General features: G+C 34.5%; 1 protein-coding gene and 1 long non-coding RNA gene across 2 annotated transcripts; both read left to right on the forward strand.

Moving 5' to 3' along the window:
- Positions 1-3,652: 3,652 nt before the first annotated feature.
- Positions 3,653-32,428, forward strand: LOC128552456 (G-protein coupled receptor GRL101-like; the record flags this gene model as incomplete). Its single annotated transcript, XM_053533496.1, has 11 exons — positions 3,653-3,729; positions 4,496-4,734; positions 4,912-5,084; positions 15,100-15,188; positions 15,486-15,709; positions 17,776-17,916; positions 20,357-20,473; positions 21,756-22,274; positions 22,391-23,432; positions 24,316-24,845; positions 32,295-32,428. Coding segments are annotated over 11 exons (3,285 nt in total), but the record flags the coding sequence as incomplete, so codon positions are not given.
- Positions 32,429-35,755: 3,327 nt separating this feature from the next.
- Positions 35,756-41,152, forward strand: LOC128552457 (uncharacterized). The gene is made up of 3 exons (XR_008369081.1): positions 35,756-35,806; positions 36,005-36,249; positions 37,201-41,152. It is a non-coding gene; the product is annotated as an uncharacterized LOC128552457 (long non-coding RNA).
- The last annotated feature ends 27,325 nt before the right edge of the window (positions 41,153-68,477 follow it).

Consider the following 68,477-nt stretch of genomic DNA (forward strand, 5'->3'; position numbering starts at 1 on the left):
GATCACATATATGCAAATAATGTTGATAATATAAAAAAAAGTATTTGTTCCATCACTGTCTATTAGTGATCATTTTCCTGTTTGCATGGTGCGTTCAATTGGTAGAAATAGCTCTAAACCGAAAGGTGTACATAAAGTAATAAAATATAGAATGTTGAAACATTTTGATGAAAACAATTTTCAGTGCGACCATTTATACTCTGGACTTGAAATAACTGAAACTATTGTTAATCCAAATCAGTCTTTAGATTTCTTTTGCTCTGTTTTAAATACTGTTTTGTCGAAACATGCGCCTATGAAAGAAAAACGCGTAAAACGAGAGCAGCAACCAGACTGGTTCACGGAAGAAATAAAAACAATGATAAATTCACGTGACTCCTGTCATGCCAATGGAGACATTGATCAATACAAGTTATTGAGAACTAAAGTAAATTCCATGATAAAAAAAGCCAAGAAAAATTTCTTTAATAAAGCCATTGAAAACAATAAAGATACTTGCTACGTTTGGAGAAACTTAAAAGATGTTTCTAACTTAAATCAAAGGAAAAATGTCACTATTCCGTCTAAACTTGAAACTACTGATAAAGTGCTGGAAAGTGATTTAAACATTATAAATGAGTTAAATAAGCATTTCATAAATATTTCAAGTATTATTAAAAGAACTTCTTTTTCTGAAAGTAATTTCTCCGATCTGAAAGAGACACTTGTTTCACACTTAGGAGAACATGCCTTTAGTATTCCCAATATAACAACACTTGAAGTAAAAGATATTATTTCTAAACTAAATACACATAAATCTACAGGTCTCGATGGAATAGGGCCTAAAATTTTGAAACACTGTTGGGATGTTATTATTCCGTGCATTACATCAATTATAAATAGCAATATATACTCTGGGATTTTCCCTGATAAACTTAAAGAGGCTCGTGTCTTACCTATTTTTAAATCAGGAAGTAAAGAACTTGCAGAAAATTATCGCCCAATCTCAATTCTACCTACCATTTCCAAAATATATGAGCGCCACATAGCCACACATCTTCAATTATTTTTTCAAAATACAAGTATAATACACGACAAACAGTCTGGATTCAGGAAAAATCATTCTTGCAATACAGGATTAATTAGATTAATTGATGTTTGGATTAAAGATATTGATAGTGGAAAAATAATTGGAACATTTTTTCTTGATTTAAGAAAGGCGTTTGATCTTGTCGACTATGAAATATTACTTTACAAATTGAAATTATACCATTTTTCTGGAAATACACTAAGTCTTTTTAAGTCTTATCTGTCAAATAGGAAACAGTTAGTCCAGGTGGGTAACTTACAATCAGACATACTTACCATCAAATCGGGCGTTCCTCAAGGATCTATTCTAGGACCTTTATTGTTTTTGATATATATCAATGACATATCAATGATACATCATGAACTTAATATAGACTTATATGCTGATGACTCTACACTGCATAACTCCGGTTATCAGTTAGATGAAATTCAAAACACTTTACAATAAAACCTCGACTACGTCAATGAATGGTGTATTCTAAACAACATGTATTTACACCCAAAGAAAACGAAATATATGATAATCGGTTCTTCGATGAAAGTAAAGAAATGTAATGCTCTAAAATTAAAAGTTACAGTGCAAAAAAAAATGTTAGGTATTTATCTAGATAATACACTAAATTGGCATGCTCAGATAGACAATGTATGTAAAAAATTGAATGCAAAAATTGCATATATCCTTCCCATTCTCGATTATTGTTGTACTATTCGGGAAAAAGATACAAAATGTTACATAAATAGAGTGCAAGTAATACAAAAAAGAGCGGCCAAGATTATACTTAACAGACCGATAAGGTCACCTACATTAGAACTTTTTAATGATCTAAAATGGCTTAAATTTAGTAACAGGGTAAAATATCACACAGCTGTGATGGTTTACAAATCTATGCATATGGTACCGATCTACATGACTGAAATATTAAGTGTCTCAAATAATAAATTGCATAATCTACGATCAACAGCTCACAGAGATCTTGTTTTGCGTATAACGCCTCGTACAAATTATCTTAAAGATTCATTCTCGTACTTCAGCGTTAATATTTGGAATAAATTACCTGCTGAAATTAAGGAATCAAATACATTACAAACATTCAAAAATAATATCAAACGACATTTGTTCATGTTACAGTCCAGTGCTTAAAATAATTATATTATTACAGTTTTTACATATCATGATGTCAGTTATTTTATTATTATTTTGTTTTGCTGTTGTTCGTTTTTTTCTCTTTAATAGTCTTATAATTATGTGAGTAGTGTCTGTCGGATGGATGAATGGGAAGCTTCTAATCGTTTTTCTTTTTAATATTATTTTTTTTTTTTTTAAATATGATTTTGTGAAATTTACCGTAAATGTTTGTATACATGTGTATCGTTGTTGTTGTTAACTGAAGGCCGTACTGAAAATAAGGTTACGTTTCATTTTCATGTTATGTACACTTTGTATGTTACCTTCATTAAATAAAGATTTTATTATTATTATTATTATTATTTTATTTCAATCTCTGCTATAAGCTATATAATTATCTATGCTTATTTTCATTATGTTAAATCCTAACTTTTGAAATTGTTCATTTATTCTTTATAACATCACTAGACTTACATGGAGTTAACTAGGGTGTAATAGACGGTTGAAAATTCAAACAAGCGAGTATAAGATTAGCATAGAAACATATATGAGTATATTTTAAATCAAATGAAATATATTATTTAATGTTCAGTTGAACCATTTAACAATCCATAGATTTCTTTTTTTAGCACTAGACCATTACAACTTGTCCACATCCTTACATTCTTTACTTAACATATCGTGTAACATATATACACAAAACAATTTGTGTAAAATGATTGGTTTTCTTCCAGGTTAGTATTACATTAAATCATTGTATATCTTATAATGAAAATAAAATATTTCCTAGGACAGAGTCCTGATACCCAGGCCTAATTACCGTGAAGGGACAAAACAATGAAAAGCCGACATTATAACCGTTTATAGGATCGCCAAAATATGTGGCGTCATATTTGACGTCATTATTCCCTGAGATCTGTTGATAAATCAATACCGTTGATATTTTGTGCAAATAAATGATTCAGACAATTAAGTTATTTATCTGAAAGTATGTGGTAAAAGGTTTATCAAACAGTGATAAGTCTTTCCTCTTTTATAATTACAGTACAACCTCTCCAGAGCGGCCCCTCTTAAGCAAAAACCTCTCTGTAACAACATCATCAGAGTTTCGCTATGCTGAAATATACTATCAAATTTGCCTCTCCAGAACAACAACCTCTACACAAGAGTCAATATTTGTATTCCCAAAGGGTGTTGCACACAGAGGTTGCACTGTACTCCTAATCCTTTACCGACACTCTGGCTGTGACCTTGTGCAAACATAGGTTTGGTCTGGCTTTCTTATCAGCCACATTTTTAATAAGCATCAATCTCTTTATTTTTTGTGATAGAAAATGCTAGTACCATTTCGAAAGCGATAATGTCTGACTGAATCATGAAATGGTGTCTGTCCCAGACCTCTTAATTAAAAATATATTCATATGTTTAACATGAACTCTTGATATTCTTTTTTTCAAGACCATGACTTGTGCTCCTCTTCCGAATATACATGTGACAATGGACAATGCATTACGAATGAACAACGCTGTGATGCCGTAAGACAATGTTTAGATGGGTCTGATGAAGATAATTGTGGTATATTATTATCATTATTATTATGATTATTACTATAATTATAATAATAATTATTATTATTAGTAGTAGTAGTAGTAGTAGTAGCAGTAGTAGTAGTAGTCGTCGTAGTAGAATTATCATTATAGCAGATTCATAACGCCCTTTTCATGATAGACATGTTCAAAGGCACTTTACATATTACCAAACGCAGCCATACACATCCACTACTAGCCAAACACAGAGTGATCTGACCAGAGGAACAGAATGAAATAAAGCTCCCAGAATAGATAGGTAGAAATCCTTTTTATATAAAGGTCTGTCCGCTTAACCTAGCCTAGATTTTTGTGAATAGACAGTCTTGTTCTTTAACGTGCCCAGTGTATATCACCGATACACGCGAAGCCGTCCTTCCTTGGAAGAACAAGTAAAGGTCTCTTAGGTATCTCAGAAATGTCCAGAGCCAGGACCGGGATTCGAATCCCGGACTTCTTGATCGACAGTCAAGTGTATCACCATTAGACCATAAGCCCACCTATTGATATTCCTTCCTAAATACTTCTGCTCAATTTTACTAATCATTTAGGAAAAATCGTGAGATAAACATATCTTTATAAATTTGTTTATTGATATGAAATTGCATTAAACTCTTACATAATGACAGAGTGGCCTGATAGATAAGAAAGCCTGGATGCAAGTAATTTAAATCAAGAGGTATTACTGCAACAATGCTTATCTTCTTGTTTATAGGGTGTTCCGTGCATCAGAGAAATCTATCCTCACCTCATATTTTTCAATTACAGATACGTGTCAGTCAGATGTAGCATTTCACTGTGATATTCTCAGATGTATTCCAAAGAGATTGAAATGTGATAATTATGTGGATTGCGAAGACGGGTCTGATGAAGACTTCTGTCGCAAAGAAGTATATAGTTCGTGCAGAGAATGGTGGAACGCAGGATACAGAAGGAACGGAAAATACATTACCGGTACTAATACATATTTTCTTTCTTTAGATATGAGATATGTAGGATAGACTAACCCTGTTTTAATTGTGTTGCCCGATTGTACTTTATATCACAAGTCCCTGTTTCGCATGTTTTGAGTTTGCTTTTCATTCTATTTCATCATTATTGTTTAAATTCTTTCTTTCTTATATTTTGTAGAAGATATAACGGTACAGTGCAATTTCGATGATTTCCAAGATAACGATATAGCATATACTATATTTGATGCCCTTGATATGGTTGGAAAATTACGTGGAATAGTCGGCCGCAGAAATTTGGAAAAGGGAGATGATGTGATTTACCTATCCGACCGATACGACTGTGTACAACAGGTAGGTTGTTATTCAGCATATACCTTCATGTCCAAGTGATATCGTTACTTTATATGGCTATATTTCAGGGTTTACACTAAGTAAAATTTTCAGAAAAACAAACCAGCAACTATTTTAATAAAAAGCAAATTTTATTCATATAAGTAGCAATTCAAATACATTAAAAATGTAAAATTCAATTTTCAATCTAATGTGCAAAAATAATTAAATTCCTTTCCTGGTCAAATTTAAATCGAAGGTGTCTAATTTCAAATAATTCAAAAATCAAATATTATTTAAGTATTTCCAAAGATTATAAAACCTCTCTTCTCAGATAACCTTTTTAAGTCAATGATTATATATAACTGTAATTTCCCCCCTGTCTTCAGCCAAAACCCTATTTGATGGAAGGTTCCAGACCTTTCATGTAACACGTAGAGTAAACAGAACAAACTGGAAAAACCAAGAACAATGTAGACTTTAAAAATTATTTCTATACCTCAAATATCAGTATTGTGGTAGAATATTTTTGAATGCCATAGAATAAAAAGAACTTATTTACACGACGACTTAAAACTAACAAGGTCTTACCAAGAAAGTTAAGCCTAAAAGGGAAATGGCACATATATAGCTTATCCTCACATGAAGAAAAACAAAGTTTTGTGTAATAAAACGTCTTTGAATTTCACAACATAACATGAATGATACATACACAATGCATGAAAAAGAATCTGAATGCCTCATATATCAATATGTCATACTTACAAATATAGTACATATGTTAAATAACACTCTTTTTAACAAGATGTGAATCTTTGGTTCAAATCCTAGATAGGGCGTCTGGTGAAAAGTAATCTTTGCCCTAAATATGCTGGATACCCAAAGTTATATTCTTGGGGCAAGACTCCGCCTCAACGATCTCTGACTTTTACTTTACTTTTCATTTAAATGAAAGTGAGAGTTCATGACCGCACTTAAATATACTCTAAAGTGCCTTGTGGTCAAAATAAGAGCTAGACACACTTTTTCAATAGTAGAGTAATTCCTTTAATGTTAATTGAACGTTTTTGGGATATAACAGACAAGATGATTAATTCAAGAGCTGCGCTCTTGTAACAATACCCCACCAGCACAAACATCACTGCTTACTTAAATGTGTTTTTTTTTCAAAATTCTGTGTCAAAAGAACTAGTCCACTCATGAGTATGGCCTTTAATTTTTCAAATGAATTTTTGAGTTTCTTAATAAATTAGTTAAACGTTCGGATTTTGAAGAACAATTTTGACAGAATTTTCTGGATCAAAAGGATTTAAAATTACCAAGACAACACATTCTTTACTAGTTTCGACTTTTATTTCTTTGTCAGAAATAACAAAGTACAATGCAAGCGATTTCAAGCCTTTTTGTGCGCGAATTTCAACGTGACACAACACGCAAATATATAATATATTTGTATTAATGTATATATAGATATGGAGCATAGTGATATAGAGGGTATTTATCGAAAAAAATATTTCTTCAATAAGAGGTAGAGAAAAAGTAAAACCCAACATATCTACACGCTTGATTTATACACGTTAGGCATATGCGAAAATTAACAATACTTTGTAAATATGATGGTAATGATAATGACATTATTATAAATAATTTTTTAAAAGCTAATCACATATGTATATAATTACAGACATAAAAAAGAGATAAAAACTGGAAAAGGAAATACAAAATAAAGAAAAACTTAAGTCAAACGGGGGAAACGGGGACCTAAGGGCAAAAATAAGGGGAGCTAATAAAAAAGCAATCAAATATTAAATTGATGGAAATTACATTTTTAAAGTCAGAAAATATATTAAATATCATACTATACAATTATTATATCGAAGCTGCAGGAATATTGTAACAGTATTAGTATATAACGGCCATTACAATTTCAATGGAAACTGTATTCACACATTAAATTATACGCTGGTGGATTGATAAACAGAATTTAACCGATGAATCCAGGAAGTTTCACGTAATAATCTATTCATATCATTATCAACATTGTGAATTGGTAAAAAAAATGGAATCATCAGAATTATGGTCAGTACTGTTGAAATGTGTATACATTATGTGTCAGACACACTACACCGTAAAGCTTTAAGGGACGCGTTAACGGACGCGAAACATATAGAAAATTTGCGACAGAAAGTTATCCGGTGGCGAAAGGTATCCCCCACCGTTGCACTTCAAATATAAATGAGGCTCTAAGTATAAAGGTAGTTACTGCTGTTAAGTTTTCATTTTATCCACATGAATCAGAGATGGACGACGATAAAGTAAATACAATTAAATGTATTTAGATAATTATATAGTTTTATGTCAATGATTAAATGATGAATGAAAAGGTATATTTCACATCACTTGTTCGACGATGACAACGATATAAATTTAGCGTAAGCAACCAAAGCGTTCGTAAATAGTTACCAATAAACTATTTAATATAATTAAATTTCATACTCCATTTGGATAAAATTAAATAAGTTTTTATCAAAACAACGTTTAATCAAATATATCGATAAACGGTATAGTTTTGAGAAAAATTGAAATACGGAAGTCTTACATTTATTTCAAAAGAAAATACATTTATATTTCTACAGTCAAACCTGTCTATAAAGACCACCCTTGGTAGAGCCAAAATGTGGTCTTTATTAGGAGGTGGTCTTTATTCACAGATTAAGATACACTGCAAATGCTAAAATTGGAAACAAAACATGTGGTCTTAAGAGCCAGATGGTCTCTGTTCAGAGGTGGTCTTTAACACAGGTTTGACTGTATGTACTAACTGATCAACTGATAGCGCGGTCTTAAATTCGCGAACTGTTTAGAGCGCGAAATACTCGAAAATTAATCCCAGGCGAATATAAATATTATTATTTTAGATTTAGCAACATATTAAATATGTTTGATAAGTCTTTATCAATTTTCATACAAGACAACCGTTTGTCCTACAATTTGTTGTTGTTTGATTATTTTCAAAATATTGAAGTAGCTGTGCGATTATTTTGCATGAAGTATATCGATACTTTACGCTCATGTCCTTGCTTCGTATATATAGCGGGTGAATAGCTCAACTGAAGAAGCTTCTAACAGTCATTCTCTGTAATGACTTAACAAACTATAATATATTGTAGTAAGTTTGGCAGGTATGACCTTCAAGTTTCCTAAAATTTTCACATTGTCATTATTTGATGTGTATTTTATCAATCTAGTTCTTTTTCTTTTTGTTGATGCGCGCTTCTGTTGTCATGATAACCAACATGTAATTCTATGCTAGAATTCAAGCATATTTTTTGCCAGAAATCCCCTTCGTTAACCAATGTTTATATTAATGAACAAACAGAAAAAAAATCGAAATGGGGTTATTAATATGTTAACATACATTACTTTTATACAGTGAAAATGATCAGTCGGTAATATAAATGAAACAGTTGTAATTGTCAAATGTACGCGTTTTTATCTAAGAAATTGTGACAGTATCAAAGCTTATAAAGGTGAAGAGTTAAAAAGTCAAGTCGAATGGGATTTGGCCTTGTAGTCCTGTCTGGCCAACGCGTCAGGAGTTGGATGCATCATTGCAAGTCATGGAACTGCGTTAATGAAATTATTCTATTATCTACATATACCTTTTTTAGTGATTGGCAATATTTTTAGACATAGAAGCCGAACATTGTTTTAAACGGTAAATTGTTGACACAAGAAGCACGGATACGCCATTATTACGCCATTTATAACGTCATGTTTGATGCTATAACTAAATCAAAGTGTATTTTCCTTGGATATTTTTCTCAACCCTTGAGAGCTGAATACATGGTTTTGTATTCTTTAGTGGTAAACATGATATATTTGAGAAAGAAAATTCGTAGGCGTTATTGAAGAGTTTTGACAGAGATAACTTAAAAGTAAGTATGAGACATTCAAATGGGTCTTGATGTATGCTGCATCCATAACAAATTTGTCAATTTATATTTAAGGTATTAGATCACTAATAGTAATGTTTACAAAATGGCCTTTGCTTGGTATATTCTGAAAGGAAACCGTGTTTTGCACTATTTTGCAGTTTTTAAACAACTTTTACCGTGCCGTTTTTTATAAATTTGGATAACTTATGGTATCTCCTCAAGCTCAAGTAGAGACAAATTTCAAAGTGATAGCATCTATCCAAAACGTTTGCAGAGAACTCATTTTACCATTAATTTTAATAAAAGAAACATCAAACTATTGGTAAACAATTATAAAACACAAAATTAAAATGTCAATATCATTTTTTCTATGGTGCCTCAAGTAAACGGATTTAATGTGACAGAATTCATACTTCAACATTGAAAACATAAGGTCGAATGGTGTGTTTCTGTTTTGAATTTTGCTTACTTCATTTAAAAATAACCTTAGGGCAGAGGTAAAACCTACCTAAATTTCTTCCCCAATATATAATCTATGAGTGAAAGTAAAATAGAGAACTTTCACCGCGTGTAACTCAATATTTTTAAAAACTTACTAGAAAAAGAAGGAAAATAAAAAAAATGGTCCCAGTAGGGCTTGAATCTATGCCCCCCTAAGAATTGCAGTAAAAGTAGGTTTATGGTAGGAATTGAATACTCTTCAAAAAGGAGGTTCTCTATTAGTGATCTAATACCTTAACAAAAAAGAGACATTTTAAAAGAATGAAATCTGGTCTGATAAGGGTTGAAATGGATTACTTTGATTTGAATTTTATGGAAAATAACAAAACTAATATATTTTTTCTGTTAAATCAGTTAAAAATGAAATATAAAACTTTCACTGTTTTGGATGTATTTTTAGCTCAGATAGTGACAAGGTAAGTTTTTGTGATCACCCTTCTTCCGCCCGTCCGTCCTTTAAATGGCCAAATTTGCTATTTTGGCTTTTGCAGCCGTATAGAGGCTTCATTTATTTTTTGATTTGAGGGAAACTTGCAAAATATTTTTACCAATCATAGGTTTTGAATTTTATCACGAATCTGTCAGATCTTATCATAGGTTCTGGAGTTACGACCCCTAATTGACCCAAAAAAGAGCCAAAGTTTGTAAATTATTACCTTGTGAACTCTGTAGAAGTGACATTATACATTCGATTTAACCACATTTACACCTTACTATAGTAACAATAAGATATTGGTTCCATTTTAAAGCTGGCTAGATTCCGTTATAATTATGATCTAGCTTTACCGCTCCTGAAACGGGCAAACTTTTCAATTCTGGCGCTTCCGGTTATATATCGGTTCCATTTATGCTTTGATGTGATGTAAACCTGCACAGAATGCTAATGATCTCTTCGCCAAGTTCGAAACTGAGTCATGTGGGGTAAAAACAGAGGCAACGTTTATGACCCTATTCGTGAAACTTTGTTCAAACGTTTATCTTCAATATATATATCTATATATATAAGTTGATGATTGAACCGTTATGGTATTGCGCCAGATGTAGGCTGCATATTTCTGAGCTCCTGAGTTTTGATTATTTTCAAGTGTTTCTGCTTTATGTAGAATATTGAAATTTGGAAGTTGTGAGCAGAAAATAACTGGAATTGTGTTTTTTTGTGTTTACTTCTTGGATTCATTGTGTGCTTTTTAAAAAAATTTGAATTTTAAAAGCAAAAGTTGTTAATATTGTGACATTTTATACATGTGCGTTTTACCTACACCAATGATGAGTGAACACGTATTAATTCGGATTAAATATGAAAGATCAACTTTATACAATATTGGAAAATCAGTGATTGCCCAGGGTAGTCGACTTAAGCCTATTGTCATAGAACAAACCAAGCAATTACGCATTCAAAAATACAATAGAGGAAAAAGAGGTGGTCGAAATCGTGTGAGAAGGACATGGGATAATAATCAAGGAGTGAAGGAAAATAGTTTGCAAACTTTACCACAAGAAATTCCCGCTGTGATTCAAAAAAGACGTTTCTCAAATACGAATGATAATGAATATAATATGAATAATATTACAAAGACAAAATGTGAATCTCTAAAAAAACAAAAGGTCAGAAAACACTAAAAGTATGTTCTATAAACCCAAGATCTGTCAAAAACAAAACAGTACCTCTTTGTGATTTTATCCTTTCGCACGATTTCGACGTTGTTGCCATCACAGAGACATGGCTTGACAATACCGTGGAAAAACATGCAGTAGTGAGCTTGTTCCTGGTGGGTGCATGAAGCAAGTCCCTCGTCCTGGGAAAACGCGCGGAGGTGGAGTTGCTGTTATTTATAAGTCGAATATAGAATTTAAAATGCTGACATCTTCCGGTGATGGACACTACTCAAAGTTTGAGCACATTGATTGTAACATTTCTACAAATAAGAACTCATTGCGACTTTCAGTCGTATACAGACCACCACCATCACAAAAGAACGGTTTCAGTACTAATAAATTCCTTCAGGACGAATGGCCCCTGTTTCTTTCAAAATACGCAACCATTGACAAGCCAATAGTTATTGTTGGCGATTTAAACTTTCATCTAGACATACCTATGGATCGTGATGCTTCCAAGTTTAACAGCTGTCTAGAAACATCTGGTATGGAACAACATGTTCGAGAACCAACGCATGTTGCAGGACATACTTTGGATGTTCTTATCACAAGAGACACTGAAGATATTGTATCAAATATAGAAGTTACTGACCCAGGACTATCTGATTTTGATGGGAAGATATCACGTGACCATTTCGCTGTGTTATTTCATATTCGAGAAGGAAAAACCTGCTCCAATAAGGAAAACTGTAACCTTCCGAAAGATGAGATCTATCGACATTCAATCATTTAAAAACGAAATAAAATCTTTGGAGATTTTTGACACGAATATGTTAATTTCTTGACGAGCACGTGGAAACCTTAAACAACAGTTTGATATCACTCGTTGACCAGCACGCCCCTTGGCTTACTAATTTAAAAACAATAGTGCTTAGACCGAATTGTCCATGGTATAATGAAGAAACTACACGAAGCCAAACATTTTAAACAAAAACTTGAACGCAAATGGAGAAAAGCAAATATGACAGCAGATCATGGGATATACATAAATCACTGTGCTTCAGTGAATAAATTGCTGAAACAAACACGTGTTAACTTCTATTCTGAAAAGATAGAGTCCTGCGGACGCGATCAGAAAACTTTATTCAAAGTGACAATGAATCTTCTTGGTAAAGACGAGGAGACTGTGCTGCCAACATCTTCCTCTTCCAAAGAACTAGCGCAAAATTGCAGCGATTTCTTTACCTTTAAAATTGATGGAATAAGAAATAAAATTAGGTCAGAAACAGAATTACAAACCGGTGCGGTTACCACCGAGAAAATTTCGAACACGCAAATAGATAAACTTGTTGAATTTACTCCAGTCTCACAAGACGAAGTGAAAAAAAGTTATTTCAAAATCTGCAAGTAAATCGTGTGAGCTAGATCCACTTCCGACATGGCTTTTGAAAGAATGCTTAGAAGAACTGCTACCATCTCTCACTAAAAACAAAATTATTCTTTGGAGAAAGCATATGTACCGAAATCCTTCAAAAGTTCTTTGATCAGACCACTCATCAAAAAGTCAGATCTAGATGCAAATGTTCTGAAGAACTATAGACCTGTCTCTTATTTACCGTACGTGTCTAAAAAACTTTAAAATGTAGTCGATGCTCGTTTGGAAAGCCACTTGTCTTTGAACAGTCTCCACGAAGAGCACCAGTCTGCATACAGAAAATTTCATTCCACTGAGACTGCATTACTGAAGGTTCAAAATGACATTCTCAACTCCCTTGACCAAAATGATATAACAATGCTAGTGATGCTTGACTTATCAGCTGCTTTTAATACCATCAACCACAAGACACTATTACACCGCCTCTATGACCACTTTGGTATCGCTGGGAAACCACTCGAATGGATAACTTCATATGTGAGCGACGCTACCAAACTGTGACAATAGATAGTGAATTGTCAAAACCAGTGCAAATGACATACAGTGTCCCACAGGGATCCGTTCTCGGACCGAAATTTTTCACAATGTACACTAAACCAGTTGGTACAATATGCAACTAAATGGACTAAATCACCATTTTTACGCCGACGATCGACAGCTTTATTTATCTTTCAAACCAACAAATCCGGTCTCTCAGAAGGATGCTTTACGCTGTGTTGAAAACTGTCTCGTAGAAATTGTATCTTGGATGAACAGCAACATGTTGAAAATAAATACCGATAAAACTGAAGTCATTGTATTTACCTCTCAAAGAAATGAAAAACATATTTAATCGGTTTCTGTGAAAATTGGAGAAGAGAAAATTACACCATCCAAGTGTTTAAGGAATCTTGGTGCTTTTCTAGACTCCGAAATGAGCATGGAAAAACATATTAACTCAGTTTGTTGATAAAATAGGCAACATCAGGAAATATCTAAAAACAGATGCTACAAAATCACTAGTAAATTCACTCGTTACTTCACGCAATGATTATTGCAATGTGCTCTTGTATGGTGTTCCGAAAACCTTGCTGAATAGACTTCAAAATCTTCAGAACACTGCAGCTCGAATCATAACGAGAATATCGCGGTATGATCACGTTACATCGGTATTAAAAGAATTGCATTGGATACCATTTACTCACAGAGTGGATTTTAAGATTCTAGTTCACACATATAAAGCATTGCATAACCAATCACCGATCTATGTTAAAGACTTGCTGGAACTCTATCACCCAGCAAGAAATTTGAGATTCAAGAACAACTCAAAACAACTAGTTGTTCCAAAAAGCAAAACTGTGAGGTACGGTGATCGTAGTTTTTCATCAGCTGCACCGAAGTTTTTGAATGTTCTTCCGATTACCATTAGAGACGCTAAAAGCTTGGATGCTTTCAAAAGATCATTAAAAACACACTTTTTCTTAAAGGTCTATTGAAACTAACTTTGCACTTAGAAACAAACTTTATATGACGTTGCAATAGAAACTGTTTACGAGTGTTACTGTTGTAAATACATTTTATTGTTGATATAATTTTGTGTTGTATTGTGTGTCCATATCATTCTGTGAAATGTAGTTTATACAGCGCTTTTGAATGTTTATTTTATGGATGAAAAGAGCGGTATAAAAATCTGGTAAATAATAATAAAAATACATGTACTACTAATAATAATCCCTATGACAACAATTTTAAAACTGGGTCACCTAGGGCAAAGAACTAGGTCACCTGCTCAAATTGAAGGAAATGATTGTTAACATTCCAGACGCTACATCTACGACCCTATCTTCTTTCAACTTGGTCAGAATGTTTATCTTGATGATTCCTAGGCCAAGATCGAAACTGGGTCATGCCGGGCCAAAAACTAGGTCACCCGCTCTAATCAAAGGACAAAACTTGTTAACACCGTAGAGCCCACATTTATGACACATTTATGTCTTCTTGAATCTTGGTCAGAATTTTCAACTTGATGATTCTAAGGCCAAGTTTAACACATGAGCCATATAGCGTCATCATGACCCTGTTGTTTTCAGAATGTACCAAACTGGGGCCTTATTTATGCTAATTTCTAGCAGTCAGAGATAAAATTAAGCAGAACTAAGCTCCAGTGAGAAAAACAAATCGAAAACATGTCGCGACAGCTATTTTGAAATTTGACGCGTTGACATACATTAAAAAATGCTTTAAAAACTTAAAACGACTTGGTATCAAGCTAAAACATTGTTTCTTGTGCATTAAGGTTCCTTGCACATTAAATGAAATCTGCACTATCTCAGAAAAAAAAGTTTATTCTTGGATTAAACATGGCCGAATTCTTTTAATTTTGTTCAACACTGAAACTATTCTAAGACTTCAAGAAAATGTAAAATAACAGACCTAAAATACCGGTCCTGAAGTATGCTCTAGCAATTGGAAATTTGTATACTAGAATATAGAAGGTTAGCTGGTAAGCGTGTCCATACATCTTAAGTAAATTTTTGCCTTTTTAGTGCTATAAGCAGCATCACACGTACATGTAGCTATTTTTCAGATCAAGAAGATATGCGAATACAGTAAACTTAACACGGCTCTGACTGATCAATGTGGTTGTAACATATATACATTCGATCCAGCTTACAGGTATTTCAGAGGCTTATGATTTTTCAAAAGTTTGTTTTAAGGTGATCCTTCATGCACCTCGACATTTGCATATATATAGGAATCGCAACAGGTGTGAGACTGATTAGGACTATGATTTATTATGTAACGAGATCCCTCATTTCTTGTCATTTCGTTAATCATATTAGTTAATGCCAGAGCATATTTTGCGTAATTCATGAACACCAAGTATGCATCGTTCACTGAATTATTCAATTCAAATATAAATCTAAATGTAGAAAATTCTCATCAGTTAAGAAATGAAACTTTTTTTTTCAGTATGCACGGTACTTCTTATGATCTGCGTCCGACGGTATATAATGAGAACTGCACTGACGTCTTAGTCGACAACAGATCTGTCACTCGCTATTTTGGTCCGCCTCATAACGAAGTTACACTTGATAGTTTCAGAACCAAAGAAGCCTATAGATTGATTGGATGTTCGCGTGATGTTTGCAGAATGATACAGATAGGGCCTGCAATATGCACTGACAGTAAAGCAGGTACATGCAATACTAATTCATATAAGATAAAAATTAAAAAGCTTCTGACGAAAAATGTATCTATTCATGTTATACAACCCTTGTGACTGCATGATACACAGGCCTTTTTTCATCAATTTAGGAGTGCCACCATCACCAGTAGGATTGAATAAATGCTTTCGGATATTAAAATAATTGGGAAAATTTGCAAATTACCAAAATCTTCGTAAAAGTGTTTTTTTTTTTTTTTTTTTTTTTGTTTTTTTTTCTTTTTTTTTTTCAAATATTAATGAATTGCTTTTATTTTACCAACCAAAATATACAACATAAATTAGAAAAGCTATTTTAAAACAGCAAAAAAACAGCAATAACCTTAAACGTAAAAATAGTTTGAGAATTTTAGATTCAGAATTGGGGGAAAACATAATTTTTGTTTAGAGATTACCTACTGTAATCAGATGAAGATTTATTGGGGAAAGCCCTGATACCGTATTATTTACATACTTTCTCGAAGCATCTTCTACGAATTACACAGATCTTCATTAATTAAAATTAAAACAACATTCAAGTGTCATTGCCTGCTGCCGGCAAGCGATTCTGCCTTTGTGACCAGTGCAGACCAAGATCAGCCTGCACATCCGTCTTTACTGTTCGCTATTCAGTCAGTAAATTTTCAGTAAACACCCCTTTGAATAATAAATGGTATTGCCTAAATTGAATAATGGACCGGTCTATTTGCGACAGTAAGCAGGGCCTTAAGGTAAGAACAGCTGAGAGCTCTTCCTACTTCCGCAAAAAAGGCAATTTTTTTCCTGTTGTCGCATCTTAGCAAAAAGAAAATACTGTCATCGCGCATAGACAGTTTTTCCTGAAACAGATATCGGGAGTTTTGCACAATTTGCATGATTTTTCATGTCTTTGATGTATTGGAACCTTAATTCTATATACAGATCATCAGTTAATTATACTGTTGTTTCGTCTTAGTGAAAAGAAATATTGTAAACGAGCGTTTTACTGTAAAAATTATCGGATGTTTTTAGCACCATTGGCAGTCATTTTGTATTAATAACTGTATCAAATTTTAAGCTTTCCACAGATTAGAATTAGCTATATTCCTCGTTTAATGCAATTTTTTTTATGTTGATATTTCCATTACTTGTTCCCCTGAAAGCCTTCAAATACGCCTTTTTACGTCTATTTTGATGAAGCTTGATTTGACGTCCGTCAGATTGTTTCCGTAAATAGCTTTTTTTTCTGTTAACATGAATCGATCGATTTATTACTCATCCTATTTCCAAATTAACTTGTCTTTTTAGTGATGTAAAATTTTTGTATATCATTTTAACGTTAGAGTCGAAAATTGCGTTTAAATGACGTCAGAGTGATCAATATGACGTTGAGTTTTAAATAAGAAGTTTCCTTCAGACATGATTGATGTAAACCAAAACATAAGAATTTGACAAAAAGCTAAAAAAAATGATGAAAACTTTATTTTCTGTCGATCTAAGGTACAAAAGTGGTCACCGAATTCAGTTTCTCGTAATATTACATTACGCTACCCTACCCCTAATCACAAGATATCACAGAAGGGTAATTCTCCTACATGAATTCCTCTTTCTGTATTGTACTATTTTATTTTTCTTTGTATAGTTAGATTGAAATAACCGTTAAAACTGTGTAACCTTTGACAAAATTATTTCAGTGTAGGACTCAGATTTTATTGTCTAGATTATATTTAATATATGACGATGCTACAAAATCGACACCGAATTACTGATGCGCTGAGTTATATTATCCAGATTCCGTATGTTCTATGTAGGTCATAGTAAGCGTTCTGAGGCACAAATGTTAACTTTTTGAACATTCTGTAATGTTAATTTGCACGCAAGGTTCTGTGTACATAAAATCTGAAATAAAAAAAATCATGTTCTTTATATAAGCTATTTTAGTTCCGAAAAATCTTTACGGCATTTAGTCGTAATCAATTAACTAGAAAGTGAATATCGGCATGTAAATCTATTTCATCTACGTGAAGATCTAGTTCTTGCAAAAGAGCTGATTTATTCGGTAATAAATTTCTGTTTCAGACAGGAATTCATCGTATAAGGATGAGCTTCCTTGTGCTCAGAATGGGCAGACATTTCCAGTTACACAAAAATGTAAATATGACATTGATAATGCAGGATTTCCATTAGGATGTCGAGATGGAAGCCATTTGGCTAATTGTGGTAAGTCAAATGAAGTTCAACTGTGTGATAAGTCCGGGATTGTCAAAGGATTATGTCACTTACTAATTATGGTAATGAAAATGGCTGAACGTCACTTCCCTCATTTTGTCAACTCTAAAATAATCAAAGCCTAAACTCTACTTTTACTATAATATTTTTGTGTCAATTCTTTAATACTTATTTCGATATTTCCAAGCATTTTTTGTCACTTACCTTATGTTAGTAAATTTGTTATAGGCCAAAAATGATCATCTATTCTTGCATACCGGACTGGCGTTTCCGGTGATTTTACCCATGCCGGCAAAACCCACCTTTTTAGTTTCTCTCCGTTCCTTATAGTATATTTCTCGATTCAAAATACGTTAGTTTACCGTAAGAACATAACGTTACGCTACAAATGATACAACTAAAGTGGAACTTTGTTATTGTGCGTAACGCAAAACATGATGACGTCACTTCTGCTTTCGGACGTTAATTTCCCGCGCTTTGTGTTCACTCTCTACTATAAGAAAGAGTGCTACGAAAGTATGTCTACCTGTTACTTGTAAAATACTGTATTCAAGAAAAAAGTCTGCCAGAATAAAATGCTAACATTTATACGATATGCAAGAAAAAACATCAGTCATGTGTTTACGAATCGGATAGAAATATCCGTCCCGAGGGCACCTGCGCATTGGGCGGTAATGAGGCTTGCCGACAGATATTAGTACTCTTGAAGCTATAGTTTAATATTGTTTCATCGAACTTCTTTTAGTAAGCGTTAATATGTAGTTCAACAAGTGGAAAATGTTGAGTTGTTTTGGGTAAAAATAATTTCAGTTGCTCTTAAATTCTGGAACACACGGACCAGTGAGGATTGTTTCTGGATGTAATGCGACCACCTACAAGGTAGCTTAAAGGTAGAGCGCCTGTTTATAGCGCGGAACTTTGCATGTTTGCTCCCTTGCCGCGACATACGAAAGGCTAGAAAAATGGTACAAGTAGCATATTCACTTTGCACTATGCGCTTATGTGATTGGATGAGATCACTACAAATTTAGACAATGTACTGACTGCTACAGGTAGACACTGCTTTATATATGACTGAAAAGTGTTTGAAAAGACGTTGATCCTGAACACACGCAAACAAAAACACTTGTTGGTAATTTGACCTATTAAGTGCCAAACATATAAAATAGGAAGTGTTGGTTAACGACTTCACCTTACCTAATAGAAGCAGCGCTCTCTACAATAGTTCTACTTTAAAACGTCCTGTTACGCGCATATGCAGAAACACTTCTGTTTCTTCGCAAACAAAACAATACACTAAGTATGTGATCAAATCATGTCAAAATTATATTGTTTTCACCATTAGCCTAAACGCGATACGTTATAAGTAAGAAGCCGTTTACGACATTATGTTGGTAGTGGTAATTCTTTACATCTGCTGTAATTTGAACGAAAGAAGTGAATCCCACTGGCATATAATTCTACTTTACATCATTTGACTAATTATTAAGTCACAAATAATCAACTGTTTTCTGATGAAGAAGTTTACACTCACGTTCTTTGGTTTTAGACTTGTTAATCATTTTTATAATAGTAAATGAATAAAAAAAAAACAGACGGAGACTCGTTTCTCCCTTCCGCCCCTCCATATACGATTTCTGGTTACGTATTATATTTATTGTTCAGGTGCCTATGCATCTGTTTGAACTTAGATAAAATTATACGACATTTGGCGGCAGATTAATTGTGATAAGTGAAAAAATAATTGTAAGTGGTTGTCTGAAATCATATTTATGTAGACGCTTTTTCGGAACGCTCGAGCTCACACCTTTAAAAATAATTTGAAAATATTTTCATTATAATGTGAAATGCATGCAATTTGTCTTTTTTTTTTTTTTTGTTTTTTGTTGTTGTTTTTTTTTTTTTTTTTTTTTTTTGTTTTTTTTTTTGTAATTAATGGAAGTACTTTTTATGGAGACTTTTCAAATTGTAATCAAAATATGTAGGTGATAACATTCCGTAGAGGAAAAATAAATAAATAAATAAAACATAACAGTGATTGATTTAGCAACATTTGATATTTTCCATACATTTAAAAAGAGGTTATCTCCTTTTTGTCAGAAAGATCCCCTTGAGCAGTACAACTTTTGTTTAAGACATTGACTTTCAAGTCACTCTTAAACCAAGCAGAATTACTTTTGAAATTCAAACTTAAGGCTATATTATTCCGTTTGTATCCCAAATCTTAAAGCAAAACGTTTCCGGCTTTCGTTACAGATATAAAATTCACAAAAAAAAATAACGTAAAACAGAATCCGACAATTGCGAACGTGCTTAAAATGATGCTTACTATCTCTCTTTGGCCATCATTAAACAAAAGATGGCTATAAACTGGCCATAATTAAACAAAAAAATGGCTATAAACATATCTAACAATGCTTGTTTATTTCAGAAAAATTTGAATGTCCAAATGACACTGTAAAATGCCCAGGTAGTTTCTGTTTGCCTATACGTTTTGTATGCGACGGAGATATCAATTGTAAAGGAGGACAAGATGAAGAAAACTGCGGTAATGGCTTTTACAATTTAGGCTCTTGTCTTTTTCATGAAATCCCTGAAGTAATCAGTCTACCTGTCTGTATTTATTTCGACAATATGACACAGCGTTTATCGAAGTATCGAACCTTTTGGTCAGTATCATATTTTGTTTGGAAAAACTTTTATCTGCTCCTTTGGGATCTGAGAGCCAAATCAGAGCTTGTTTGTGATAGAGTTATGCATTCGGACGTGAGGTTGTTTCAATTTCATCACCTCTCATGAACAGAGTAGCTCAAATAGAGTCTGCTTTTAATTTTGATAGATAAGTTCTATGCTTCCAGGGATTTTCTTATTGTGTTTTTAACTAGATAAAAGTATTTCTCCAATGTTTTGAGCATAGACTCCCTCTGCAACACCAATGAATGGTGGTTATTCAGATTTTGGTCAGAAAACAGATTTTATGAAACTTTATCGTTTGATCATTTACACTTATATAGGTTTATTTAGTGCTTAACGCAAGTTAAATATGTTCAAATATCAAAAGAAGTACTTATCAATTTTTAACAAATGCTTTCTTATTTAAGTTGGTGTGAGTTACAAAGTTTCATCAATTTGAAGTCAATGAAACATACATTTCTAACAATGATCTAACTCAATGAAATGGGTCCTTTTAATAAACAGAATTTACAAAAAGTAAAACTGCAATAAATATACCTTAAATGTGACTGGCCACTTTAAAGAGAAAACTGGTCTTTGATTATGAATTTTCTGGCCCGTTCATATTTGTGTTACTGAATTTGAGATTCTATTCTAACTTGACAAAAACAGGTGTTTCAGCACTGTTGCGTGTAATCATTAGCTTCCCTGATATCTTCACGGTAAATTTTAATAGGTTAAACACATGATAAACACTCTGGATATCTTCCAACACAATTTAACAATTTAAAAAGTCAGTTTCAGCTTGAAGTGTTCATTATAAGAACGCGTCTTCTTGTGCTCAAGGTCTTAGTTAAGAGAGATCAACGATGTTTGTTTTTTTAAATTACATGAATATGGCAGAAGTATTTATGACAAGTTTTAGGTGTGCTGTGCTAAATATCCAAGTTCAAGGTCAAGAAGGGTAAGAGAAGCCACTGGTGTCCGATTGACACCACATTTCAGTTGCAATTTAAATGACAGTTGTGCAAGTAGTTGCTTTTCCACTAATTGCATTAATACAAATTTTTGATTTGTCTTTAAAACCTATTAGATACACTTTTATGACCTTCTTCTTATATTTCCTATATCTTAATGTTCAGATTCTTCTTCATCAGGTTGTGAGTCGTTACAAAATGAGATACTTATCCTTTACGAAAAGGGAACAACAGAGGAGTTATTTATTCGTCAATTTTCAAGACAATTTTATACAGCAACTAATATTGTCCGAGTATTAAGTTTCGAAGCATCAAAACCATTGACGACGTTTGATATAGACAGTACACAGATACTTGTTTCAGACAGACAGATTGATCAAAGAGGTGATACAACACGCGTACCGACATGCAGTTACAAGGTTATGTCTAAAGATTTTGTGAAGTCTGTCAAATTCTCAAAGAATGGAACTCGAGGATTGATATACATACAAAACAGTCAAAGCTCTAAAGAAGTCGCTGATGAGATGTTTTCAAATATAACTGGTTTAACTGGAGATTATAAGATTTATCTTGTAACACAAGTCTTTAATACTGACTATGATAATCAAAGTTTTGTTCCGAAAGTTATTCCAGTACGTGTCAGAAGATTGAAGATATTAACTGCTATCGGAGCAGAATATTTCAGTGCTTTATGTAAAGGTAGGTAGACTTGGATATATGACGTTAAATTTGTCAAGATAATTAATAATATATGTTTTTAAGACAAGTACAGTACACATGCATATATGTAATGTTATATGTCGTATACTTTTCAGTGAATTCAAAGGTACACTGCCAAGGTCAATATAAATGCGCGTCAAGTAAAACATGTATACAACTGGACCAGGTGTGTGATGGCTACAAACACTGCTTGCATGGTGACGACGAATTATTATGTGATTTTGAATGCCCGAACGGGTGTTTCTGTAATGGATTAGCTGCAATTTGCATAGACAGAAACTTATCACATGTTAATGACATCCCAAAAACTACCAGAGAATTGGATCTAAGTTTAAATATAAAACTAGACAGTGTTTTACAACAGCCTGTGCTAGACTTTATAGTTTTGTCAATTCTAAATGTGTCAGGTTGTGGTATAAAAGTCATAACTCGCAATGCTTTCAACAGATTAAGGAACCTTCAGTTACTTGATATAAGTTACAACCTAATAAGAATATTACCAGATCGCGTTTTTAGCAGTTTGAAGCAGCTTAAAACATTGCATATTCAAGGTAATTATTATTTGTCTAGAATAGATCCAAATGCCTTTCAAAACCTTTTTTTTATTCGTGAATTGAATCTGGCAAATTCTCTCCTAACAAAGATTTCAGCTAATACCTTTGCTGGTTTAAAGTTGAAAAATATAGACTTGTCTAATAATAAACTAGAGGATATTCAGCCATTTGCCTTCAATAATTTATCAGCAAACATAATCAACTTTGAAGGAAATACAATAGAATCATTAAACAAGGACATTTTCACTGGAGTGATCGATTTGAAGTTACTTAGAACACCGTCTTTCAAGTTCTGTTGTATTCGGCCAAACTATGTTGATGAAAATAACTGTATCCCAACAAGAGATGAATTTTCTTCATGTGAAGACCTCATGCGACATTCGGTGCTACAGTTTCTTTTATGGTTGGTTGGCATGTTGGCTCTGCTCGGAAATTGCCTTTCTTTGATTTATAGACTGAAGGTGGATAGGAAACGTCTACAGCTTAGTTTTGGTATATTTGTAACGAATCTGGCTGCAGCTGATCTTCTTATGGGGGTCTATCTGTTGATAATAGCGATAGCCGATGCTGTCTTCAGGAAAAGGTATTTTAGATTTTTACAAATACTTTTACATTTACAGTCAATAATCGCTAACAGTATGACTGCCAAATTTGAAACTGCCAGTTCTCAACGACGTGAATGTGGCTGCTGACTAAATGCCAAATACAACCGATAGGAATGCTGAAAAATCCACTGTCGGTTACAACGTCCGCACATACGATGATTAAGACAATGTAATAAATCATTATTAGATGTAGAATTTTAATTATAATTCATAAAACTCAATCAAGATTGAAAAAGAAATAATAAGACTTTTGTAAATCTCTCTTCTGTAAATTTGAACGAATGGTAAAGGTTGCTTACTTAGACTCAAATACCAGCCATACCCCTCCCGCTCACTCAAACAGACACACGCACGCACGATCGCACGCACACCCACGCATACTTCACCACCGTCGCACAAAGGCTGTGGTTTTGAAAAAGGTTTTTGCATACTATTTGGTCATATCAAAATGATTTACCGCTATAACGTTTCATTTTCAATGATAATATATGTCCAATGTGATCATAATTCAGCAAACACCGGGGAATAAGAAACTTTTAAAACAATTATCCTCGAGAAAAAATTGCAAACAGGCCTGTATATTGATAAATATCTAATATTTGTTATATGCGTTTTTCGTGTTAGCACGTAAGAGAAATATACTTGTAATTATTAAGACAATGGAAAGTAATCAATGCGTTGCAGTTCAGTTTCCTCTGACTTTTTTTCTAACTAACAATGACTTAAACTCAAAATAAAAAATCTTCCAATTACCTAAATGAGAACAAGTTTGAGTTTTTGTTTCTCGGAGTTTTGCACAGGCTGTAAGTCTACCGTTTAATATAATAAATACTTCTATTAAAACTGTATTATTTCTTTCAGGTACATTTACGAAGATGAGAAATGGCGTGGAAGTTTTTTGTGTAATCTTGCTGGTGTTTTGTCCACTATATCATCAGAATCTAGCGTTTTCTTTCTGTGCTTGATAACTTTAGACAGGTTGCTTGTTATCAAATTTCCGTTCCGCCCCAAATTTTTTACAAAGAAGAAGTCCATTCTCTGCGTATCACTGGCTTGGCTTACTTCATGTTTCATTGCAATATTACCAGTTGTATATGTAGGCTTCTTTCAAAACAAGTTTTACTCAAGATCTGGGGTATGCATCGCTTTGCCTTTGACAAGAGATCGTCCGCCTGGCTGGGTCTACTCTATTTTGGTTTTTGTACTTTTTAACTTCATCACATTTCTCCTAGTGGCAGCTGGTCAATGGACAATCTTTTATGAAATGCGTAAGTCACGTGGAATGGCCACGGCCCCACAGTCTTCACGAATGAGAGACTTGAAAGTTGCCAGAAATCTTCTACTTGTGGTAGCAACAGATTTCATGTGCTGGTTTCCAATTGGAGTGATGGGTAAGTAGCAACAAATTTCATGTGCTGGTTTCATTATGCAAGGTGTCCAGCTATTGTAATGGATAAGATTGGATACATTTAGTTTAAGAACGATAGATTTCATCAGCTGGATTGACATGTATATTGACATGTGTCATGTGCTAGGTTTGGTAAGTAGCGACAGATTTTATACGCCAGTTTGCAGTTAGAGTAATGCCTAGCCATGCATATTTACATTTTGCTGGAAGTGAAGATATTCGTATAAGACCACTATTTATTTTATTTAGCTTAGCTTACTACAAAGCAAATTTGGAAAATAAAACCTGCTGGCTGTAAAGCGTCTCCTTGTATATCCAATCAATACTGCCTTACAACATTCTTCGTATACATTTAAACGTACCGGTATTCCCATGAGGAGTGCTAATTTAATGGTAATACTTGTGTAAATATTACACATTCTACCGTTTTTTATCTACAGTTACATATATATTTGTCAAAATAGCTGTAATATATTTTCATGTAAATGGCTATGTCAGAAATGAAATTCAAAAATAGAAACGAAGAAAACGAAGAAATGAGAAACGAACCTTTGTCGCAATGTATATCCGAACCGGAGCATGCTTTCAAAGCACAGTTCAATTGTATTGATAAATAGAGAATAAACATCTTCTGATTTTTGATATCAATGTTATCAGGCAAGGTTGGAAGGGGTAAAGTTTACCCAACCCTTTCTGCCCATATTTATCGGGCTTAATAATATTGCTATCAAAAGACAGTAATCTGTTAAAAATAATTCTATTGATCATGTAACTCATAATCTGCATGGAACAACACATGTCCATATCTTGTTTCTTAAAACTGATGGCTGAAGCATAAATAAATAAATTCAAATTTTACGGGTTTGAAAAATCATCCGCTCTTGAAATTGAACTAAACAATACGGCAGCCATGTTGGATTCAACTTAGGCAATGTTTGCTGTCTTTCTGATATTTATATTTAAAAAACAAGAAACGCGGCAATGCCACGAAACCAGGTTTTCAACACTTTTCATAAGAATAAACAAGAGTGCCAGAATGTCACAATATACGCCCGTCACAGCAAATTTCTTTACTCTAGCACCTGTATTTGCAGATGTAATTTTAATTTTGTGGTTGTTTAGTAATCATTGTAATTCTTTTGTTTTTCTAAGTCCACAAAAAAACTCCTTACCAGGTAGAGATACCTTAAAATACACCTAAAATTAGAAAGTAACAACTATGTTGTACCACAGAAAAGTGGTCTTGGTTTTTCCCTACGGTCAATTATAAAAAAGTTACAATATAAGTTATTTATAGTAACAACTAAGGAAAGTTAATCTTAAAAAAAATACAAACAAAAAAATTGTAAGTCCACACAGAAATCCTTACCAGGTAGAGATTGGTCAAAATACACCTCAAAATTGGATGTAACATGCATGTTGTACTACAGAAAAGTGGTCTCGATTTTTCCCTACGTCTAGTAATGAAAAAGTTACAATATAAGCTATTTATAGTAACAACAAAGGGAAGTAATTCTAAAGAAGGGAACTGCGCAAGACACTTCGTCTCATGATGGTGTATAATTGTGCCAAGTTACATCAAAATCCCTCTATGCATGAAGATATGCTCCAGACAAAGTTTTCATTCTTGTATCCTTTGACGTTAGACCTAGTGACCTGGTTCTTGCGCATGACACTCCGTCTCATGATGGTGAACAATTGTGCCAACTTTCATCAAAATCCCTCCATGCATGTAGAAGATATGCTAACCCTAACCCTAACCTAACCCTTACCCTATTTTTAGTAACAATGACCTTGACCTTGATCCCAGAAACCCCAGAATCAATCCAAAGCTACAACTTTATATAAGTTTTCTATACACCAAGTTTCATCATGATAGCTCATTCCTAAGTTAAGTTATTGACCGGAAACCCTTTTTCTATTTTAAGTAACAGTGACCTTGACCTTGACCCCAGAAACCCCAAAATCAATCCCAGCCTTTGTCTTGATATAGGTTACATACCTACTAAGTTTTATTCAAATATCTTTACCGAAACAAAAGTTATTGACCGTAAACCCTTTTTCTATTTATAGTAACACTGACCTTGACCTTGACCCCAGAAACCCCAAAATCAATCCCAGCCTTTGTCTTGATATAAGCTAAATACAAACCAAGTTTTATTCAAATATCTTTACCGAAACAAAAGTTATTGACCGGAAACACCAGTTTGACGCCGCCGCCGCCACCGCCGCCGCCGCCCGCCCGCCCTACCGACATCTACCCCAATCTAATAACTCAGGTTTTCGTTGAAAACCTGGTTAAAAAACTAACAATGAAATACACTCAAAATAAAAAATCTTCCAGTTACATAAATAAGAACATGCTTAATTTGTTTGCATCATTTGACTCATGTCCCAAGCGCTGAAAATTTTATTCACGGATTCAGCTGTCAGAAGGAAATTAAAACTTACTCTGTTGAGAATAAATACTTCAGCCTCCGGTTAATAAAAAAATGCCTCTGATTAGACATCAATTATGAATGCACAATAAGTATATTGTGTCAAGTGTATTTAACCCTTCCGAGAACCGATACATGTAAACATTGTGTCGCCATGATGTAAGTTAACAATTTCGTCATAAAGTACGTTTGTCTATTCACTAAAATGGAGACAGGTAGAACAAAGAGGAAATTACAAGTTGAGATTATCGAATCAGTTCAGATAAATGTCAGGCAAAGTCAAACAACATTAACTGGACTGTATAAAGAAATTGAACTTTGAATAGAACTTATGTAAAAACTAGTCCTCCAATATGGGTGGCCAAAATTGATTTTCACTTCAATGACGTTATAACAAAATATTATCATTATCAAACACGTGTTATTGGACAGTTTTTATAGTAGCTGCATGATAAATAATATCATTAGAACGTACTTTAGAAGCATAAAATGCATTTTGGCAGAACATTTGCAAACTTGGTTTGAGTTTTCTGTCCACGGGAGGTAATGAGAAGTGCATCATCTCTCACGCACCACATTCATAGCCCCTGCTTAAGGGGAGGACTGTTATGCAGGTACAGTGAATGGATTCCAAGGTGACAATGTACCACAAATGATAAAAAAGGCTTGGTTCGTATCTGCTGGCGATAATTTTATTTGCTGTCCAATACATTTTGTACATGTATATACATTGCCATTGTGCACTGTAAAACCGGTTTAAACTCCTAAGTGGTGTTTTGACGCTGTTTCCAGGCCAATGTATTCCAGTGTAACAAATTTCCCCCTCATCGTCTATATGATTTACTTTGTCTAGATTATTTGTGAAAATGTTGGTTATTTTTACATCTATGCATACACTGCTACGTGTTTACTTTTTATTTGGTGGTGGAGGTGACGGGTGGTGAGGAGGGAGTTGGGCTACATTTTTGAGGTGTTTCTTTTCTTATTCGATGAATATCTGGTAATTTTTGTGTTTGATTTAAAACATTTAAATACTTGCAATTTATATTCATTTAAAAAGAAACACTTTAATACTATATAGATACCTATAGTTTTTTTTTTAATTTAAAGAACATTTCAGTTAACTTAAGATTTTTAGGAAATCTAAACAAATGAAGATTAGTCCTTGTCGATTACTTTTCGCACGTTCTACAAGCATTAGATAGGCGATAGGAAAACTATAAGATTTCACGTATGTCACTATAAGGATTTGGTCACATAAGGGGAGAATATGCGTTAGGCAGCCGGTAAGCTAAGACGGAAGAGCACTTGCCCTGTAAGCGAGGGGTCACGGGTTCACTGAGAGCACATCTTTCTCACCCTGTGACACATGAACTTCTCTCAATCCCAGTCTTATCCTCTAAGGTACGTGTGCGTACAAAATCAAACTAGACCTGTCACAGGAGTGACTTATACCCCCACAATACGATCTTGTCACAAAAGAATGGCAACAATAAGAAATTTTAAAAATACTTAGAATAATCTAAAACGTAAAAAAAATAATATTTATAAAAAATGTTTTACTCATCTTTGGAGTACTTCATCCTGGGTTTCCGCGGCACATATAAGTTATACTAGTATATGTGCCCAGGATGAGGGATGGGATAAAAATCTCTAATATTAGAGATACAGTGAAAATGAATAAAAATGTCTTACCGACACATGTTACCACAGAAAAATGTATTTACTTTTTACATAGGACTAATAATAAAATTTTAGAGAAAAAAATCAAAAAATAGAATTTCTAAAAATAAACTAATTCTTGGAATTTAAGGGGAAGTAACAAATTACATGAAAATCCTTCAAGGGGTTTAGGAGATACAGAGCTCAAACCTTTGACCCTGAGTTGTAACATTGACCTTGAGCTGAAATGGCTGACTCATGAGTTCTTGATGAGGTGATCATTTGACCAAGTTTGATGAAAATCCTCCAAGGGGTTTAGGAGATACAGAGCGGGCACAAAATGGAAGGCTCAAACCTTTGATCCTAAGTTTTTACCTTGACCTTGAGCCCGTGAAATGAAGTATTTCGACCCCCATAGAATAATGACACCCCCCCCCCCCCCCGGTCATTATTCTATAGAAAAAGTGACCCCCCGGTCATAGTATTATGACCTCCAGATCATAGTACTATGACTCCCCCATGTGAAGTAAACTGAACCTCACGAAGAATATTGACTCCCATAAAAGAAAACGCCCCCCCCCCCGGTCATTTGGTCAAATTTAGTGATAACTCATGTATCTAAGGCCTAATTGCTGCATTTTATGCCCCCACTCGGGGGAGGGGGGCATATAGATTTGCCATTGTCCGTCCGTCCGTCCTTCCGTTTGACCATTAGCCCCAGATACTATCACTTAACACAGAAATCAGAGCATTCCAGAACGGGAAAAGGGATTCTATTTCTAGACGCTGTATCTTGGTGTATACATTTTTTTCCAGGAAAATAACAATTCACAATACGTTCACAAAACACACCAGTGTCAATAATCCCTGCACACTTCGGTATGAAGTAATTCTTCAGAAGAAAACTGCACAAGAAACTGCTAGCATAGAACTTAGTATTAACAGAAGTTGCAATACATAGCAGTGGCAGTAAAGTACGGTAGCTGCAACAATAGAAAGTAGTAGTAGTAGTAGTAGTAGTGGCAGTGGTAGTGGCAGTTGCAGTAGCAGCAGCAGCAGCAGCAGCAGCAGCAGAGGAATAAGTGACAGCAACAACAGCAGCAGGAGAAGAAGAGGTAGATGTACAAGACGTATTAGTGGAAGCAGGTATAGCAGTATCAGTAGTAGCAGTTGTAGTAGTAGTAGTAGTAGAAGTAGTAGTAGTAGTAATAGAAGAAGAAGAAGTACATGTAGTAATAGCAATAGAAGTAGCGGCACCAGTAGTAGTAGAACAATCAAAATGTTAACTATTGACAATGGAGGGTATTAGAGTTGTAGATCTAGTAAAATTGTCCGTTAGGTTTGATGGGGATCACTTTTTAATAGATATTATCGTCGAAAGTCTTTTTAGGAGCCGGTGTTTTACACGGAAAGAGTAACTTTTTTTAAATAGAATAATGTCCGGGAATTGATATTGTATGAGAATTCGAATGTAGTAATTTCGGCAGTGAGTATTTTACATGGAAGGAGTCACCTTTCCTACAGAAAAATAACCGGGGTCGTTATTCTATGAGATTCGAAGGGAGTCATCTTTAGGGAGTCAGTATTTACTTGGAGGGGTCAGTTTTTCTATAAAATAATGACCGGGGGGTTGTTATTCTATAGAGTTTTCAAAGGGAGTCAGTTTTTTATAAGGGGAGTCAATATTTTACAGGGAAGGAGTCACATTTTCTATAGAATAATGACCGGGGGATCGTTATTGTATGGGGGTCGAAATACTTCATTACACCGGCATGGCTGACTCATGAGTTCTGCACATTGTATTGATAAGGTGAGCATTTGACCCAAGTTTTATAAAATTCCTTCAAGGGGTTTAGGAGATATAGAGCGGACACAAAATGGAAGGCTTATACCTTTGACCTTGAGTTGTGACCTTGACCTTCAGCCGACTTGGCTGATTCATAAGTTATACAAATTGTCGTGATAAGTTGATCGTTTCACCCAAGTTTCATGAAAATCCTCCAAGGGGTTTAGAAGATATGGAGCGGACACGAAAGTGTTACAGACAGACGAAAGGACGGACGGAAGGACGGACGGAGATAGTTCCTATAGCCCCCACCACTCGTGACGGGGTATCAAAAAAGGTAACTTCCCTTTGGCTCTAAGCCAATCAGAATGATATGGTGAAAATGCATCAAAATTAACCTTAGATTCTAAGTAAAAGGGGCATAATTCATGAAACATTGGTGTCAGAGTTATGCATCTTGTGTCACATGATGCGGGTGATAAGGTGGAACATCTATTTTAAGTTTGAATTAAATCCATTTAGTAATAACTGAGATATAGTGAAAATGCATCAAAATTAACCTTAAATTCTATGTAAAAGGGGGCATAACTCATGATTATTTGGAGTCAGAGTTATGCACCTTGTGTCACATGATGTGAGTGATAAGGTGGAACATCTATTTTAAGTTTGAATCAAATCCATTTAGTAATAACTGAGATATAGATTTCGCGACGCGACGGGACGTGACGCGACGCGAAAAAAACTGACTCCTATATAGCCCCCCAAACATGTTTGGTGGGGATATAATTACTCAATCTTCTGGCTTGCAATCTCTCTTTTCCATGATAACTTACATAAAGTACTGAAGAAAGACAAACAAAGCTATTTCCTTGACTGCTAAATTAAGCAACTGTGATAATTATGAAAATAATATCGCCACTATGTAATGAGCTTGTTAATTGCTAACACAATCACAGAACCTTGTTTATTATTTTTGTGGTGGTGGTTGCGGTAGGTTGGTTAGGTAGGGGGCTTGGTTAACGTCATACCGACACAGTTATATATCATATGGTGACTTACCAGATTGTCATTGCGGATGATGGGCGGGTACCTGAGTAGAACCACTGACCTTTAGTAACCAAGCTGGATGGCTTCCTCGCAAGAAAAATACTACACCCCAAATGAGACTCTAACCCAAATCGGTAATGGGCAAGTGACTTGAAGTCAGTGACCATAACCACTCAGCCAAGGAAGCCCCTCTTTAAAAGGTTAGCAGTCCTGTGTCACTGCCAACAATTTGTCTTAACAGCTAATTTCTTGCTCAGCTCATTCATTGTTTTTATCATATGATTCGTCCCATTTAAATATCATTTGACAAAATCAAATAAGTATCAATATTAGAAATTTTAGAATGAATCTTAAACTTCGTCAATAGTGATCGATTTCAGGCACACTAGCTCATAAATGGTATTGTCAATTAAGCATTGTTTGATATTAGTAAATAATTATAGATACAAAATTTACTGAATTGTAAAAATGTTTTCAATATAAAAGTTATCGATTTCAGGTGTTACAGCGCTTTCAGGCCATGCCATATCGGGAGATGTGTACGCATGGGCGGCTGTGTTTATCTTGCCGGTAAACTCCGCCCTTAACCCGATACTTTACACGTTGACAGCGATCATTGGAGAAAAGGTATAGACACGCTAATAAATAACCGTTTGCATTGATTTAAAATATGTATATATCTAAGAAAAAATCCTTTAATTTTATGTCTAATTATTTAATTTTGTGGTTTATACTAGTCTGCAAAAAATCAGCAAAGTATAACTGTGACTTCTGATGACATTCTCTGTTCGTTTCCAGATATAAGTATAGAAGTGATCCTAAGGACGGAACATGAAATTTACAGGGAGCTATCGCATTTGTCATTTTCTAGTTATGGCATAATTAAGTCAAAGGTCAAATGCGTGCATTTACTGATTAATTCTACCCTTCTGTTATTTTCATTTACATCATACCCCACTATCAGTTTAAAAATTGGGTTAGGTATTTAATGCCTTAATTAATTCTAGTTATAAGATAATTAAAAGTATTTTCAAAATGATTTCTATGCTTGTAAATGTCTCTATCTGATGAAATCTTTTAATGCTTAACAGCAATGCTAATCTTTATATATGAGTCAACTGCGGGAGTATTTATGGACTGTCGTATCCTGGGGGGTCATTTCAAGGTAAAATGTCACATTAAGGTCAAACGTCAAGAGTAGCTGTCAGAAATGATTACTTCTCAAATGCTCTTCTTAGGTATTAATGATAGCATTATTGTTAGGTTTATAAAATGACTTTGCAAAACCCGTAATAGAATTGGAAGTTAATCTTTGCGCTGATAATGAAATAAATCTGATTAATTAAATCAAACACTTAAATGAATGTATTTCTTTATCTTGTGTGTTTTGTAAAAAGATTGTGCATAGTAGAATAAGGTATCTCATATTAACTGTAAAAAATCAAATATCAATCAAATATTGAAATTGAAGAAAGGTATAATAATTACTCCTTCGCTATTTTGTATAATCACAGCATAACTGTTTTCATTTTTCTAAGAATAAAAATAGCAATACTCTACTAATGTTCTATTAACATTTGTTGTGTTAACATGGATGTTTCCAGATATTTTACAAGAATGAATATGAATGAATCACCTTGAGTAATGTTGTTTTGTCTGTCTTGTATTGTCTGTTGCGTATGTTTTCTTGTTTGTTGTAAGCGTTTTTCCTCCGCCTCACTCCCCTTATTGCCTGCTCCTTACCCTTGCATTTACACTACTTTTTGCATCCCCTACCCCTTTACTTTTAGTAAGTTTTCGTGGCTCCCCTTTGTTTTGGCAGCCGAATCCTAAGACGTTACTTGATTGTTTTTTTTTTTTCCTACTTGTGTGGGTGCGTTTGTATGCTTGTGAGTCTATAACGGTGCCCTACTGTTTTCTTATGTGTTGCTTGTTCGTTTTTCTATGTTATTCTGTTGATCGTGGTTGTATGTTTATCTTTGGTACATGAGTGTCTGCGCTATTGTGGATTACAAGTAAACTTCTTCAGCAAGGCTACCGTTATTACAAATTGCGTAAATATTTTGCTAAATTTTACTATCGTAATTCTGATTTAGTTTTAAAATTCAATAGTAATTTAAAGACACTTCTACGAGAAGGTATTTCTAAACACGTTTTTTATGGGGATGTTGTTTACAAACTTCGTAAGATCTTGGGTCATGGTAATTTTCCAAATGTATTTGGTAAAATTATAAAACGTTTTATTAAAAGAGGTTACGACTCAACTGTTTTGAGACATACCGCATGTTTAGTGTTCAACCCGTTTACAGTTGGACACTACGCTTCCCTCTTTAATTGTGTCTGACGGAAGAGGGGGTGGTGGGGACTCTATGATAAGCAGTTTTTAAATCCTACAAGGACTGAACTGTTTTGATATCTGTCTTCTGGCCTGTTTCGTCGGGCCCTTAAGGGTGATTCTCTTGTTGCTATGTCTTCTGAAAAGGCATTGAGTACATACGTTTTTGGTTCTAAAGGTTTGCTTTTTATATATTTATACACGAGCATTTTTGTGTTCTACATGCCATGCCTTTTTGTTTCAATTACGTGTGTTAGAGATTCACATGGAGGGGATTACTTTTATTTACACTGTCCCGTGTCTTTGGAACTTGGTGGGGATAAGAGTGGGGTTGGGTGCGCACCATAAACCGGTTTAAGCTCCCCAGTGGTGTTTTTGCCACTGACCGTTCAAGGCGGTGCCCAACTGTGTTCCTTTGTTTGTTCGTTTTGTCCTAATGTGTTGGCTTTGTGTGTGTGCGCGTGTATGTGTATGTGTGTGTATTTGTGGTGTGCGCGTCTGCGTGCTCTGGGTTTCGTTTTGGGGAGGCTGCGTTTTTGGTACGTGACATTTCCTGTTTGATATTTGTCTTTGTTGTTTCTTTTACGTTGTAGTGCGACTGTTTCTAAAGAACATGGCATTCCCTTGTATATTCGTCCTTGTTCTACATTCCCCTTTGGGTTTGAAGCAACCCGTCTGAAATATTTTTCCATTACAGCTTCTTTTTGGTGTTGGCAAATGCGTGGCTCTGGGGCTGTGTTTTTGGTGCTCTGTGTTTCCAAGAAATCTACCCTTACCTATTATCTCTTGAAGAACTTCCCTTCAAGAACTTACTTTTTCAAACTCGTTTGCAGACAATAACTATCTAGTAGATTTTTTTATAAAAGACGTTAAGGATCCAGAAACCCTTAAATCCTCTTAAATCTCACCCTTTTCATTAACAGGTACATCAAAATTTCTGAAGAAAATTGTGAAAACTTTTCAAAATGATAAATTGAAAGGCAACTACACAGAGTGCTAATTTGCTTGCAAATTTATTGCTTGTGAGCTCGAAATTGTGAGGAAAATGCATTATTTAAGTAGAGTTTATTTTCTGTTTTATGTCAGAACAACGAGTTTATTTGTGAATCCAATATGTTATTATTGCAATATATACATTTGTGACTCTTGAAGTAAAGGTATGGCGTAGTTAACTTGGCACGCTCTCTGCAAACATCCTATCAGGAGCTCCATTTGGTTTGAAACTTGTGACTCGTAACAACCGTGGAATTTATTTTTAGACTGCGTGAGGGTCTAGACTGGAAGCATCCTCTAGTATTAGGGTTTAATTCTTTTACAAATAATTGCTCTGTTGTGCCTTAAATATGTAAAAAAAAAAGTTATTTCATTCAAACAGCTTCATCTCAGCTTGACGTTGTAAAACAATCCTTTGAATCTAATTTATAGAATAACTTATTAATATAGCAACGTATTGACAGATAGCAGTAAGTGGAAGTGAGGAAAGTTAGAAATATTACAATGACTTTAACAATCTGACATACTTCCTCTTCCACTATAAACGTTAGCAGCGTGAACAATTACTGCTTCAATTACATTAATAGGATCCTTAAATAGTGCATAATATCCTTTTATCATTTTAAATATTTAGGCTTTCCAGCCAAGTACGAATGAACATTTAAGGACGAAGGAGATTAAAGGTGAGAAAATACGCTACTATATTGAAAGTATGTTATACTTATTAGAATTTTTTTTTATAACTTTGTATTCAACAGACACTAAAACTACCTGAAATTAATTGAACTTTTCTTCATATGTTTACAAATACGAAAATAGACTAACGTTGTTTTAACTACTGACTGACTATTTCGTGGTCAAAATATTATTGTCATTTTAAGAAATCGGAGAGGGCGCTTTGAAATTTCATGCATTAAGTAGACGGCTTGCACACAAAGAGGATTTCTCGTCGTCAAAATACTGGAGTGTGAACAAGATATCTGTTGAAGAGATAGATATTCAACCGGTTGTTGTTTTAAGAAGTGCTGCACAGCTGGCGGGATTGCTTGACGTGTTGCATGACAATTGCCTTGGAATACAGTCATTTGATAACAAATCCGTACTCATCAGCGTGCGCAACGGAAAGGTTTATGTATTTCTCTTCTTTACTTTGTCCCGACTAACTGAAACTTCCAAGCTCCAGTTCAAAAATTGATGCAGTTGTTGCCCTTTGATATTTTAAATTCTGAATCTCTATTAACTTCTTCTAAACTGCTGATCGGACATTGATTAAACTCTACAGCACTGATGTATTAAGGCCTAGTTGTGCACAACACAATGTGTGAATGACAGTTTATAATTTGTGTAATCTAGAAGTCGCAATTTTTAATTTTCAATATACCTTTCTGTGTGTATATTAACATTTACATTTTTATTCTGTTTTTAATCATGGTCTTATTACGACTAAATGCACGTGAAGACATTTACTTATAGTCCTTACCATTAAAATTAATCTTTTGATAACTTCTGAGAAGTAAATGTTACTTCACTCGCTCTTGTTTCGTAGCATATTCAAGGTAAGTAAGCCGCACATGGGTATGAGATTTGGTGGAGTATTGACTTGTTTCTAGTAATTAATACAATTATAGTTAGATGCAGTTTGTTTCTAGTTAAGTTACTAGGTCATGTCAAAAGTTGAGTTGTAAATGTCACTCCACTCACTATTTATTTATTTCAGTAACATTTTCTCTAAAATATGACTTACGTATTAAAATAGTTTGATGAAATATTGATTTGTTTCTAAAGAAATATACATTTATTTATACTTAAATACCTTCTGTTTTCTTTCAAGATTTTGTGTAGTATATTTCACTGGACTGCACTCGCTCTATAGTTTCAGTTACGTATTCAACGCAGTATGCTCTTCGTGGTTATATCTTTATTCTAATTCGACTATTAGAAAGCGTTAAGATTTTTAGTAGTAAATACCACCAACATCACTTATTGTAAGTTTGGTATAGAATGCATTGGTTAATTATATCTTCCTTGTATTTTTTTAGTAATTTGTAAATTAAATGTTAATATTTTTCTAATTAAGGTACTAGGTGACGTCAAGATTAGAGAAGAACCTTTTGTGTGTGTTCCGCCAAAAGATAAATCTGACGACATTTACCGGTTTGGGGTATGGCTGAGGAATATCAGTTTATTGTCAAAAAGACATCTTTAAACTCATTTTAGTTTGATTTTGTTTTACTTTTCTTATTTGATAAGTATACCTTTTTCCATTTTGAATTAATTTTGTTGTTAATGTTTTCCATTTATTAAATTCAATGATAATCTTTTTTTGATATTTGATTTCAGTTTGTTGTTAGTGTTTATTGACTTGAATAATTGAATTTAAAGTATACCTTTCTTTCATTGTAGGGATTTTGTGTTGTAAATGCCTTTTTGTTAATTTCACAGAACAATTTTCTTTGAGTTTAGGACTTATTTATTATAATTGTTCTTTTTTTGTTGTTTTGTTTTTGTTTTTGCTTTCTGTTAATTTTACAGAATTTCTTTTTTTTTATTTTTGCTTTTGTTTTCTGTTAATTTTATAGAATACCTTTCTTTGAATTTGAATGTTATTTTGTTGAAGATGTCTTTTCGTTTATTTCACAGAATAATTTCTTTGATTTTGGGTTTTATTTCTTGTTATAATATTAAATTCACAGTAATCTTTATAAGTTGGTTTTAAATTTACTTTTATTGTTATGGTTATGATGCTAGTTTACCTTTGCTGACTTCAAAACACGATTTTTGCATTTACTTAAAAAGTGAAAGTTGACTTTTCTGGTATTTCAATTTCGTTACGCTTGAGTTCGACATATATTAGAGTGTTGGCAAGGTCTCTATATGAATGTTAACGTAATAATGCTACTTTGAATGTCAGTGCAATTCTGATTACGATATAAGGTGATCTCCAGGTAATAAAACTGAAGTCAGAAAGCGGTTTCGATATTTGCTTAGGACTTACAGTTTATTGACAGAAATATATCCTTTTTTAATACATTTTATTTATTTTCGTGTATTTTACACTTTTTATTTTACAATACATTTTTATTTCAGTTTTGAAATCATTCTATATTTAGTGTTTTCTTTTTATTAAATTCATAATACACTTTTCTCTTTGATTGCATTTTGTTGTTAGTGTTTAGTGATTGGAATTTTGTTTTTAAATATATACCGTTTTTTTATGTTTTAGGTTTTATTTTGTTGTAAGTGTTTTTTTTATTATTCCATAGTATACCGTATTTTCCGGACAATAGGCCGCGGCCTATACGTTTATAATAGTGAACTTTTCAGGTGTGCGGCCTATGCGTCGAAGCGGCCTATACGTCATTTTATTTTTTCTGAAAGGGCCTTTCATGCGGCCTATACATAATATCAATATTACATCTCGGTATTGGAAATAGATTTTAACACGAAATCGATATGTTTTATGTTCATAATTAAAAGAATTCCCATCTTTGTAAAATCTCCACGAAAGACAAACTGTGAAATAAGCACAGTTGTTTCGTATCTCTATTGTTCTGTAGACAATAGACGAATAGACGCAAACAGACAATTACCGGTATTGAGTCAAATATGTGTAATCTGATTACCGAACAGAACAGTGTTTTCTGTTACATACCTCAAAGTAGCGACCAGCATACCGATTTCCATTTTCTTCAGCGTATGCAACCAAACAATTTTCTCTTTTTTGTCGGTGTTGCCATATTTTGCTTATACGATCGAATCGGGTAAAAAGTACAAAACGGACAATTTTGCCGTGAGGACCTTTGAAAACAGCTCACGATAACTTACACTTCGGGCTTAATAGTTCACTGCATTCGACGGATTAACCAGTGTGATTACCAGTAAATACAACTGACTTCAATGACTGTTTATCGATGACAGCTAGTCTTTAAACAACATGGTCAAGTTCGCCGCATTGCGGAGTATTGGCCGCGGCCAATATACCGGAGCGGCCTATACTATAAATTTCATTTCTGATATAGTTAAAATATACGGCTGCGGCCATTACGGTGCAGCGGCCTATTGTCCGGAAAATACTTTTCTTTCGTTTTAGATTCATTTGATGCTAAAAAATATTCAGTTTGTACTTTAATTTAGATCTCCTTTTTTTGTTCGTTTATTTTTTTTTTCACAATACACAGTTATTTACATTTACTGATGAAGTTGTCCAGTCAGACTGTAACTCGTTGTTGTTTTCTTTTTACGGTTGAGCATGCTCGCTTGCACTCGACATATGTCATCAAAATTCTTTGTCGATATTTGCGTGTAATATCTTTAATGTGCATATATGAAAATCTACGTTGTGGGGAGAAGAAACTTAAAAGGTTCTCGCCAAGGAAAATAATCTTTGCATTGGACCAGCAGTCGGCTTAATTGTAAAATGAAGACACACTCTCAAGAATATTATTTAATTCATGAATATAATATCAAAATTATCTGCGTCGTACCAGCTGCAAATTATGCTTTATCGCCATCTGTAGATCTATCATTCAGCCATAAAGTCTCTTCGCTGGACCAGCTACTTTGCCTAACAATGACCTCTCTGTCTCTGTCTTTGTGTCTTACTGTCTCTCTGTCTCTCTCTCCGATTGGGCTAAAACCCCGGAGCTGTAGATTCGGATGCGAACGCTCTGCAACTGAGATTTCATGACACATTCCACTTTCAGTGAAGAAATTTTGTCTAATGGTAGAGTGTCCACTTGCGGTGCGAAAGGTCGTATGTTAGATTCAATGGATTATTTTCGTGCTGATTATACATCTTAAGGGGAGCAGCCGTCGATGAGCGCCGATAAATATTTCTTGTTAAATCAAGCAAATCCTTATATCATCAAATTACATTTGAACGAACTTTCCAAAGGTTTAAAACAGCATTAATTAACTATTTTCAGGAACTTAAATCGACAACCTGCTGCATATAGTTTTTTTTTCACAAAGCTAAGCTTGTTTAAACGTTTATGTTAATTTGTTTTCAATGTCCACGCATAAGAAAGAGTGACAATTTTTCTATTGCTTTTACGAGTGGAACTCCTGCCTTGTAACACGCAAATTTAATATACAACTTGTGGCTTTATCCAAATTGTACGGTTTACGTTCGTTTTACATCACAGCGTTTATGATCATTTTATTTTAAATTTACGAGCTTTTATTTCAACCATGCAAAATACTGAAACAAGTTATTCGCATAGGTCTTAATGTACACTTAATCATAGACATAATTTGCACAAAACATATGCTTCAGGTCATGGAATTTATCGAATTTATTGTTTTACTGCTATACATTATAGGCTGATCATTTCAACTTTTGAAGTTGAACCAATTCCAAAATGACCTTTTTTGATCAGGAAAAATAGTATTAAGGATGTAAGGAAATGAAACACAGGAAAACAGTCATAAAAATGTGATGGCACTGGGTGTCAAAATTCAGAACCAAATTTATATATACATATTTCTAGAACAAACTCGTCAGCATTGGAATTTAAAGGGTTTGAATACTAAACATGTGTATCAAGAAAAAAAACATTCACAGGGGATAAGTATCTGCAACACAATGTTACTGCTAATGGGTGGGATACTTTATAACATCACTTTTTGTTTGAATTTCATAAACAATAACGGTAATTATTTTTGAAATGCTTCTTGAACTGTTTAATTATGTCATGCATGCACGTGGGTAAAGAAAGTATCCTAGTTATTCGTTTTATTGATTTTCTTTCAGATAAATTTGCAATGTTCTCTTTAATTAAAATCTACAGGAAGCTGCTTCTAAATATCTAATTAGTTTTAGAGTTTGGGTTGACTTTCTTCGGAGGACTATTTTCCTGTATTGCATAGGTAACGAAAGATGATTAATCATCTGTAAAACTTTGTTCGAATTTGTTGCTAGTAAATTGTTCATTGCATTATGTTGTTGTTTTATGTTTTTGTTTTTTTGTTGTTGTTTTTTTGACGGTTGTCGAAGACATACCGGACAATGCAACCACACACAAACACCTCCCCCACACCCACATACCACCAATAAATAAATATACAAAATAATCCTTATTCGGGTTTTGTTTACTCCTGTGAAACTCCGTTGAAATTAAAAAGTTACATACATGTATCACCTGAAAGAAATGCAAGCAACAATATGATGATTAAAGAGTTTGCTGAAATATAATCAAGAGTGATAAATAGCTACAATAATACTGTAACAAAACAGATATAGATATATTACAAGTTGTCTTTTCATTTATCTATTCTGGTCTTTGTAATAAGTGTTGTCTGTAATCACGCGATCAAAACAAGGCGGCGACTGACATGTAAACCTTATTTCGGAGATAAAAAAACTAGAATAATTAAAATGTTTAGAATTTCTTTTTCAAATAGTACGTTTACAACAAAAATCTCTGATCAACTGTCTGAAAAGAAATTAACGTAAAAACTCAATCTGCCGAAAGCAGAAAAAAAAATCTAGGTGTACGAAATAAATTTCTGACTTTTTGAGCGGTTATGAACGGCTATTAACCCAAAAACAAAACAGAAGCTACTTTAAGTAAGCAAATAGTGAACACTGTTGCGAGAAAATTAAGCAAATGGCAACACTGTTGCGAGAAAATTAAGCAAATGGCAACACTGTTACGAATAATGCGAATTTGACTTGAATCTTATCAACGATTATGGCAAGCTTAACAGTAACAAGGCGAGCTGGTTTTGCCCGAACATTATGGCAAAACCTTGGCAAGCGCAACAGTAATACTAGGTATCACTACCAAAGACTATAGACAAGTTCTATACATAATACAGCCTTACATGCCTCTTAACCAACGGGGATGAAGCCATAACTTCGACACCGATCTCGAAGAATGTACAACCGACTGATAAATAAAATAGGTTTAATCCGCTCTCGGCTGAAAATTTTTTCAGCCACAATAAATTTTACAAATATGTCCCCGAAAAGTTCTGCGTGGCTTAAACGTATGAAGGATTAGCACAAGTTTTTAATTAAAGCGTCTCTGATATAATCTAGGTAAAACTCCAGACCGACGTCATTCAAGTGAACGCCATCTGGCTCCAGTAGTTTGTCAATATACGGGACTATAATGCCATATTAACCAGACAAACGCACAAGATATCTCCCTCAGCGGTTCACCCGTTTACGCTTTTCATCCATAACAGACCACCCCTTGGCAGCGCCGTCCAATACTTGTCTCTTGAGAATATCTACCCAAATAATTGTACTGAAAGGCGATGCTAAGGTATTTTTCCTCGCATGCAATTATATTCTTAATTACAAAAAAACACTTAGAACTTAAATCATTTCCGCCAAGATGAATGACGATGACTTAAGTTGGCGGCAAAAGAAGAACTACAGCTTCTATGCTGCGACGGAATGCGAACCAGCGTAGGCCTCTAACGACCGACCAGGAAACTAGCTTACCTGGTAAGCGAAGACTGTTTTCCTTTGGTCTTGGCTCCAACAACGGCCTTATATTAAGGGGATAGAATCACCAAGAACCCAGACGTCTAAAGATAGACAAACATCCAATAGTCATTGTACCTTTCAACTGGCTTATAATCTATATTATTCGACAAATGAAGCTGGTGCCGGATATGAACCTTATAGGAATTAGAGGACCAGCGTCCCATTTGCCATTTTATTTCTGTTGACATGCCTGCAGCCGCAAGGGCTGTCGCTTTACCTACTCTGAAACTGTGCGAACTGTAGTGTCCTGAATGATATTTTGTTTTAGCAATGTATTTGTTAAGAACCCCCGAAAACAGATCTTGTGACAGGAATGCCGTTCTCGTGACAAAAAAGGGAACCCTTGATGCGTGGTCTGATTGCTATATAATTTGATAACGTTTTTACAGGGCAAAGATGATGGTTCATTCTTGGTATTTTATTCTGAACCGGATAACTCCGCTGATTGGTTTTAAAGCGATTTAACGTTTCTAATAAATGACCATCTTTTTCAGAATTGGACACGTCGCTTAACTGCAATTAGCCATTCCAACCATGTCTCTGCTTTTTTCACCGAATAGGAAATCGTCCAAATAATGAATAAAGTTTTCCGATCTAATCTTTGATTTAGCAAAAGGTTTAGAAACCTTGCAAATTTTCAATAGTGATGCAACTCATTGATACTCTAAAAGGGAGAGCTCTGTCAATGTAAATCTTTTCAAGAAAGCGAAACCCCAATAATTCAAAATCAGCTTGGGAGATTGGAATTAAACGAAATGCACTTTTAATGTCGATTTTAAACAATTTGCAATGTCTCCCCAGGTTCTGTACTAGCTTAGCTGCCTCATCCAAACTTGTATACTGAATAGAGCATAATTTAAGATCTATGTAGTCATTGATAGATTCGCCGGGGGGAGTGGGTAGGAAAGGTGGTAAATCATCCTGAACTCCCCTGGGGCTTTCTTAGGCACGAGACCAATCGGCAATACGAGCAAATTAGAAAAAGGTTGGTCATTGAAAGGCCCGCCTTCCAACCAGCTTCATTTTCTGTTTTTATTTGTTTTTGAATAATATCAGGATTTAACTTCGTAGATTTCAGATTTGGAGGATCTCTAGTCCTACGAGGTCCCTCATATTTTAATGAAAATCAATCTACTTCTAAAGCCATTTAACAGAACTTTCGCCTCATATTTATCATAAGAATGCAATTGTTTTCCCAGAGTGAAATATCAATTGGTTAAAACGCCAGATTAGATATGTCCAAGTTACACAGCTCTGGTGAAACTGGTTTATTTTGGAGGCTGATCCCGGCCTTGACCTTTGAATTGTCTTTAGTAAAGGCGAGCTCGAAAGGGTTTAGGCAACGGTGCACTAATTTGTGTATGTTGACACTGATTTTCTCGGACAGGTTACAGCCGGATGTGATTCGCCACATATTTTACAGGTATGTGCGAATTTGCAGTTAGGCCATCTAAAAATTGCTCGATTGAAATAATTGCATTTATAACTGGAGGATGTTGAAGTCCTGGAATTGTTCCGCACCAGGATGCAACGTCGTCAGAGGTAGATATCAATGACTAACCGAGGGGAAGGCAAGATTGCTTGGCGGAGACGGAACTATTCGTCGTAGGTCCTCCATGCATATCACCCCTGACGCAAGACACACTCCCTAAAAGGAAACATATCATGAAGGAGTCCGTAAACCTTGTCAGAATGAAGAATAGAATAAAGACGGGGGGGAATTAACAATATTCAATCCCCGGATACTTATATCAAGCTCTAAAATAAAACTATCAGAAATTAGCCTGGCATGGTTAGTTTTAGGAGGTAATACACCAGAGTCTCTAATAAGGGTTTCAAAGTCTTACCTGCCGGTATCAGGTTACAGCAAGATGTCCTCCTCCTCTTCCTCGATTAGATCGTTCCGGGTTCAGACCATGGTCACAGACGAGCGGGTCCCAGGGGCATTAAATCTGTCTTGCACTGTTTTTACTGACCGTCATTCACTGGAGTTGGTGGAGCATTCCCTTCAGTGCTTTCATTCTCTTGGGCAGCAATACTCCCAACATTCGCCCTACAAGCTGTAGTATCTTTTGTAGCAGGGGCTTCTCACCTTCTCCCAACATTAACTTGACGGCGAACTACACGACCACGAGGCATGGCAAAAATTTAATCTGCTGTACTTGATGTGAATCCAAACTTGACACCATGCTGTGTCATTGTGTTGTATTATTATTCCTTAAATGGCTGTTATTATTATTATTATCATTATTATTCCTTAAATGACAGTTACTATTTTTGCTATTATTATTATTATTATTATCATTATCATTATTATCATAGTATCATTATTTTTAAAAAATCTGCAAATTTCATTGTTTTCTTTAATGAATTTATTTTTCCGTTGAAACTTTCAGTCAGTCTTTAAAAATGTCAGAGAAAATGCTTAAGGGGATTATGTCTTGAGAACACGGCATTTAAGCATAGTTTTTAACCAGTTCCTGTTACGATTTGCGGGAAACTACAAAACCTCCTTTGGTCGGGATTTGAAATAACACATTCGGATCAAAGTTAGATCGTTTTAGTGATTTGGATAAAAGTTTTCTTTGAAAAGAATTTAAGAGGACTTGAGTGCAAGGAAAATCCCTGAAATTCGAGAAAAACGGTTCTTTACAAATTTCTAGCTTGCACCCTTGTTTAATCTTTACTGTTATTATGTTAACATTTTAGTTTTCCTAAATTCTACAAAATTCTATAAAATTGATTATATGTAGGACCGTACCAATATACAATTAAACCTATTTTCGCACCTAATAACGTGTCGGCGCTAATGACCTTATTGTAGATTGCTAATACAGTATATTTCACGTGATACTTCTGACGAGTGCAAACGTGTATTCAAATTTGAAATATGTCATTTGAAAGAATATTGAATAAGCTAAATAGGGACACTTTTGATATTAATTGCGATAAGCCCATGGCAGACTTGTGATTTCAAAGTGAGGCAGTCATTTTAATGTGTTTATGACTTCATTTACATACTGTGAATTCTTCATTTAGCAAATAACCTTTCAAACAGGTTGATTTTCATATGTTTCTTGAGTGTAAGATGTATAAAACATGATAATTTCTTTCATTATAGCTAGAAAAGGTAGGGAAATTATTTTACAGAGATAAAGAAGTACAGTTGAAATGAGTATCTAAACATTTAATAAATCCGCAGTTTTGTTTTTTGTCGCCATGGAAACAAAATGCCCGCAAATTTGACTAAATATTTAAATGCTCATAACTTTGTCATTATTTTTACTCCGATTTTGAAAATTGTTTCACTTTAAATGATTTAAGAAATCCCAGCTGATGAAATGAATGTAAGAATGACGTTGCCTTTCTCTTTGAATAGACCAGTGTCAGCGGTTTTGAATATAACATTTAGATATGTAAGTCTCGGGCCTCATGTCCATGGTAACATCAATTCAATTCAAGAAACCACAATTTTCTACTGAAGTTTGAATGGTTTTAGAGCTTAGTTATAGTATATAAGTAACAAATTATCAACGGAAACTGAAAAATAGGTACAACAAATAAAACTGCCCCTTTTTACTTGAAAATGGCCGAAATAAGTAACCTTTCACACAACTATATTCCCAATAACATTAGTTACCATCATCCATTTTTCTTACATTCCGCATAACATTTCAATATAACTACATGAAAGAAGGCGAATATTGATCATTATCGTAAAAATATTTCAGCAAATAATGGAAATGAACAGAACTACGTACTTTAAACAAAAACGCTATTAATTTTTTTGTGAGGTAACTGACTCGTAAAGTCATGACGTCAATGACGTCAATTAAAGGCAGCACTGTTTTGAAGCATTTCTGTTGCAATTTATTCATTATTTCTGCGTCATTAAACCATTAAGCTTCAGACCGGAGACAGGGTCATGATATATTATTTTCAGAAGAATGAATATAAAAACACAATTAATTTGTCGTAAACGTCGTCGATCTTCAAGTTAGCCGGTTTGGCATGCGCAGATACAAACATTAAGGTAAATTACCTCCTTCACGAAACATTTTGGAAATTTAAGATTGACAATTATGGGGGCAAGTAATTGTAAATTTAAGAATTCCCAAAAATTGCGCTTGATACATTTGTACAGTTTATTAAATGCAACAAAACCAATTTTGAAAATTATAAGATTATGTACAGCGTTCATCACTACATCGTTTAGCTATATGATAAAACGAGTAAAATATCGGCATCAGAACACTAAAAAAAGCATTTATGCCACAAATGGCCTTCTAAAAAAGAGATAAGTCCCCTATTTATCTGCAAGTGACTGACCTATAACGCATTTATGACTTGACAGCCTAAGCCTTGTGTGTTTATCTTTGATACATGAGTGTCTGCACTATTGTAGTTTACGTTGTAGTGTGACTGTTTCTTAAAGAACATGGTATTCCCTTGTATATTCGTCCTTGTTCAACTTTCCCCTCCGGATTTCCCCCCACCCCTCCCCCGACCCCATTTCGCCCCTTACCAATTCCTTCCCCTTTATCAATATTTAGCTTATATTAATATGTACTTGTTGGATGTTTGAAGCAACCCGTCTGAAATATGTTTTCCATTACAGCTTCTTTTTGTTGTGAGCCTACTATGTAAATGCGTGGCTCTGGAGCTGTGTTTTTGGTGCTCTGTGCTTCCGAGAAATTTACCTTTACCTACTATCTTTTGTACTTTATCAATACTGTTTAGAAAAATATCTCAAAACGGGTAATTTTTTATCCGCAATTAGTGCTAAAAATAGATTGATAAATGATAATTTCTACCGTGACTGACTTTTGGTATAATGTATTACAATATTTCAAACCCATCAGTATTAAAGGGGCTAGGGAAATCGCTTTAAGCACCTACTTATTTCACAAAACAATTACTCATTCGCTAAAACCCATTGATCTGTAAATAAAACAAGTACGAAAGTTGCTGTGAGATGCAGAAAAAGGAAACTCCGCGCCAAACAAAGTAGTGTAGACTAGGTAGTACTGACAGGAGATGATATAACGATATTGATTTCTTTGTTGCAGACCCTAGGCAAACAGACAGTCAGATAGGGTTTCATGAATGTTGGCATTGCCTTTGTAGTGTGTTTTGTATTTAGTGACCTAATCATTGGCTGACCATGACCCATATGCAAAATTGAACTCTACGTTTCGGTATATGGAGTGAAATATATTGAATACACAAGGTTGTGCTTAAATTCAGACATACGCAGTTGTTCATCCGAAATAAATGAGTTTCAAACATAGCTCAGATGTTATCAAGACCATTATTCTGATAAATGTCTAATCAAGAATGTGGGCTTTATATGTTACTTTCAGGTTAAATGATGATGAAGGACCAAGATGTACAATGAATGAAACATAATTCTATCCAACCTAGGGGCATGAAACTGACAGTTTAAAAGGAACAAGAAAATTTTAACCCAAGTGTTATATGTTTGTATATTTACTTAGAGGGTATTATTGCTCTTGTTGTTTTCTTCACCTCCTCTTCAGGAGAACAGCTTATAAATACGCAGCAATAAATATTATAACTAGACCGATCGCTACTATAAACACCTTTACCTCTATATAGAGTCATATACTTAACTGGTATTTTGGAAGTACAAACGGTCGATGTTCTGCAATCAGCTGATTCCCAAGAAAGATCATTTTTTTCTGATATTGCTAAAGGTCAGCCTGTGAGCATCCTACATTGAGATAATAGAGCAAGGATACTTTAAAATACAAGTCACCTTGGTTCAAAGGCCTGTTCTTATCTGATTGTTAGGCGACAATTATAAAATGTTTGACTATATTTATGTATATCAAACATTAAACACATAGATACTTAACTTAGAAATCAAAGTATAAAACTCAAACTATTAAAAACTGTTTATTCCAGACGTACACACAGTGTAGTAAGTATGGTGTTGGTTACCGATAAGGAATATGCATAGCTATGCATGACAGAGGCTGGTTCCTTTTAGAAATAACAGCGTGAGTTATATACTTAAGACCTTGATACACAATATATATCAATCCTTAACAAGTGCACAACTATCCTAATTTCTTATACAGAAGGAATGGTATTAAACTTACTTGTATACAATCTAACAAAAGAAATACAATAAAATGGGTCCCAATTCTTCTATTCAGAAAACGAAACCGGTACGCAATACGCTATATTTACCATGCTGATGCTAATGTATTAGATCGTACACTTAAAGTAAAATTTATCATTCGAAAAATCATTCGGGGACAACTCTGATTTCGTGCTTACAAATGAGAAAGCCCCACCAGCCTTTTGTTTGTAAAGTCCCAACAATCGAGGGTATTCATTTATGAAAGTAATCTTCTTGTTAATGATGGAGAAACAAATCTTGATTAGGCCTAGTTCACAGACATGCTACTATTATTTACAGAATGTAATAAATTAAGGAGGGTACCGTTTATGAATCATTTGGACAAGATTGAAAATGATGGGGCAAGGGATAAACAAATCTGCGAAAATATCTTGATAAAGTTGTGAGAAAAAAATACAGGGTTAAAAAAAATTGAAAAATTATCAGCTTATATATCGCAGGTACGTAACCCTACACATTATATCATTTTCGTTTTGTTTTACAATAAAAAAAAACAAGTAAAATATCGGTTTCGGGACAATAAACTGCGGCAAAAATTACCCGAATTGCACACATAGTGATACCTGTCTCGTATTAAAGTTTTACAAGTGACTGACATATTAAATATGAAAAGTTCATAGCATTAGACGTTTCTCATATTTTTGAAAGTTCTCGTTTATCTAGATGGATTGGTATTTGTTTCCGATTTTAAAAGCTTACTTGTCCTCAGGTTATATTTTAGACCCGTCCGCTTAAGTGAGCTTCATGCATTCATGAGTTTTACAAAACAATGATCCGTCGTTCTATAAACATTGATAAATATCGAAATAACCAACTGAATAAAAACACCTGTACAATACACCCATTTTTTCTATTCAGGAAACGAGCCCGCGCATAACTACTTTACATTTGGTTTAAACATACTTTATTTATCTATAACATGAATAATATACAGCTGAGATATGTCTTTATACTTTAGCTTTTAGTCAATTTTAAATGGAAACTTGAAATATCCTATTGTCAGAAACTGCCGGTCAGATTTTGAAATTATTTTACGCAGAAGTTCTTTGGATGACTCTTTACATGTTCAAACTATCCTGATTCTTCAGAAAAAAATATAAAAAAGCCTTTGCCACCACGGCTAAAATGAAACTATGTCTTCAAATGTGATATCCTCATAAACCACTGGTCTGATTTTGAAATGATTTCAGAAAAATGTTGCTTGGACCGCATTCAACTAAAATTGTTAAAACAGAATGTGCTGTCAGTTATCTTTTTTTTTTTTCTTTTTTGAAGTGTTCTCCTAAATCTCACCTGCGTATCTATATGAATTGTGTTGTGTTTATTTGTTATTATCGTGTTGTTGTTTTTTTTTTTCATTTGGGGGAGAGGGTGGGGGGTGCGAGATCTGCGAGGGAAGTAAAGCTAGTGTTGGGGCTGGTGTATTATTTCGTAGAAATAGTGCAAATTCCCAACTCAGGAATGTTTTTTTGTTTTTTTGGGTTTTTTTCTTGATTTGTCTTTTTAAGATTTAAGAAAATGCAACTTAAAAATAACGTTTGTGGTATGTATTGATTAAGCAAAAGCAAAGCAGAAAAAGTGAAAATAATTTGGACAGGATTAGGACACGTGACATTGCCATGGTGACTAGCATTTTGTTATTGTTAGTCCAAAGATAAAACGACTTTGACATATCAACTTAACATGCTTCTTTATATAATTGTTTCATTGATTCCTTGATAACATGTAAAGAAATAGGGGCACATTTGCAGGCATTTATTGAACGTCTCTCGTAGTTGCGTGTTTAAGATATTTTAGTGTTCAAAATTAAAAAATATTACTGTTATTTTATCATTAATACATATTTTATGTTGCATTCATGTAAATGTACACTTCCAAGAGATTTAACAAAAGGGAGATTTATAACAACATAGTAGCGATTGTAAAATATCACAACAAACGTGAAAATTCAACCAGAACTAAATTTTCAAATTTTCCATCACGTCAAAAAGGGTTCTATTACACATATATGAGCCGTGTCATGAGAAAATCAACATAGTGGTTTTGCGACCAGCATGGATCCAGACGAGCCTGCGCATCCGCGCAGTCTGGTCAGGATCCATGCTGTTCGCTTTCAAAGCCTATTGCCATTACAGAAACCGTTAGCGAACAGCATGGATCCTGACCAGACTGCGCGAATGCGCAGGCTTGTCTGGATCCATGCTGGTCGCAAACCCACTATGTTGGTTTTCTCGTGGCGCGGCTCATATGACTCTATCCAACCGTGCTACTAGTATTAAGAAGCTCAGATAAAACAAGTATAAATATTTTATTTCTATACGTCATTCCTGACAATGAAACTAAAGAAAATGGGTGGAAACTATTTTTCTGTTTCCCAAACACAATCCAAAGAAAGTTTATGTAAAAAATGTATAAGCTTGTTATGTACCTAGTTTGGTGAAAGTATATCAATCTTAAATAAACTTAGAAACTGGAAACCGCTTATTTTGATGATCAAAGATGTTTAATTGTATGAATTTATATTCATAATTTTACAATTTCAAACTTGTTTTACTATCTGATTTTGCGATCAGTACTGTACTACCTAAGAAGTATGAATATATGAAAAGTTTATAGCTTTTTGTTCTGACGGAACAAAGTCAGCTTAGTCTATTTCATAGGGGAAGAAACAACGATAACCTCGGTTTAGAAAGTTCTGCAAATGAATGTTACATTTGTTAATTTAAAATTGCGCAAGCGTGAATGCTCCTACATATTCTGAGAGCGCTTCCCGCGCCAGTCAGTCATTTTAATAAATGGTAAAGAGTAGAATCACGTGTTGTGTTCTAGATTTTCCCCCATGAACTGTGGATATACCGCAAAGATCGACTCAAGGAACTTCTGAAGTTTATATCTGAAAAATAACTCAGAGGTAACTTTTAAATATATAAAAAGGTGATCATTTTACTAAGCGTATGTCACACACTATATAGGCTTGGTTCACCACTCGTTTGATATAGAAAAGTATCCACAAGTTTCATACTTAGCTTCGCTAGGTTCTAGAGTAGAGCAAATAGGCGTATCTGTGACATATTCTTCGCAACAGTATGCTCATATTACCACTCGACTATGGCCGTCTTTTGATATCTACGCTGGACACCGGATATCCGCCATTTTAAGGTATCTTGAATTTACTTTACCTGCGTGCAGGCACATAAACTAACACAGAAGATAAACTCGTACGCGGCGATCTCTATAAGACCGCAATAGGTAAAACTAACAAACACTGCACCGTACTGTTACATTAGTAAATCTGTAGGATTAAGGTTTTTGTAAAGCTTTTTGAACCTCCCCTCGGGTGAAGATTTGTTTTAGCTTTTTACGCCACGTAGGCCTTAGTAAAAAATAAAGAAAATACCGGACTGTAAATAATAGAAGAAACTTTCAATACACATTATTCACTAAACAACATCACATGTACATTGGTTGTTCGCGTTCTATTTTATAGAAGATATCAAGCATCTTTTTCGAGAGTTTTTTGTCAAAACTTTTATGATTATTGTTTGTCTAATATGTTTCTCAAGCTCCAAGGAATTTTAATTGATACAAACCAAGTACAGTTCAAAACAAAAACTATCCGTAAAGGTAAAGTAGACAAATAGGCAATTAAACATGGGTCGGAAAACAGGTAAAAAAGCATGTCACCAGTGGCGTCACCGGACACAGCCAAAAAAAAAAAAACATAAGGAAATGGTATGGCTAGAAAGCTATTAAGCGTTAATTTTACCCAGGCGGGTGGGTCAGCATCCATTTCATCTATGCAATCCTTTGGAAAATCAATGGAAAGAAAAGAAAGAGATATAAACGTCTCTGAACTCAACGACGGGCAGACCTTCTAATAAAGCACAAGAGTTGTCAGACTCCACAGATGCGTCTATAGAATACACCACTAGAAAGTTACATCCTTTGAGCAGTGTAACTTACCAAGCCAATTCTTATGACTCAAATGCCATCAGTAGCCCGAGGCTCACAATAGGCAGTAACCTACAATCAATATCAAAAGATGACTACAACACTGGTATACTGTTCCAAGAAGGTGCGGGTACAGTTATTTTGCCCCAACCCCTAGTTTGCCAAGTATGAACCACCAATAAGACATTGACCCCATCCAATCACCCAACTTACCAGATGCTCAAACTTCACCCTGTGTAACGGGTCATAAACACCCTGGTGCACCGCCCTTATACAATGTACAGGACCCCACCACATAAGGGGATGTCCCATCTTTAAGATTAGGAACGATGAAATCGATATGGTTGAGCAGTTCACTTACAGAAAACACGATTTTGTGCCTGAACCGCTGAACGTAGCTAAAACATCAAGACAAAATGTAAAAGCACAATCGAAAGGGGTAATCTATGTTAAGGATATCAACTATAATGATAAGGTCAGGCAGTTTGCGAAATGAAATAATATCAAGGTCTATCACAGAAGCTTTGAAGTAGCAAAGGAGGGAAAATAGCATCATTAACAATTAAACTCACATTCGATAAAGAGAAGGCGCCTCTGTATGTAAAACATAATGATTGTACAGAGGTCCCAGTATATCAATCTTAATCTTTACTATGCCCATAAAGGTGTAATAAGTGTCAAAAGCTTGGGCATTCAGCAAATACGTGCACCTGCAAAACAGTCTGTCCATATCGCGCGGGATCTCTCTCTCACTTCGAATGCAAATACTGTAACACCAAACAATGTGCAAACTGTAAAGGCCCTTTTAGCGCTGCCTATAAGGGATACGCAGAATATCTCAATTACATAGAAAACATCAATAGGAAAAACCAGGCTATAAAGGATGAATATGAGACCAGAATGCAAAAGACAGGTCTTATATGCTCAGACCAGCCTAAATCAAAAATAAATATAAATAAGCATAAGGACAAAATTGACTACATTCATAAATCACAGGTCACCAAAATCATCAAATTGCAAGTGAAACAACTTGATGACAGAACCAGAAAATAGTAAATGGGGCCATCGCAGAATGTATTAAACACTTTTAGCAAAAGCAAAATTATTGGACTGAATATTCTACACCACTCACCTCTAAATGTACAGGCAACGCACAAGATACCATTACAAAAGGTCAATTAGATCCCGCCAATATAATAGAATAAACAGAGAGGCCAGGTCACATACTTTCTCGATGGGTTCCCAACCCCCACAACCACCCAGTGGTATGCCGGTTCTAGCCCCTATTAGGTGCCATTAAGTCATTTAAACCTTCAAAAATAATCTCCAAAATAATTAACTGATTTATAATGTCTAGTGTAAGTTCGGAGACGGCATTGATAAGTTTATTATACTCTACATCTTTATGTTGGTATGTGTTATTTTCCCCGAGTTAAGTAGGTCATATCGCAAAATCTTGCCAATGTTTACTAGTGTGTCTCCGGTCTTAATCCGTTTTCAAGCTTAAGCTCGCTTATAATTTACGCTGCGCCAAGTAGGTCATATTGAAAAATCTTGCCAATGTATATATTTTTATTTCGTTTTTTTTTTCTCTTTTTCTCTTTTTGTGGTATGGGGCAGTCTTTCAGTGTTTTGATTGTATTATTGTATTATTTATGGGCACTGTTTCACATTGGTCACGAACATGACTTCTCATATGGCGCCAGTACTGGTTTTTCCAGGAAGCGGACTCGAGAGAGGTTCAATAAGCTTGAAGCTTTTGTCACAGACGAGCTAAAAATTAGTATAAACTAAACTAATAAAAATAGCGGGTAGGCAGTTCATGGCAGTGGCAGTTGTCCCTTTAGTTTATAGTAATTTATTTTAGCTTGATTGTGATGAAAGCTTCAAGCTTATTTGAACCACTCTCGAGTCCGCTTCCTGGAAAAACCAGTACTGGTGTCATATGAGAAGTCATGGTCGTGACCCCAGTGGACCACTGGATTGAGCGGCCGACACCTTAAGTTGTCTTTTGATGTTTGGTGTGTAATTCAGGCGGGAAGCAGCGGGTTTCTTTAGAAATAAATTTTGTAATCCATAGCATTCAGTTACCACTATCAAAACATCTTACCATATTATTAAAACCGTTTGTAGATTTGACATAAACGGGGCTGTAACATTTAAAACAATCAAAAAACAAAAATACCTCCACCAGTACCAAGACATGTTCCAAAAATAGCACCCGGGCTTTGAATTAAGGCCTATTCGTCAGTATACAATACAAAAGAAAAACGATTTGGAATACATCCAGGCACTAACTTGAAATTGATAACAGGCCTCGAAATTCAAACGATTGTTTAATTTGACTGGAAACAACTATAACTATGAAGTACAGCGTAAACAAATAAGAATACATAAAACAAAACAGAAACTAAGTGTAGGTTTAAGTCCCGCATTAGCGAAGTCTGGTTGTTTTTTAAAAATAATTATTGCATTAAGTACTTCTTCTATAAAAATTATTGACGTAAACAAAACAGTTTATGCAGGCATTGATAAATACCAATTAAGCTTGATTTTGAATTATTGTTGTCCAACGAACACAGTAGGCGTGTTATCTAAATGGATTGTATATCCGAATGAAACCGTCTTGCTTTATGTTAGTGCGTGCGTTGGTCGCGTGACTCAAACCCATGATTTAAAAAATGATCACCGTAAAATAATATTATATCTTAACGTTACCACTACGCTATTTTCTCATTAATTTTCACCTAGAGCACAAAATTGGCGCAATTTCGTGACATGCGTTACATTTGTTAAAATGAACTTAGATTAGCTTTTTAACTTTGACCCGTCAAACAAAGTAATTGAACTAAACCAGTCATTATATTTCATTGACGTTATTTTACCTGTAAATTTGAGAAGGAAGTAATAATATTTTTGTAAAGTTGTTATACATTTTATTCTTGACATATATATGGCCGACTGGATATTCGAATGTAGGAAATGTTGAATTGTACTGAAAACACACCGGTAAGTTAACATTTTACATTCTTTTTAATCTATTTGACGGTTTGTAAGATACTAAAATTAAACATACAACATATCGAATACAAAGTAATAAAAATACGACGCTTGATCAACTAGGCATTACACTCTCCGGTGAGTATTAGGTTTATTTGTTATAAAACTTTAAGGAGAATTGGACTTGTTTACTTTTTAAAGGGAATGTGACATGTGATGAAGCTGTGTCCCTGTTTTGCATAATAAACCAAGACATAAACTGTTTGAACGGGAACCTTTCAACTTTCGATTTGTATATAGAGTCCATAAAATAAACAAACGTGTTTGTAAACATGGACGGATCCGAAGCATTTTACAGAAATATTTCGATGGCAAAATATTTTACATATCGTAGCCCTGACCAATCTATAAACATAGCCTTTCCATTTTATAAGTACAACAACACGGCTAACCAATTTAAACGAGTTGTATACAGTTAATTTCGGTTTACGAACTTTCGGTTGAAAACAATGGAGTACAAGAGTTGTCCATTTCGCTTAAAATATTTTTAGAAGGTCATTTTTAAATATCAAATAGTTCTATTTTTACATAGAGAGGATGAAAAGTGTACTGTTGTGACAATATGTAACATGGCTCGAAGCCTATTAACAGGATTTAACCTTCGTAGAGTCAATCAAAAAATACAACATGCCATGCTATCTACATTTTACTAACCGTTGATATCTCATATTACAGAAGAGTACGCACTAAAGATAACTCATGTAATACAATGTGTAATCAAGATAAGACCGGAGTAGTCGTCTCCCTTTATATGTTGTATGCACAATACTACATTTCTTCCCCTAATTAGATATTAAAGTATCATTTAAAATAAGCTTGCTTTCAATAAAACATTATGTTAGCAAATCTGATACAACACACTATTACAATACCAGTAGTGAAGATTGTAACCTATAAAATGTGAAACATTTTTTATATTGTGAAACTTTACATTTTGAAAAAATCTTAAATTTAGTAACTTATCTCAGTTAAAACTTTTAAATCAAAATTTGATGAATATATTTTACCCGCTATAAATTTACACATATACAGTTTACCATGTATGAACATAATAAAGTACCTGAAAACATTATACCCTCAATATACATGAATATACTGAAACATAATATGACTTAGTAACTAGCTGTCAACAGTCATAATCAAAATTCAATAAACTGGTATCATATGTTTGACAACAGTCTTCACATACAGTCCATAAAATAAACAAACGTGTTTGTAAACATGGACGGATCCAAACGGAAGGGGAAGAAGCATTTTATTGAAATATTTGATGGAAAAATACAATACATATCCATAGCCCTGACCAACCTATAAACCGGGCAAGTCTATTTTATAAGTACATCAACACGGCTGACCCATTTAAAAGAGCTGTAACTCAATACATGTTATATATACATATATATCAATCATTTGATAAACCAAACTTATCTGTTTATATCATACATGTATATATTTCTTGTTTACTTTAAACCCATAACGAAATCTGAATGGGCCAATTCGTTTCACTTTTGCGGCGTACGCCGTTTCGCCGCGTACAACCGGCCAGGCGTTCGTTTGGCTTGCGGCACTGCCCGGATCTATCCGGCGTACGCTAATGTGCGCCGGTCTTGTGAGACAGGCAAAGCGGCAAATCATATATTTTCGCGATATAAAATGGGGTAACATTTGAAAATTTGGGTTAGTGTCTACCAGTAAATGTAGAAACATACTTAAAGAACTATTTGCTAACTTATTTGTAACAGGCTACAAGAGAAAATCATAATAAATTGGAAATTAGTTTTGTTTGTATTTGCTCTCGTGGCCGGCGTACGCCGAAACGTGTTTTATTAATAAACCGGCGAGATTTTTTTTTGCCGCCCACGTGACCGACGTGCCCCGGGTTGAGTGAAACGAATTGGCAGTCTGCGCGTACGTACAGGTCTTGTATTAGCCCTCACTGGAGTTGTTTCCCTTTGAACAGTTTTAACTGTTTTTTTTACCGGTGTTACCTCCCTTCCTCCAGAAATTACAGAATCCAAGTTTTCTCCATTTTCATGCGAATTTTCAAAATGTTCAAATGAACTTTCAATATGTTCTTCACTGAAACTTGAGAAATAGACTTAACAGACTTATTTTTCACATGAGCACTTGAATCTAATTCTTTACTAACTGGAATATTCTAATATGATTCATACTTCTCTTCACTTGACACTTTCTCGACATTTTTACTACTGACACTGAATTTTCACATGAGACACATTCCGCGAATAACAGGCCCCATCTTCTGCCTGCACAATGACACTATTTCCTTGCCTTTTAACTACTGACATAAGATTCGGATTGATAATTTATTCTGCTTTTGATGGTTTAGCAACTTTAAATCACCTTCATGAATATCTCAATCGCGAGCATTTCTTCTTTCGTCGGCATATATTTTTCCTTTTCTTTTTTTCTCGCTATCTCTGTCCCTTACTTCCTGATCTTGCTGAACGTAATCGGAGATTTCCGGAATTTTTGTACGAATTTTATGTCTAAACAAAATTTCTGCTGGAGGAACCCCTGTAGTTGTATGTGGTGTCGACCAGCACATCATGAGGTAAGTTTGTAATTCATCTTCCCAATATTTCTTTTCCGCATGAGCGATTCGTATTCCTTTTATGATGGATTTATTTTGGATTTTCAATTTCCCCATTGGCCTGTGGCCATAACGGTATTGTGTTTCTATGTTCAATGTTCATAGTATCAAGATACTCGTTCAGCTCCCTGCTGTTGAAATTTTGTGCACTGTCACTCTGAATCGAAATATGAACCATGTACTGCAAACAATCGCTTGAAACACTGGATAATCTCATCCGATGTAATAGTTTTCAGTACATATATTTCAACCTCGAGTAATATTCCACAATGTCCAGAAGATTATGTCCTGATGGCAATGGACCTAGGAAATCTGCACTCAAATGTTCCCAAAGTTGTGATGGTAATTCATGCCTTTTCATTGGTTCAGGCTTCTGACTCTGACCAACAAGCTGACAACTGTAGGACTCCTTGCAGAACTTTTCAATGTCTTTGTCCATTCATGGCCACCATAATTTTGATCTGAGTCTCTGTTTCATTAGAACTACTCCTGGATCTCCCTCGTCACCTAATGCAAGAATTTCATGTTTCAGTGTTTTTGGTACGACAATGCGTGTCCCTCGTAGTACTAAATTCCCAAAAGATGATAGTTGTGCTTGATTGTGTTTCTATGTTCAATGTTCATAGTATCAAGATACTCGTTCAGCTCCCTGCTGTTGAAATTTTGTGCACTGTCACTCTGAATCGAAATATGAACCATGTACTGCAAACAATCGCTTGAAACACTGGATTATCTCATCCGATGTAATAGTTTTCAGTACATATATTTCAACCTCGAGTAATATTCCACAATGACCAGAAGATTATGTCCTAATGGCAATGGACCTAGGAAATCTGTACTCAAATGTTCCCAAAGTTGTGATGGTAATTCATGCCTTTTCATTGGTTCAGGCTTCTGACTCTGACCAACAAGCTGACAACTGTAGGACTCCTTACAGAACTTTTCAATGTCTTTGTCCATTCATGGCCACCATAATTTTGATCTGAGTCTCTGTTTCATTAGAACTACTCCTGGATCTCCCTCGTCACCTAATGCAAGAATTTCATGTTTCAGTGCTTTTGGTACGACAATGCGTGTCCCTCGTAGTACTAAATTCCCAAAAGATGATAGTTGTGCTTGATTGGCAAATACTGTTTATTTGTCATTTCTTACCATTAGCAAGTTTTCAGTAACTGCTGAATTTCTGTCAGTTCAGAATCTTTCCGAGATTCTTGCTCAATTCAACTTGCCCATACAATAGCAAAAGCTTCTTTTTCCTTCTGCGAGTTTTACCTTTCAAGTCTAGACAATGCCCTACTTGCATACATGATGACTCTAGACTCCCCTTTACTATCTTTCTGTATTAACACACTGCCAAATCCTACAGGTCCTGCATCACAAATAACTTTCGTTTTGTCGTTTAAATTGAAAAAACCCAAATTCAGTGCTTGCGAGAATAAACTTTTCAATTTCTTGAAACTCTTATTTTGTTCAACATCCCATACAAAAGGTTCATTTTTTTCTGGTCAATTTTCTCAAAGGTTCTGCAGCCATAGCCAAATTTGGTATAAAGCGCGAACTGAAATTAACAAGTCCCAGAAAACTTTTCACTTCTGATACATTCCGCGGTTCCCTGGCTTCCAAAACTGCTTTAACTTTGTTGTCTGCTTGTCCCACACCATGTTGCGACAAAAATAACACCGATGAAGTCAGTCAATGTGTGACATATTGAACTGAATTCAAAGTTAAACCCTTTTCCTGTAGTCTCGTCAATAAAAGTTCTAACCGGACGTTGAGTTCAGCTGTATCTTTCCCATGGACTATGATATCATCAAAGACACCGTTCACATCTTGAAGACCACTGGACTCCTGCGACGTAACCTTATTGTAAATCTCTGGTGCACAGCTGATTCCAAACATAAGTTGTTTGTAACGATACATGCCTTTGTGAGTCATAAATGTGGTTATCTCCCTTGATTGCCCATCCAGTTCTATTTGATGGTACGCCATTTTGATGTCAAGCTTGTAAAATAAGGCTGATTTGTTCAAATCCTGTTAAACCTCCTCTGTTGTCGGTATCGGATATCTTTCACGAATTACTGCTTTATTTGCACGTCTCATATCAACACACAGTCTAACACCTTCCTTCTTTGGAACTACAACGCTTGGATTGACCCATTTACTTGGAGAATCAACTTTTTCAGTTATGTCCAATTTTTCTAGATTATCTAACTCTTCTCCTAATTTCTCCCAAAGACCATATAGAACCCGACGTAACGGTTGTATAACAGGATCAACGTCGTCTCTCAGTGGAACGTGTAACTGGAAATCTTTTAGCTTCCCGACACCCTGAAAACATTTTGGAAACTTATTTTTCAGTCTGCTTTTTGTTTTATCTTCACGATCCACACTATTGATGTTATTGTCTGTGGAAATGCGCAAAATCCCCAATTGAACTGAAGTATTTTTGCTCAACAAGGCATTGCCTTTTTCTTCAATGACGAAAAATTCAGTTTCAATGTTTCTATGATTCACGGATACATTCGCGGTAAACATCCTACTACAGTTAATGGTTTTGTATGTTCATATGCAAATACTTTCTTGTTTGTCAATTTGGATTTACATTTCACCTTGTTGGCTTTCAACTTGTCCCATACTTCACGGTCTACTACGTTTACAGATGCTCCAGAATCTATAATATTCTATCTAAGTATCTATAAGGTAACGTAACCCCTCCAATATTTAAAAAAAAATCTTCATTGTCGGATTTTGGACTCACATCTTCACTAACAAACAAATAGTCAGAATCTGAATTAGCGTTTAAGTTTACCGGTCTGACATTTCTTCGTTTCGCCAACTTCTGTTGCACATATGGCGTCTTACAACACTTTTCAAAATGACCCTCGTGTTTACATTTCCTACATTTCTTTCCTCGAGCCGGACATTTTGGATCAGTTTTAATATGCCCATCATACGCACACGCAAAACACCGTTTTTTCTCATATTTCTGTTGTGTACATCGTTCCTTGAATTTCACACTTGCAGACATGTTGTTAACCTGCTAATTGTTGTTCACCATAGGATGTTCCAAAGCACTAGCCTGTGATTCCGATGCTTCCATCGCAAGAGCAATCTGTTTACATTGACCAAGAGTTGGATCGTCTTTTTTCCAAACGTTTTCTCCTTAATCTGTGCAAAAAATATTTTTCAATCAGCTGATCTCTAATATTTTCATTGACGTTATCGAAATTACAATATACGGCCTTCTGACGTAGTCTTGTAATATACTGGTCGAAAGATTCACCTGGTAATTGAGCTATTGCTTGAAATTTTGACCTTTCATAAGCTGAATTCACATTTGGCTCAAAATATCTGTCCAACACATTCTTTGTTACAGAATAAACTGTCTGTCCTTCTTTAGGGTCTTGACACTCCAATGTAAAAAAGTATCTTGCACCGCCATTCCAACTGAATGTAATAACAACGCATTCTTTTGCTCTGTTTTTGTTACCCTTTTTCCTTCAGCATAAAGTTCAAAAGCTCGTATCCAACGTTTCCAGCGAAATCCAAAGGTCGAACGTTCCCCAATTTCAAACGTGGATGTCCCTCCAGTATCGTGTAAATTAACAGCAGCCATCCTCGTCGCCAAAATATGTACTGTTGTGACAATATGTAACATGGCTCGGAGCCTATCTTTCGTAGAGTCAAACAACAAGTACAATATGTCATGCTGTCCACATTTTACTGATCGTTAATATCTCATATTACAGAAGAGTTCGCAATAAAGATAACTCATGTAATACAATGTCTAATCAAGATAAGACCGGAGTAGTTGTCTCCCTTTAAATGTTGTATGCATAATACTACAAAAAGCATAAATATATTTAATATGTTTGTGCACTTAGCAATCACTTTACACTGGAAAAAAAACCCTGCAAAGATGCATTTTAATTTTTAGGAACCACCTCTACTGAGGCGATTGCCTACTTATATTTGTCACAGTTACCGGATGGATTTTTCCATGTAACTTGATATGTCCCATGAAAAGCACTAACCATTATTATATTCACAAACAAGGCTATCCCTAGGGTATGAATCACCTTTAGTGGTAGCTCAAATTTCAATAACGGTAAAATATATTTACACCACAAAAACAGATGTTTAACCAATCTACACAAGTAATAAATGCTATTATTGAGAACGATTTAGGACTTTATTTTGATAATAGAAGAAGTGGATACTTCTACAGACTTCCATAAGAGTGGGAAGAACTGTCGACAGGTATTTTCGTCACGGATGGTTTAGATCACTTATATAAGACTGTAGACAGTTGACGGTGCGCAGACGATAGTGAGCCGTTATCTGATGTGTGTGGATTTGAATAGACCTTTTCGGCGTAAATGAATATGCATGCGACCTCGTATGCATATTATGTACTTCGGTCAAAAGTGCAAGATTTTCTTAAGACAATATATCCGTCCTTCACAATAACTTTCGTTTTCAGTTCGCTTTAGAGTTTTCATTCAGTTCAAATATAATTTAATATAAATAATCAACATCAAGTGGACACCGACGAATAACATAGTATAAGTTAATATTAATCATGTGACCAACTCTCATGGTCGTTAGACAATCCATGGAAGAACTGATATTCCTTGTGGCACTATTCCTTTGTGTCAGACGTTAGATTACGAACGTTCTTGTTTTGACTTTGTATGTAGACTGGCTAAATTAGCCTTTTACATGAGTGGAAGTTTGTCTCAAGATAACAACAACTAACCTGTCATCGGTTACTAAAAGTCTCATGGTAATGGCACAGTTCAGTTTGGCCACCTTAGAAGTAGTCTTATATATCGCCATTTTGAAAACTGAAAGATTCGAAAAAAATAAATATTCCACAAGATAGAATTTATTGGCTTCTTTTTACGACGATCTCTAACATTCGCTCCATAATTTTGTCGCCTTGTGCGAAACATTTATACAAATTTGGAATCACAATATTTCATAGGATACTTAGAGCCATCAAACTATTTATACCTATATTAAAGTGATGAACATTAGAAAATCGGGGGCGAGGCTGTCAGTTAATAAATAAATACACAAATATTAAACTTAATTTTATTAGTATTCTTGTCCTACTGCTTAACAGCTAATGTCGGTTTGCAATAAACGTGTTATAATCTGTCCACAATTAGAGGATAATCCAGAATATTTAACAAAACTAGTTCGTTTCGGTCGTAATAACTGCAAGTATTCTATTCTGTTCTATATGGTACACATTCAGTTTGAAAGACAATATGATTTTAATTTGGCTTTTATTCCAGCAAGGAAATCCACACATGCAGTGCTTCTCGTGCAGTCACTATATTGCCCACTACAGCTAAAATTAAAAATGTCAAAATTATACCTTTTTGCCTAACCGACGGTAGCTTAAGTTCTTTTTTGTCCAAAATCTGTTGTTTCACGTTTGCCTTTCATCCATTTTTGCATGTTTATTTGTATAAGAGAAGTAAACTTGTAGTTGACGGAGGCGCACAAAATTACTTCCTGAAGAAGTCTGTCCAATGTAAATGTAAACGCCATCCGTCATTTACCGAGATTACCCGTCGTTTTCAGCTCCTTTTACAGTTCTCATTTAAATTAAATAAAACTTGATATAAATCGTCAACATCATGAGTGCATCACTCTTTTCTCTTAACAAAAACGAATAACATACCATTTGTTAATATTAAGATACTTTTGCAGACATGCACTGATAAAGCAATTGTCTTATATTTTTTGTAACAAATAAATTCTCAAAATAGGAAGCAGTTATTCTCCTAATTGTTTTGTTTTATTGATGTCATCTCGTTCAGATACATTTTGTGTTGAGTATTATTTTAATATTATGATATAAAAGTAGCAGAACGAAAAATCATCCCCAAGATCATGTAAGTTTTATAAGTAGAAGAACCTGCGTAAAAATTACCATTGAAGTGGCATTTAAAACTATTTTATTACGGGAGTGATATTTTCTAACGTTCATAAAAACTGTTTATAAGATCATAGATGTATAAAAGAAGCAAGTCTTATGCATACACGCGATATTTTTATTATAAAGTCTACTATACATCAAAACTCTCTAGTGTAAACCTAACAGAGCATACATACTGAACAAAATAAGTTATTTCCGCTGAGTTTAAGTGCAGATTTATGTAAATATGAAAATATTAAAAATGATTATATGTATTGTAATAGTATTTCATGCTGAAACAATGATATTGGCATTATTTTGTAATCGTTGGATGACGTGCCTCGCAAGAATCTCATCTCGGTAGCGTTGGACATATAAATTATCTTCTCTAATGCTCTTCCATTGTTGCCTTAACCAGAGATGGTGTGTACGTGTCCAATAAACATTAATTTCTTGGTGACGTCGCGTCATAACACAACCAACGTAAGGACGAGGTCGACGTTGTAGTTCTTCCGTATGCCCTGTTGTTTGAAAACGTTGCCTAAGGTTTCGAATAGCACAACGCTATCATTAGAAATATGTAAAGAAATTGAAAGCTGCATTTTTTGTTCAGTGTATATTACAAAATCGTATGACATTCGTATACATATCGTATAACCTGCAAGATTTTTGTTTAGGAAATACTGTGTATTCAAGTTATTTTAACATCGGCAATTTTAGTTGGAAAACTTTAGAAGTACGTCTAAAACTCTGTTTACATAAATGTAAAAGAGATGATGTAGTATGTCATATTAAAACAAAAAGAAATGTTGATATTTGCCTAGAATCAAAGAAGTGTACTCTGAAATACTGATTTCAAAAAGTGGAAACGCGAGTGTGGAAGCATCTCATTTTGTGGTAAAGTTTAAACAACCTGAATGTTGGAATTTTACTTGATAGCAGTTTTAACGTTATAAATCATAGCATTGTAACAGTTAGAATCCAGTTTTGAAAAATTTTAATTGATGTTAATATCAATGCATCAATTAAAGAAGACACACATTTTTTTGAAATTGGAAGATTTTTAATGAGTATTGAAAACACTTTCATACTTGAAGAATATTTAATACTATTCTTGATATGAACAAAGAAAAAAGCATACAGATTCAACGAAACAACTGTTGCAAATGATTAATGTGACACCTGACGTACAAAACACCCGAGGCAAAACAATGCAAATGGTACTCCAGTCACAACCCAACTTTTTTGTAGGCCCAATTATCTTTAGTGTCCAAAGTATCCTACTTCAAATTGGGTTGAGTGTGAAACACCGACTGGTATACGGTCAGACTACCTTATTATATATTGTTCAATTAAATTTATTAAACGAATTCGAGGATTGGGTTATTTCAAAGTTTAACTAAATTTGTTGTAGGAAAAAAGCAGTAAAACAAACCCAAATGCACGATGAGAATAAATAAATGAATCTATCAGAAATAGTATTAATGATATATCCGGTATTGTTCATTTTAAAAGAAACAAGATAATGTACAGGAAAATAAACTAATAAAAGAAATGAATTCACTTGATCTTAAAATCAAAATGACAGAATCCCAAAATGACTCCGATTAAGGGAGAGCAAAATAGTGGTCTCATTAGACAGGTCCAATCCATATGAAATGTACTAGAGAGGTCACATGAAATTAATGGCCATGTTATACATGTTTTTGTTTAATACGGGTGCTCTCTTAAACAGGTTTGACTGTATTTCAATGCATATAACTATCGACACTAAACTTTTTACACAAACGGGAGTTTATTTATTTTTGGGGGTTTAACGTCACACCGACATAATCATAGGTCATATGGCGACTTTCCAGCTGTGATGGTGGAGGAAGACCCAAGGTGCCCCTCCATATTATTATTAGCATTATTTCAACACGAGCGGGCACCTGTGTAGAACCACCGACCTTCCGTAAGCTAACTGGATGGCTTCCTCATATGAAAAGTTTAACGCCCCGAGTGAGGCTTGAACCCACATCGGTGAGGGATAAGTGATTTGAAGTCAGCGACCTTAACCACTCGGCCAGGGAGGCCCCTTACACAAAGGAAAATAATCAGTTATAATCGAGGTGATTTTGCAACCTCTTTGTTGAAAAGACAAAAAAAAACTATTTTTAGAATGCAGCATGAGTCAAATCTTCCGGTCAATTACTATTCACTCATGACGATATATCCTCTTCAAAAGTAAATTCAACAACAGTGCTCTAAAATTTGAACATTATTGTACAATATGAAAGAAAGGCGTGAAACAGAAAAGACGTAGGTTATAACACACTAAATAGTTGTTGTTCTTTATTCTATATAAAATTGACCTATTTCGAATGGCCGCAGCACACATCAGGACCCATTTTAAATGTCTGTAAACTACATTTTCTTGAAGAATATTGTCAGTGATAAATAAAAATCAAAAGAAAAGTGGGGGTCATGTTTGATGCAAGAAAAATAATTTCAGTCAAACACACAAACTGCAAAATCAGCTAAAAAACGAGACCCCAAATTATACTGGTAGTGTATGATCTAAGTTTCCATGAAAAATTTTGTCATGTTGTTATTTCATGATCAAAATGCTCTCTTCATGTCAAGCATAGATCTGTCATGTGATTTTACCAAAAAAATTGCAAAGAAAATATAAGGAAAATAGCTCTACACAGCAAAAAAACGGAGGACTATTTGTATCCGCCATTATGCGACTACCATTTTTTTTTTCGCGCCATTTTTCTATTTAGTGTCTGTATGCCTATAGTTGGTAGTGTGTACATACCACGTGGTTTGTGACGTCATTTTCGGGTATTACAGCAAGAAAATTAATAAACAAATCCGTCGATTCAGAACTTAAAAGCACTGTAAGTACTACATTTTGTCACCGATTTGAATAATTCTTTTAAGAGGCTCAAGCAAAAATGTGGGCTATGAACGTAAGACAATGATTTTCTGAAATTCTAAGCAGTTTTTGCAAAGGTCCGTTCCAACCCTGAAATGCTGCAAATTCTTTGAGGGTAATGCGGCGGGCAAACTCTGTGTTTTACAAAAATGCAGGATTGATTTGCTTTACATTGTTTTGCCTATCACCGCTGTTTATTTCCGTCCCAAGAAGACCAGCGAACGACTTTACTGGAAATAAAATGGTAGGTTTCTCATTGAAAACATATGTCTTGGGAAAATGCTAATACGGCAAGAATGATATGACGGCAAGCAGATTCATTTATACACTTATTGTCCCTTACAGCAGTTGAGACTAGGTTCTCTAAAACTACTAACTTCTGTCAGCAGGTAAGTAAATAGGGCATAAATAGGCCATACTTAGTGCATGGTATGCTAAACTAGATGGAACCGTTTATAAACAGTAAAGCCCTGTTTCATTTTTGAAGTGTTGACAAAACATTTTCTATGCCTGAAATTTATTAGACAGAATAATTCAGGGGTCTGTTTTTAAAATTATTGTTACCTTTTCATGCACTTTCCGTCCATAGGAAGGATGAGGGCTTTGCTGTACAAACAGTTGTACTATGTCAGCGACATAGGAATTTCATAGTCGTCTCGGGATTACTTTTTAAAGTCTGTTTAACACAACTTGAAAATACTTTTTACTTATATTGTTGGCAAGTTAAGTGATTGTATAGGCATAGTCTTACATTCCATTTTACGACCATGGACATGATTCTGAAACGATATTTTGAACGACTGTAATATTGTTCATAAAAGATACTTACTGTTTGAAAAAAAAAATTATACTATGACAACATACTTATACAGGTCTGAAGAATGCATGTATTACTGTAAAATTTTGACAAAAGATAATGCAAAATCTTAAGAATATTCACATTTATAATGTTACGTTTATCAAGCAGGATGAACCTTCTTTTCTTTTCATACTTTTACTTATATGCTCCCTATCTAGTGCATAAACTTTTACCACTTTATGGTTTTATCTTTATATGATTGGATATATGATTCTTAATTAAGTTTCATGATAAGCCGAAGTTATCTTCAGTAATGATTCTGCGATCCTTACCATAACTTGGATCATAACTTGGTAAACAACAGTTTCATTACATACCTGTATTTGGAAGATATTACACCGACCCTTG

This window comes from Mercenaria mercenaria, unplaced genomic scaffold, assembly GCF_021730395.1.
Source record: "Mercenaria mercenaria strain notata unplaced genomic scaffold, MADL_Memer_1 contig_2816, whole genome shotgun sequence".
Lineage (NCBI taxonomy): Eukaryota > Metazoa > Mollusca > Bivalvia > Venerida > Veneridae > Mercenaria > Mercenaria mercenaria.